This window comes from Cetorhinus maximus, chromosome 21 (genome assembly GCF_964194155.1).
Source record: "Cetorhinus maximus chromosome 21, sCetMax3.hap1.1, whole genome shotgun sequence".
NCBI classification, from domain to species: Eukaryota; Metazoa; Chordata; class Chondrichthyes; order Lamniformes; family Cetorhinidae; genus Cetorhinus; species Cetorhinus maximus.
The window spans coordinates 9,542,656-9,609,976 of NC_135899.1; the positions used below are offsets into that span (position 1 = coordinate 9,542,656).

The 67,321-nt window shown below is 46.9% G+C and overlaps 1 protein-coding gene across 1 annotated transcript; it reads right to left on the reverse strand.

Annotated features, from left to right (window-relative positions):
• Positions 1 to 28,759: 28,759 nt before the first annotated feature.
• Positions 28,760 to 60,366, reverse strand: LOC144695632 (zinc-binding protein A33-like). Its single transcript, XM_078566540.1, has 6 exons — positions 59,733 to 60,366; positions 59,548 to 59,643; positions 59,222 to 59,455; positions 58,132 to 58,154; positions 49,872 to 49,987; positions 28,760 to 29,316 (listed from the first exon to the last, which is right to left on the reverse strand). Exons 1-6 carry the CDS (start codon positions 60,138 to 60,140, stop codon positions 28,760 to 28,762), a joined length of 1,434 nt encoding a protein of 477 aa, XP_078422666.1. The 5' UTR covers positions 60,141 to 60,366.
• Between the last annotated feature and the right edge of the window lie 6,955 nt (positions 60,367 to 67,321).

The window sequence follows — 67,321 nt, forward strand, 5'->3', positions numbered from 1 at the left end:
TCCGTCCCTGCGGTACAGCCCCCACTATTACTCAGTATAGGTGCCAGTGCCCCACGAACCAGAACCCACTTCTTCCACACAAGTCTTTGAGCCACGCTTTCATCCATCTAATCTGATTTACCCTAGGTTAATTTTCAGCTGGCTCAGGTAATAATTCAGAAGTTATTATCTTTGAGGTGCTGGTTTTTCATTAGGTGCATAGCTCCTCAAATTCCCTGTGCAGTAAATCTTTCCTAGACTTTTCTTCTGTATTCAACCAGTGCGACCTAGAAGTCGACTAGGCTGTACTTACCTCAAGAGAATTAAGAAAGGACATTTGTAATTCAATGGGTCCTTAAAAAGGCAATGGCTAAAATAAGCTCCAGGCGTGGGCTTTAAGGAGAGGGGAGTGGAAGATACTGCAGGATACAACACGTAAAACAGAGGGATGTAACAGAGAGAGACAACGAGGCCGGGCAAATGAAATAATACCAGAGGGAAATAAGAAATTAAATGGAGAACTAGATATAAATGAAATCAAAAGGACGTATAAGAAACATAGCAATGCCGAGGGGATGGTAATGAACAGAACATTCCATCGGATGTGATCTTGAGAATAGAAAGTGACCAAGGTCATCCTTTGTGGGGAGAGAATCCAGGTTAATATTCAGTATATGAACCCTGTATGTGAACCGGGACTAAAAGATCAGCAATTTTAGGGCTGGGGGAATAAAGTAGGAGGGCAGAAGAAACAAATGGAAACTCAATTGTGGAGAGAAACTTGTTGGTTGGAAAGAGCTGTGAACTTCAGAGACCCGGTGACCTTTTTGCCTGTAATGCTGTTCGACAGGCGGAAGGTGGCGGTAGATGACCGTGTTTGAGATGAATCAGCACCTCTGCAGCCAAGCCCTGTTATTGAACTAGACAATGGAAGCAACACTTAAAAAATAGGGGGTTTAAATTAAATCTCAGAATCACAGGCTAAACTTGATACTTTTTTGTTATTTCAAACGTTGCTTCAGCCACTAGCTGCTTGTCAAGTGCTTGCCGACTTAAGCTGATTTTACGAGTGCCCCTTCCTCCACCAGCCGCCCTCCGCCCCGCCCGCCTCATCTAAGCCACCCACGCCCTCCCCCACCAGACCCCCCACCCTCCCCCATCAGCCCGCCCCCCGCCCTTCCCCACCAGCCTCCCCTGCCCTCCTCCCCTCTCACCCCCGCCCTCCCCCCTCGCCCCTCCAAAGAAACTGTCGGAATAGATGGTGATCATGTCAATAATAGTATGAAGGGCTATGATCACAGCAATAAGGTCACTTCTCTGGGCTTCATGTTGTGCTGGGAATATAATAAAGGTATTCCAGCCATCCTGTGGAATCCATGATGCAGCTTCAATCTGACACTGCCCTTGTTCATAAAACCGGAAGCCATCCACATAAACGCCAGTGGAGTCTAACAGTGGTGCAGCTTTAATAGGGCAGCGAGACACGGCCTCTTCCACCTTACAGGTATGTGCGACTCCTTCACACTGCAAAATGCCAGCCAAATAGTGGTTGAGAGGCCTGCAGGATAGGAATATGTTTGCTTTGTAACTCAATTATTAATCGATCCTAAGACACCAGGGATACTCCCTTAACATGGCTCGTCATTAAAAATGACAAAGGGGCATGTGGGAAGTTTTTTAAAAAATCATTCACGGGATGTGGGCTTCGCTGAATGGGCCAGCATTTATTGCCCACCCTAGATGATCTTGAGAGGGTGGTGGTGAGCTGCCTTCTTGAACTGCTGCAGTCCATGTGGTGTAGGTGAGGTGAGAGTGAATGCCCTTGACATCACGGCAGCATTTGACCGAGTGCGGCATCAAGAAGCCCTCGTAAAACTGAAGTCAATGGGATTCACGGTTTTCTGCTGGTTGGAGTCATACCTAGCACAAAGGAAGATAGTTGTGGCTGATGGAAGTCAGTCATCTCAGCTCCAGGACATCCCTGCAGGAGTTCCTCAGGGTAGTTCCTCGGCCCAACCATCTTCAGCTGCTTCATCAATGACCTTCCTTCCATCATAAGGTCAGAAGTGGGGATGTTCGCTGTTGATTGCACAATGTTGAGCACCATTCGTGACTCCTCAGATATTTAATCAGTCCATGCCCAAATGCAGCAAGACCTGGACAATATCCAGACTTGGGCTGACGAATAACAAGTAACATTTGCGCATAAAAGTGCCAGGCAAAGATCATTTCCAACAAGACAGAATCAAACTAACACCCCCTGATGTTCAACGGGATTACCATCACTGAATCCCCACTGTTAACATCCTGGGGGTTATCATTGACCAGAAACTGAACTGGACTAGCCATATAAATACTGTGGCGACAAGAGCAGATTAGAGGCTTGAAATCTTGGCACAAGTAACGCACCCCCTGACTCCCCAAAGCTTGTGCTCCATCCACAAGGCTCAAGTCATGAGTGTAATGGAACAATCCCCACTTGCCTGGATGAGTGCAGCTCCCACAACACTAAAGCGCTTGACACGCTCCAGGACAAAGCAGCTCGCTTCGTTGGCACCACATCCGCAAACATTAACTCTCTCCATCACAGACGCACAGCCGCAGCAGTGTGTACCATCTACAAGATGCACTGCAGGAATTCACCAGAGACCCTGAGACAGCAACTTAGACCATTACCATCTAGAAGGACAAGTCAGCCAATAGATCAGAACACCACTACCTGGAGATTCTCCTCCAAGTTGCTCGCCATTCTGACTTGGAAATACGTTGCCTTTCTTCCTTCTTCCTTCACTGTCTCTGGGTCAAAATCCTGGAACTCTCTTCCTAAAAGCGCTGTGGGTGTACCTACACTGCATGGACTGCAGCGGATCAAGAAATAGCTCACCACCATCTTCTCAAGGACAATTAGGGATAGGCAATAAATGCTGGCCGAGCCAGCGAAGCCCACATCCCGTGAACGAATGAATAAAAAAAGATGCACCCACAGTGCTCTTAGGAAGGGAGTTCCAGAATTCTGAGCCAGTGACAGTGAAGGAGCGGCACGGCGATATATTTTCTAGTCTAGGTGTTGCATGACTTGGAGGGGAACTTCCAGGTGGTGGTTTTCCCATCTATCTGCTGCCCTCGTCCTTCTAGATCGTAGTAGTCGTGGGTTTGGAAGGTACTGTCGAAGGAGCCTTGGTGAATTCTGGCAGTGCAGCTCGTAGATGGGACACGCTGTTGTCACTGTGCGTAGGTGGTGGAGTGAATGTTTGTGGATGTGATGCCAATCAAGCGCCCTGCTTTGTCCTGGATGGTGTCCAGCTTCTTCAGTGTTGTGGGTGCTGAATTCATCCAGGCAAGTGGGGAATGTTCCATCACACTCCTGATTTGAGCCTTGTAGATAGTGGATAGGCTTTGGGTGGTCAGGAAATGAGTTACTCTTCGCAGGATTCCTAGACCCTGACCTGCTTTTGTAGCCAGCATGTTTATATGGCTAGTCCAGTTCAGTTTCTGGTCAATGGTAACTCCCAGGATGTTGATAGTGGGGAATTCAGTGATGGTAATGTCATTCAACTTAAAGGGACGATTCTCTTGAAGGTTGGATTCTCTCGTGTTGGAGATGGTCATTGCATCTCACTTGTGTGGTGCGAGTGTTACTTGCCACTTGTCAGCCCAAGCCTAGATGTTGTCCAGGTCTTGCTGCATTTGGACATGGACTGCTTCAGTATCTGAGGAGTGGCCAATTGTGCTGAATATTGTGCAATGATCAGGGAAAATTCCCACTTCTGACCTTATGATGGAAGGAAGGTCATTGATGAAGCAGCTGAATATCACAGAATCATAGAATCACAGAATCACACAGTGCAGAAGAGGCCCTTCGGTCCATCGAGTGTGCACCAACATGTGGGAAACACCTGACCTACCTACCTCTTCCCATTTACCAGCCCTTGGCCCACAGCCTTGAATATTATGACGTGCCAAGTGCTCATCCAGGTGCTATTTAAAGGATGTGAGGCAACCCCCCTCCAATGCAGCGCATTCGAGACCATCACCACCCTCTGGTTAAAAAATGTTTTTCCTCACATCCCCCCTAAACTCCCTGCCCCTCACCTTGAACTTGTGGCCCCTTGTGACTGATCCTTCAACTAAGGGGAACAGCTGCTCCCTATCCACCCTGTCCATGCCCCTCATAATCTTGTACACCTCGATCAGGTCACCCTTCAGTCTTCTCTGCTTCAACAAAAACTGCCCAAGTCTATCCAACCCCTCTTCATAACTTAAATGTTTCATCCTAGGCAACATCCTGGTGAATCCCCTCTTCACCCCCTCCAGTGCAATCACATCCTTAAGACGCTTGACCCTAGGAGACTACCCTGAGGAACGCCTGCACTGATGTCCTAGGGATGAAATGACTGGCTGAAAGCAACCAAACTAATGTCCTTAAGGGGAGGAAATCTGCTGTCCTTGCCTGCTCTGGCCAACATGTGACTCCAGACCCACAGCAGTGTGGTTGGCTCTTAAATGCCCTCTGAACAAGGGCAATTAGGGATGGGTAATAAATACTGGCCTAGCCAGCGACGCCCCCATCCCACGAATGAATGAAAAAAACAACCATCTTCCTTTGTGCTAGGTATGTCTGCCACCAGCGGAGACTTTATCCCCTGATGCGCATTGACTCCAGTTTTGCTCGGGCTCCTTGATGCCACACTCGGTCAAATGCGGCCTTGATATCAAGGGCAGTCACTCTTGAACTCACCTCGGGATTTCAGCTCTTTTTTCCATCTTTGAACCAAGGCTGTAATGAGGGCAGGAGCTGAGTGGCCCTGGCAGAACCCAGACTGAGCATCAGTGAGCAGGCTATTGCCGAGCAATTGCCACTTGATAGCACTGTTGACAGCCCCCTCCATTATTTTACTAATGATCAATAGTAGACTGACGAGCCGGTAATTGGCCGGATTGAATTTGTCCTGCTTTCTGTGTACAGAACATACCTGGGCAATTTTCCACATAGCCGGATAAATGCCAGTGTTGTAGTTGGCATCGAACAGCGTGGCTAGGAGCGTGGCAAGTTCTGGATCACAAGTCTTCAGTACTATTGCTGGAGTATTGTCAGGGCCAACAGTTTTTGTAGTATCTAGTGCCTTCAGCCGTTTCTTGATATCACGTGGAGGGAATTGAATTGGCTCAAGACTGACATCTGTGATGCTGGGGATCTCCAGAGGAGGCCGAGATGGATCATCCACTCGGAATTTCTTGAAGATTGGAGCAAATGCTTCAGCCTTATCGTTTACACTGAAGTGCTGAATCCTCCATCATTGAGGATGGGGATTTTTGTGGAGCCTCCTCCTCCGGTAAGTTGTTTAATTGTCCACCACCATTCAGGACTGGATATGGCGGGACTGCAGAGTTTGGACCTGATCCATTGGTTGTGGGGTCGCTTAGCTGTCTATCACTTGCTGCTTATGCTGTTTGACATGCAAGTAGTCCTGTGTTAAAGTTTCACCAGGTTGACACCTTATTTTTTTTATGTGTGTATGGTGGTGCTCCCAGCATGCCCTTCTACACCCTTCATTGAAGGAGGGTGGATCCCCTGGCTTGATGGTAATGGTAGAATGGGGGGTATGCCGGGCCATGAGGTTTCAGATTGTGTTTTCCAATTCTGCTGCTGCTGATGGCCCACAGCTCTTCATGGATGCCCAGTCTTGTGTTGCTAGTTACAGCCTAATCTATCCCATTTAGCACGGTGGTAGTGCCACACAACACAACGGAGGGTATCCTCAATGTGAAGGCGGGACTTCGCCTCCACAATGACTGTGCGGAGATCACTCCTACCGACACTGTCATGGTTAGATGCACCCACGGCAGGCAGGTTGGTGAGGATGAGGTGAAGTATGTTTTTCCCTCTTGTTGGTTCCCTCACCACCTGCCGCAGACCCAGTCTAGAAGCTATGTCATTTAGGACTCAGCCATCTCAGCCAGTAGTGGTGCTACTAAGCTCTTCTTGGTGATGGACATTAAAGTCCCCCACCCAGAGTACATTCTGCCGCCTTGCCACCCTCAGTGCTTCCTCCAAGTGATGTTCAACATGGAGGAGCACTGATTCATCAACTATGGGATGGTGGTACATGGTAATCAGCAGGAGGTTTCCTTGCCCATGTTTGACCTGATTGCATGAGACTTTATGGGGTCCGGAATCAATGTTGAGAACTCCCAGGGCAACACCCTCCCGATTCTATGCCACTGTGCCATCGCCTCTGCTGGCTCTCTCCTGCCAGTGGGACAGGACATACCCAGGGCTGATGATGGTGGAGTCTGGTACTTTATCTGTAAGTTATGGTTCCGTGAGGAAGACGATGTCAGGCTGTTGCTTGACTAGCCTGTGAGACACTACTCCCAATTTTGGCACTAGCCCCCAGATGTTAGTTAGGGAGACTTCGCAGGGTAAACAGGGCTGCGCTTGCTGTTGTCGTTTCCGGTGCCTAGGTCGATGTTGGGTGGTCCGTCCAGTTTCAGATTCCCAATGTTGTTCTACACCATTCTTAGCCAATGTCGGTGTCCATTTTCTTTTTCCAAACTTACTTGCTGTTCCCCTCAAAATTGGCCTTACTATAATTTTTTACCCGAAACGTTCTTATGCTTTGTCCCTCTCCATTATTAACTTAAAGTACATTATGTTATGGTCACTATTCCTTTGATGTTCTCTGAATTTTACTTCTCTCACCCACTGTTTCATTCCCCATTCCTTGATCCAATAGTGAATGGTCCCTCGTTGGGAGTTTTACACATTGGATTAGAAAGGACTCCTGTGCACATTGTGGGAACTCCACACCATTATGGCCTTTACTTGTCTCTTCTGTCCAATTAATATCAGGGTAGTTGAAAGCCCCCATGGTTATTTTTCATTTTCTTAATGAATTCTCCAATTTGTATGCATGGTACATCCTCCAGCTCCCTTCCATATTATTTAGCCTGTAGGCTACACCTATGAGTTTGATTGATCCTTTATCACCTTTTATACCTATCCATATTATTCTATTTCTATCTTACTGCTGGATGATATAACAACATAATGTTGTTATATTGAGTAAGTACAACCACTTCACATCCTCTTTTCCATTTACTATATTTTCTAAATATACTATACCCTGCAGTATTTAATCCCCAGTCCTGATTTTTTTTTTGTAGCCATCACTCCATTCCTACTCTATCTCATTCCCGGCGACATATTACTTCCAGTTCCTGTTTTAATACAGTTTCTGATACAGGAACTGAATTTCAAGATGGATTCCACATACTTCATAAGTTCTCAATCACCTTGTCCTATCACTGAGATATCAAGGACTAGACACTGTGCTTGAAGGAAAGCTGTTTTGTTTTGGTTTTTTTTGCATTTCCACAGAATATCAAACCATTGCCAAATTTACAATGGTTATTAACATCAGCCAAGACAAACCCCATTCACCAGAATGGACATGGTCCAGTCCTGGATGTAAGTAACAGCAGTAATAACGGCCAAATCTGAAACTTGCTGTCACTTGTGAACTCGGCAGTGCCTTTTCAGGTTAGATGAAAAAGTGAATCTCATCCTACACAGACAGCAGGAGAATGGCCTCTCTCTAGTGTGAGTGTGTAGATTGTCAGCAGTTCCCTTTTGCATTTAAAGTTTTTTTCACAGTCAGAACATTTAAAAGGTTTATTATCAGGGTGAACAGGTTGGTGGTCAATGAGGTTGGATGAATCCCTTCCCACATGCACAGCAGATGAATGGCCTCTCCCCAGTACGAGTGCGTTGGTGCCTCATCACATCATGCCTTTTTTAAAAACCCTTCCCACAATTGGAGCAGAGTGATAAGGCCTCTCCTTAGTGTGAATGCGTTGTTGAGTTTCCAGCTCCATTGGGTAATTGAATACCTTCCCACAGTCCCCACATTTCCACAGTTTCTCCATGGTGTGGGTGTCCTTGTGTCTCTCCAGGTTGGATGATCAGTTAAAGCCTCGGCCACTCAGAACACGCGTATGGTTTCTCCCCACCGTGAAAGGTGTGCTGGTTTTTTCAAGGTAGATAACTAGTGAAAGTGCTTTCCACAGTCAGTGCAGTGGAACATGTTCATTCCTGTGTGTATGTGTGTCAATCAGACTAAAGTGTGAAATATTTTCCCTCACAAACAACAAACACTTCTCCTTCAACATTCAAAGATCAATAATATTTAGGCCTTGCTGAATCAACCGACTTGTCAGATCTAGGTATGATATTTGGTTTGAGCTTTCTATCTGCTTTTCCCAGCCCCTTCGAATACCCTGTAAAAGGAGTTTGCAAAAGCCCTCAGTACAGGGTGGAAATTCAGAACAGATAATTCTAGTTCCTATGGAACATATTTTCCTCTCTTGTTCACCTAAAGCTGTAAATCACTGTCCCACACATTATCCCTCCGCCCTGTGCTGAATCCAAACCCATCGCACCATTTCTTCCCACCAGTCCCAGTTGTCTTCACCCCTCTACTCTGGCTGGGTTCAGTTCTCCAGGCCGTGTGTGCAGAGTGAGAATGAAATCAATGAATTCATCACTTTCTGCTGTGTGTAAATCCCTCCCCTTCTAACCCTCTGTAAAATGAGCTTCCAAAATCCATCACTGTCAGTCCAGGGTAGAAATTCACAACATCCTCTCCTCTTGGCCCAGGACATGCGCCTGCTGCGCCCTGAAGGTCAAACTCATAGACCCGCCTCAGTGGACGAACATGCGAATCCGGAGCAGAAGTAGGCCACTCGGCCCCTCTATCCTGCTCCGCCATTCAAACGTGATCTGAATGGGCCAATCAGCTTCTCTCCCTGGCTCCTAGAGCAGTTGGGAACTGGGACCTGAAGCCCATTCAGTGTTCCTGCACCGAGATGGGGGCGGACTGAACACTTCTCCTCCTTTACCAGGATGGCGACAGTTAACACGCGCCTCTTTCTGGAAGAGCCGCAGTTGCAAATGCTGGGACTGCAGGTCGTTAGGCTGGGTTTACGGCCACCGAAATTGTTGCGGACCCTCCCCATCCATCCGACGGTTCCATCGCTCCTGATCTCCGCTACTCACCGGATGCTGTTGAGACAGACAAGCGGTTATCTCGCTAAATTGCTGTGATGGTGTAGAGGCTGGAACCGGATAAAATTAAGCAACAAATTATACAGCAATCCATGTGCATGGACCCTCCATTACCCCGGGGAAAGAAGGGGAGTGGGAATTTATGAAGAATTAAAAGTCCCCAACGCAGGGGCAATAAGAGTAAAATCCAATCCCTGCAGTCACAATTAAACTCACGAGTGTGTCAGTAGGTGGGGCGAACGAGTGAATTTCTTCCCAGGGCAGACATTTAAATAGTCCCTCTTCCGTAAGAATGCACTGAACGTGCACGAAATCATTTGAACTTAACTCGGACGTTAACAGCTGGGAAAACTGAATGAATCCGACCGCACATGAGAAGTACCTGAACAGTCTCTCTGCATTGTGACTGTACTGGTGTATAAATAAGTGAGATTACTGTGTGCATTCCCTTCCTCGTGCAGCTGATGAACATCCTCTCCCCAGCATGACTGTTTGGTTTTTTAAGTTCAGATGAACAACTAAATCCCAACACCAACAACAACCCATATTTACATAACACCTTAACCGTCGTAAAAACGTTCCTAAGCCCTTTCACGTGAACATTAACAGTGCCCACATTAAGTCCTGGTGAAAGGACATCTACCTGAACTAATGAGTATTTCCAACTTTCCCAGTGTTTTGCATTGGTCCCACTTTAATACTTCAATTCCTGACACCTTTGTGCTTGTATCTCCAATCTGGTCCCAAAACACTGGCAGATATTTTCCTCCTGCATAATAAAAACTGAAAATACATATGAGGTAGGTCCTCCAAATAGACTTTAGGGGAATAGAAAGTAAATTAGCAAACAGGACCTCAAAGGTTATAATCTCCACATTAGTCCCAGTGTCACGTGCTAGTCAGTATGAAAAATAGGAAGATAGGTTAGATCAATGCACGGCTAGAGAGATGGTTCAGGAAGGAGGGTTTTAGATTCTTTGGACACTAGGGCTAGTTCTGGAGAAGGCTGGGCCTATTGAAGCTGGATGGGTTGCACCTGAACAGGGACAGAACAAATATCATTGTGGTGTGATTTGGTTTTACTATAACAGAGGGTTTAAACTAACTTGACAAGGGAATGGAGAACAGAAAGCAACATTAGAAATGAAATAAACAAGGAATATAAATAATTATGAGAGACAGGTGGCACCAGAGTAAGGAATGCTGCACACTATTGGAAATCAAAGCGGTGTTTCATATAGATTCCCCAGAACTTCCTTACATTTGTACCTTTATTTATGACTAAGATCCCGTATGTTTCCTTAACAAGCCCTGCCACCTTCAACGGTTAGTGCACATGTAACCCCAAGTCCTTTTGTTCTTGCACTGTTGTATTGTACCCTTTTGTTTATATTGCCTCTCCAATTTTCCTGCCAAAATGTATCGCCTCCCATTTCCCTGCATTAAATTTGACTTGCTATATATCTGTCCATTCCACCAATCTGTCTCGATGTCCATCACTATTCTTCTCACCGTTCACGATACTTCCAAGCTTTATGACATCTGCAAATTTTGAAATTAGGTCCCATGTACCTAAGCTCATGTCAATGACACATACCATGAAAACAGTGATCCTGCTTCTAAGCAGGAACGGTTTCCAGTCACAGAGGGATAAGCAACCAGAGCATACAGATATAAGGTTGTTGGAAAAAGCAGCAGAGTGGGATTAAGAGGGTTCTTTATCACACAGGCAGCTATGATCTGGAATGCACTGCCTGCCAGTGTGGTGGAAATAAATTCAATACAACTTTCAAAATGGAATTGGATGAATACTTCACTTAAAAAGAGAACATTGCAGGGCTATGGGTTGTGGGGGTTGGGAGTGTGGTGGCGGGTGTAAGACAATATCAAAGCACCTTTGCAGACACAAAAGTCCAATTGACCACTTTCTGTGCCTTCTGATTTAATGACCTTGCATTCCTTCCCACCCGAAGCAGGCTGGTATTCCCAATGCCTAACTCAGGTCACTACCCAAGTTGGCAATGGCAGACATGCCAGAGTAAACTTCAGTGCAATTTCCAGGCAACTATCACTTCATTTATGCCAGCCGGAGGCTCTTAAAATAATCCAGATGAATTTGGAATGGGGGCTAGAAGGATTCAGGCACTGGGGCCTTTTGCAAATAAAACAGACATGAATAAAATGTTTTAATGGTGCTTTTAATAAAACAGCTAATGACCAACTAGTGATTTAAGGACTATTTCACTTATGTGGACAGTGTTGAAACAGGCCAGAATACCAAGAGATAAATGATAACTGGTCTAATGATAACTTCCTTTAACATTCTAATGCAGCAACTGCTTGTCATGTGGTTAAACATTATCTGTTAATGACATATATACCAGATCAGTTCACACATCACGTTCAATGCAAACTCTCAAATCACAGCAGTGACACATCATTTACATGCTTAAACAGTCTCAAAGCACATTCCCATTTTAATGTAAAATAAAATCCCATAAACACACGAGCTTCCGTCCCTCCGGTTGTATTGTAGCACCCACTTGAGTGTGACATTCTGGACAATATTTACAGACTGCATAAACCTAGTCTAGTTTGTCAGTGTTATTTAATCGTGGAAGGAATTTAGGTTATTGCAACATGGTGGGAGTTTTAAGCAAGTCAAACTGACAGCATTATCACAATTACAAAAAACAAAACCAACTAGAGCTGGTCATCAGGTGTGAGGTACTCTCGCTGTTGCTGTACATGGCGCAGGTCTGGCCCATTCCAGAGTACTGCGTGATGGCGTTCACCTGAGCCATCTTCCGCATTGTCTGGAGGTCGAAAATGGATCGTGTTCGCAGGGACGCGATGTACAAGCCTCTAGATAAAGGGGGAAAAAACGTGCCCAACATCGCCCTCATAATGATGGCCACCTTTGTGTGCGGCTGCATCAAGCTGCGCGTAGACACTCGGTATGCAAACACCAAGTGTCACTACGTGCTGAGGTTCTACCTGTACCCAGTGTTGCGAAGGATGGGTCTGGCCACGCTGCCGCGGAACACTCCAAGTAGTTGGACCATGCCGTTCCACCTGTCCCTCTTGGAAAAATTTAGGCAGAGAAACACCTTTGACCAGAAGTCCATCAGGCAGTGGTCGGCACGTAACGTCTTAGAGGCCCTGCGGGAAAAGGAGAGGGCGGATCCTGTGGGATGGTTGCCCGAGCAGACTGTCAAAGTCATTTGCAGAATGCCTCATCACCAGATCTTTCCAACAAGCACCAAGATGTAGCTTGGCTGGTGGTGAGAAAGGCCCTCCCCGTCAGATCCTTCCAACATGCCAGGAGTCTCAGCCCCTCCACACGTTGCCCTCGAGGTGGCTATGGTGGGGATGAGGCCGTTGTTCACCTCCTTGTGGATTGTGCCTTTGCAAAGAAGGTCTGGAGAGAGATGCAGTGGTTTCTGACGAGGTTCATCCCAAGCAGTTCTGTGCACAGGACTCTGTGCTCTACGGGCTGTTCCCAGGGACCCACACCGAGACAAACATCAGCTGCAGCTGGAGGATCATCAACTCAGTGAAAGACGCTCTTTGGTCTGCCCGAAACTTGTTGGTCTTCCAGCGCAAAGAGTTGTCCCCGACCGAGTGTTGCAGACTGGCACATTCCAAGCTCCAGGACTACGTGCTGAGGGACGCACTAAAGCTTGGGGCAGCCACCACAAAGGCGCAATGGGGGAAGGTCGCTGTTTAAGTCCTATCTGCCCACAGTGCACCGAGGGGCTGGGAACTGTTGAGAGCCCCTCGGGCTAGATAGCTCAAAATGAATGTATGCATTGAATACTAACTGTATTGAAGCACTTCAGAGTGCAACATGATGTATATTGAAAACTCCAATACCATTGTCTGATTGTCTGCATTGACCATATTGAAAGGATTGTAATATTCATTGATTGTATTGATGCACCTGTGATTCATGTGTAAAAGTTGAATCTGATTGTACTTTTGTGATGGTGATTTTGAAATGTTTTGGAATGTTTTTCCAGATATTTTATGAATAAAGTATATTTTTCAAAAAAAAGGTACTTGCTCCCTGTGTGGATGAGGAACAGGGCTGTCGGGAGGACGAGCCAGCTGACCACTGCACCATGGCACAGGAGGCCATTCAAGAGGGGGGAGCAAAAAGACAAGTGGTAGTTGTAGGGGAATTGATAGCATCCTTTGTAAGCAGGGTTGAGAGTACCGCATGGTATGTTGCCTGCCCGGTGCCAGGGTGAGGGACATCTCTGACCGGCTTGATAGGATATTGGAGAGGGAGGGAGAGGATCCAGTTGTTGTGGGCCACGTCGGGACAAATAACATAGGTAGGACTAGGAAAGAGGACCTGTTTGGGGATTATCAGGAACTAGGAACTAAATTAAAGAACAGGTCCTCATGGGGTACAACTTCCGGATTACTACCCGAGCCATCTGCAAATTAGCATAGGGACGCGAGAATAAGGGAAGTAAGCACGCGGCTAAAGGAGTGGTGCGGGAAAGAGGGATTCCATTGCATGGGGCACTGGCATCGGTATTGGAACAGGAGGGATCTGTACCGTTGGGACGGTCTCCACCTAAACCGATCTGGGTCAAATGTTCCAGCGAAAAGGGTAAATAGGGTGGTCAACAGGACTTTAAACTAGAAAGTAGAGGGGGGAAGGGAAGGGTAAAACTCCAAGAAGTATGACTAATGGGAAAAAAAGCAGCAGGTTAGCATGTGGGGGGGTGGATTCAACTTCATGGAAAAGTATGAAAAAACTGAAAAGGAAGGAGAGCCCAGGAGAGGCTATTAAAGTCTCCAGAACACAAAATAGGACAGGGTGTTTGGAAAGGGCTATGAATATAACTTCAAGCACATCAGATAAAGGACGACAATGAGAAGGGGAACGGGAAATACAGGACTGAAGGTGTTGTATCTGAATGCACACAGTATACAAAATAAGGTAAATGAGCTTGTGGCGCAGATTGAAATTGGCAGGTATGATGTGGTGGGCATCGCGGAGATGTGGCTGCAGGGGGATCAGGACAGGGAGCTAAATATCCAAGGGTTTACATCCTATCGAAAAGATAGGCAGGTTGGCAGAGGGGGTGGGGTTGCTTTGTTAGTAAGAAATGAAATTAAATCGACAGCAAGAAACGACGTAGGGTCAGATGATGTAGAATCTGTGTGGGTAGAGTTGAGGAACCGCAAAGGTAAAAAAACCATAATGGGAGTTATGTACAGGACTCCGAACAGTAGTCAGGATGTGGGGCACAAGATACACCAGGAGATAGAAAAGGCGTGTAAGAAAGGCAAGGTTACAGTGATTATGGGGGATTTCAAAATGAAGGTAGACTGGGAAAATCAGGTTGGTAGTGGATCCCAAGACAAGGAATTTGTGGAATGTCTACGAGATGGCTTCTTGGAGCAGCTTGTGGAGGAGCCCACTAGGGAACAGGCAATTCTAGCAGGAGGCAGAGAGTGGGGATAAGGGGGTCCTTCTCAGGATTGCAGCCGGTGACTAGTGGAGTTTCACAAGGGTCAGTGTTGGGACCACAACTTTTCACTTTATACATTAATGATCAAGATGAAGGAACTGTGGGCATTCTAGCTAAGTTTGCAGATGATACAAAGATAGGTGGAGGGACAGGTGGTTTTGAGGAGTCAGGGAGGCTGCAGAAGGATTCAGACAGGTTAGGAGAATGGGCAAAGAAGTGGCAGATGGAATACAACGTGGTAAAGTGTGAGGTCATGCACTTTGGTAGGAAGAATAGAGGCATAGGCTATTTTCTAAATGGGGAGAGAATTCAGAAATCTGGAGTGCAAAGGGACTTGGGAGTCCTAGTCTAGGATTCTCTTAAGGTGAATTTGCAGGTTGAGTCAGTACTTAGGAAGGCAAATGCAATGTTGGCATTTATTTCGAGAGGACTAGAATATAAAAGCAGGGATGTGCTGCTGAGGCTTTAGAAGGCTCTGGTCAGACCACATTTAGAATATTGAGAGCAATTTTGGGCCCGTATCTCTGGAAGGATGTACTGGCCCTGGAGAGGATCCAGAGGAGGTTCACGAGAATGATCCCAGGAATGAAAGACTTAACGTATCAGGAACGTTTGAGTACTCTGGGTCTATACTCGATGGAGTTTAGAAAGATGAGGGGGGATCTGATTGAAATTTACAGAATACTGAAAGGCCTGGATAGAGTGGATGTGGGGAAGATGTTTTTATTCGTAGGAGAGACTAGGGCCCGAGGGCACAGCCTCAGAGTAAAGGGAAGGCCTTTTAGAACAGAGATGAGGAGAAACTTCTTTAGCCAGAGAGTGGTGAATCTATGGAATTCGTTGCCACAGAAGGCTTTGAAGGCCAGGTCATTGCATGTATTTAAGACCGAGATCGATAGGTTCTTGACTGGTAAGGGGATCAAAAGTTACGGGGAGAAGGCGGGAGAATGGGGTTGAGAAACTTATCAGCCATGATTGAATGGCGGAACAGACACGATGGGCCAAATGGCCTAATTTCTGCTCCCATATCTTATGGTTTGTGGGTTCAAGGCCCACACCAGAGACTCAAGAGTCATAATCGAGGCCAAGATTCAGCGGCACTGCAGAGAGAGATGGCAGAATTATGAAATAATTATTTGGGTCTGGTATCTAGGAGGGAGATAGAACAGGTAGACAGGACATTGAATGGAAATGAGTAGTGAGGTAAGTGCATTTAAAATAAAAATTGGGGATGGTGGAGTAAACAAACTCAGGATAAAATCCCTGATACAGATGGGTTGCATTCATATGTTTGAAAAGGCTTGCGGAGCGATAGCTGAGGCATTACTACTCACATTTAATAACTCATTTGAAAAAGATATAGCACCAGACAATGGATAATTAATGTAATCCCTATATTTCCGAAAGGGGACAGAACTTGTCCAGGGAATTATAAACCAGTCATCTTAACATCAGCGGTAGGAAAAATAATGGAGACTTTAATAAAGAAGAGGATAGAAGAAAACCTAGAAATGGATTTCAAACAGGAAAATCTTGCTCGACCAACCTTCTTGATTTTTTTGAGTGGGCAACAGGGACAATGGGAACGTACAGATGCAATTTACCTGGATTTTAAGAAAACCTTCGATAAGATGCCACAAATTGGCTAATAACAGAGAATGGGGAGTCAAGGGACAAGTTGCAGAATGAATCACCAGCTGGCTTCAAGAATGAAAGCAGACAGAGAGAGTAAAGGGGAATTATTCAGGTGTGGCAAAAGGTAAGAAGTGGTGTTCCACAAGGATCAACACAATTCGCAATTTACATTAACGATTTGGAATCAAAGATCCACAATTTCTAAATAAATCTGCAGATGACACCAAATTAGCGGAAATGGGGAATAGTCAATACTGAGAAGAACTGCACCAAATTATAAGAGAACATTAATAAATGTGCTGCATGGGTAAATAATCAGAAAATAAAGTTGAACACAGGAAAATGTGAGGCAGTACATTGTGCAGGAAGAATAGGGCACCTTGGAAGGTGCAAGTATCGGTGGAGTAGAGAAACAAAAGGATCCTGGAGTACAACAATAATCACCAAAAGCTGCACCACAGGTCAGCAAGATTGTTAAAAAGCAAACCAAGCACTAGGTTTTATTTCTAGAGGAATAGAATTGTGAAGTTACACTAAAGCTGTATCAAACCTTGGTTAGACCACACTGAGTAGCGCATACAGTATATATTATAAAACAGATTATAGGAAGAATATAGAGGCACTGGAGAGGGTGCAGAGCAGATTTACAAGGATGATAAGCAGAAACACCTGGACATACACATCAGGAAAGGGCTGATAGGCTGGGTCTCTTTTCTCTTGGGAAAAGGAGGCCAAGGTGGGACCTAATAGAGATCTTGAAAATGATGCAAGCTTTTAGCACCCACCACCACTCCCTCCGACTCTTGTAGGGAAGAGAATAACAAGCGGCCATCAATATAAGATAGTCACCAAGAAATCTAATAGGGAATTCAGAAGGATCTTCTTTACCAAGAGAGTGGTGAGAATATGGAACTCGCTACCACAGGGAGTGAACAGTATTTAAAGGGAAGCTAGACAAGCAGATGAGGGAGAAGGGAATAGATGTTTCCAATGAGAGATTTAGAACAGAAAAGATGGGAGGAGATGCGAGTGGAACATAAACACCAGCATCAACTGAGGTGTAGTTAGAACATTCCAGACCATAGGGCCGAGTCAGTTGAAGACTTGGCTTTGGTTTGTTAATTTAAAAATTGGTGCTATTTATTGCACCCATTACAAAAAACTGACACTTGGCAGGAATGTACTTCTGTATATTACGTTTCGATGGATTACACATTAAAACTGTACTATCTGGCTGACAGACATGATGTACCCACAAGCTCAGACTATAGACCTCACTCGCTGGGTCAGTAGAACATGTGATTGCAAATACAATATAGAAGGAGCTTTCCCCGTTGTAACAATTCATTACAAAGCTCAAGGTGTTGTAATAGACTATCACAAACTCCTTACTCCCCCTCACACCCCCATCCCTCCGCCGTCCCCCCTCCACCTCGCCCGTCTTCCCCCTCCCCCTCCAAACCCCCTAAACCCGCCCTCCTCCCCATCCACTGCTCCCCCATCCCCCCCATCCTCTCCATTTCCCCGACCCCGCTTCCTCCTTACCCCAGTCTTCGCTGCTCAGCAGGTTCTCGGGAAAGAAGCGACTCTCCAGCTCGCTCACCAAATCCGTTACCATGGCGTCCGCGCTTCCACAGGGTGAATAATAACAAGGTTTTTGTTTTTATCTCTGTGTTTAATTGACTGCCACTGCTCTTCAAGAAATGCCTTCCTTGAAGAAGTATTGCTCTGTTCTCCGACAGGATTTCCGCCTGTCTCTTCTGCCTTGTTCACCTTCATTGCTTTCCATTTCTCTCCTGGTATTTTACAAGGAGTTTACTAAAACCCGCTTTCACAGCCATATTTCCTTTCTCAGTGACTGTCTCCATCTCCAACTCACCCCACGTGGATTTCAACTGAAATTCCATCCCTCTTGTTTTGAACCCACCCAGGATTGCAGGTATCTCCGGGACATAGAACGTTTCTCGGACTGCTGTTCCCGTCGCATTCTGAGATCCACACTCAGTGCCATGCGCCGCCATATGAACACACTCGACCTCTCCCTCCAGCAGCACCGCCGCACCCTTTTTCAAAGCTGCGCGTGCCCCCAGTTTTATTATATTCTTCGACTCATCCGACGCCTCAACAGGAAACTTTTTCTCTTTCTCTCAAGTGCTAAGGAACGCAAGCTCCAACAACTCATCGACACCAACACCCATCTGGGACCCTCCACCTCTGCTTGTCCATCCGTCCCCACCCCATTTTCCAATCCCAGCCCCAGCTGCGTATTCACTATAGCCCCTGACCTTCCCCTCTCCGATGCTGAACGTTCAGTGCTCAGCGAAGGACTTAGTTTCATACCCTTACGCCCTCATCTCAATGAATTTCGGGCTCGGCACGATGCTGAACTCTTCATCCGCCGTCTTCGTCTCCGTGCTCACTTCTTTGGGCAGGAGTCCTCTCCCTGTTCAACGGATCCTTTTACCCACCTCCAATATTCTCCCTCCACCTGGACCCCTCCCTCTGGATTCTTACCTTCTCTTGATCTTTTCATTGAGAACTGTCGGCGTGACATTAGCCGTCTCAATTTCTCTGCTCCTCTCACCCATTCTAATCTGTCTCTCTCTGAACTTAGTGCACTCCGTTCTCTCAGGTCCAACCCCAACATTGTCATCAAGGGTGGTGCTGTTGTCGTCTGGCGCACAGACCTCTACCTCGTGGAGGCTGAGCGTCAACTCGCAGACACTTCCTCCTACCTCTCCCTGGACCATGACCCCACCACTGAACATCAAGCCATTGTTTCCAGGACTGTCACTGACCTCATCTCCTCTGGAGATCTTCCTCCCACAGCTTCCAACCTGATAGTCGCCCAACCTCGGACGGCCTGCTTCTACCTCCTACCCAAAATCCACAAACAGAACTGTCCCGGCAGACCGTTCGTGTCAGCCTGTTCCTGCCCCACGGAACTCATTTCTCGTTATCTTGAATCCCTTCTCTCTCCCCTTGTCCAGTCCCTTCCCACCTACATCCGTGATTCCTTTGACACCTTACGTCATATCAACAATTTCCAGTTCCCTGGCCCCAACCGCTTCCTCTTCACCATGGACGTCCAATCCCTCTACACCTCCATCCCCACCAGGATGGTCTCAGGGCCCTTAGCTTCTTCCTTGAACAGAGGCCCCAACAATCCCCATCCACCACTACTCTCCTCCGTCTGGCTGAACTTGTTCTCCACTGAACAATTTCTCCTTTAACTACTCTCACTTCCTCCAAATAAAAGGTGTGGCTATGGGTACCCGCATGGGCCCCAGCTATGCCTGTCTCTTTCTGGGGTATGTGGAACATTCCTTGTTCCAGTCCTACTCCGGCCCCCTCCCACAACTCTTTCTCCGGCACATCGATGATTACTTCGGTGCTGCTTCATGCTCTCGTCGGGACCTGGAAAAATTTATTAATTTTGCTTCCAATCTCCACCCCTCCATCATTTTCACATGGTCCATCTCTGACACTTCTCTTCCCTTCCTTGACCTCTCTGTCTCAATTTCTGATGATAGACTGTCCACCAATATCCATTACAAGCCTACCGACTCCCACAGCTACCCCGACTACAGCTCCTCACACCCCGCTTCCTGTAAGGACTCCATCCCATTCTCTCAGTTCCTTCGCCTCCGTCGCATTTGTTCCGATGACGCTACCTTCAAATACAGTTCCTCTGACATGTCCTCTTTCTTCCTTAACCGAGGTTTTCCACCCACGGTCGTTGACAGGGCCCTCAACCGTGTCCGGCCCATCTGCCGCGCATCCGCTCTCACGCCTTCTCCTCCCTCCCAGAAACATGATAGGGTCCCCCTTGTCCTCACTGATCACCGCACCAGCCTCCGCATTCAAAGGATGATCCTCCGCCATTTCTGCCAACTCCAGCATGATGCCACCACCAAACACATCTTCCCTTCACCCCTCCTGGCGGCATTCCGTAGGGATCGTTCCCTCCGGGACACCCTGGTCCACTCCTCCATCACCCCCTACTCCTCAACCCCCACCTATGGCACCTCCCCATGCCCACGCAGAAGATGCAACACCTGCCCCTTCACTTCCTCTCTCCTCACCGTCCAAGGGACCAAACACTCCTTTCAAGTGAAGCAGCATTTCACTTGCATTTCCCCTAACTTAGTCTACTGCATTCGTTGCTCCCAATGTGGTCTCCTTACATTGGAGAGACCAAAAGCAAACTGGGCATTGCAGAACACCTGCGGTCTGTCCGCAAGAAAGACCCAAACCTCCCTGTCGCTTGCCATTTTAACACTCCATCCTGCTCTCTTGCCCACATGTCTGTCCTTGGCTTGCTGCATTGTTCCAGTGAAGCCCAACGCAAACTGGAGGAACAGCACCTCATCTGAGGACTAGGCACTTTACAGCCTTCCGGGCTGAATATTGAATTCAACAACTTTAGATCTTAAACTCCCTCCCCCATCCTCACCCTATTTCTTCCCCCTCCCTTTTGTTTTTTTCAATAATTTATATAGATTTTTCTTTTCCCACCTATTTCCATTATTTTTAAATCTACAACTAATACCTTGTCAGTCTTTCCACCCCATCCCCACTAGAGCTGTACCTTGAGTGTCCTGCCATCCATTCTTAATTAGCACATTTTCTTAGATAATATTACCACCTTCAACACCTCTTTGATCCTTTTGTCTGTGACATCTTTTGATTATCTGCTCCTATCACTGTTTGCTTGTCCCTACAACCACCCCCCACCCCCTCAACTTCTCTCTCCCCCCGCCCACCTTAAACCAGCTTATATTTCACCCCTCTCCTAACTATACTCAGTTTTGTTGAAGAGTCGTGAGGACTCGAAACGTCGACTCTTTTCTTCTCCACCGATGCTGCCAGACCTGCTGAGTTTTTCCAGGTAATTCTGTTTTTGTTGTGAATAATAACAACACGAGTCAAAACTTTCAACCTTAAAAGCTCCCGACGATAAAATCAGGCGCCAATAGGTTCCAAAGGCAATAAGTCCCGACACAAGAGCCCAGCGGTGCCTCATTCCCGGACGCTCCGAACTCCGAGTACAACGCAGGCCCCAATCCGGAAAAACCGCCTCCCTCAAACTGAGTGTCAGGCGCTGCACCAATCCGCTACCCCATTACACGGAAACCCGCCTCCTTCCCTATGAGTGACACTCACTCCGCCAATCGCCTTCTCCATTCCTCGGAACCTGCCTCCTTCATTTAGACTGACAGGCGCTCCACCAATCCGCTTCCACATTCCTCGGAAACCGCCTCCTTTACTTTGGGTGACAGGCACCATCACCAATTAACTTCATCATTACCCGGAAGAACTCCAAACTGCGACCAATGCCCTTTTAGTATCCAAGAAAAACGGCTTAATAAATCTGAGTGACAGGCGTTCAGGCCAATCCACTTCCAAAGTCACCGAAGACCCGCCTCCACCACCCTGAGTGAGAGGCAATTCGGCCAATCCGCTTCCCCATTTAACGAAAACCGATTTCCCCCCCCCCCATCTCTCGCTCTCTGAGTCACATGCTGATGGACCAAGCGGCTTCCCGACTACCTGACGACCTGCCTCCCTCAGTCTGAGTGACAAGCGGAGCCACCAAACTGCTTCCTAATTCCACGGAAACCCGTTGCTGTCAGTTTTAGTAACAGGCACACCAACCAATACAAAAACAGAATTACCTGGAAAAACTCAGCAGGTCTGGCAGCATCGGTGGAGAAGAAATCAGTTAACGTTTCGGGTCTTCATGACCCTTCGGCAGAACTGAAGCATAGTTAGGAGAGAGGTGAAATATAAGCTGGTTTAAGGTTGGGGTGGGGGGGGGGGGGGAGAGAGAAGTTGAGGGTGTGGTGATTGTGGAGATAAGCAAGCAGTGATAGGAGCATATAATCAAAAGATGTCACAGACAAAAGGATCAAGAGGTGTTGAAGGTGGTGATATTGTCTAAGAAAAGTGCTAATTAAGAAAGGATGGCAGGACACTCAAGGTACAGCTCTAGTGGGGACGGGGTGGAAAGACTAACAAAGTTTTAATTTTAGATTTAAAATAATGGAAATAGGTGGGAAAAGAAGAATCTATATAAATTATTGAAAAAAAAAGGGAGGGGGGAGAAACCGGGTGGGGATGGGGGGAGGGGGAGTTTAAGATCTAAAGTTGTTGAATTCAATATTCAGCCCAGAAGGCTGTAAAGTGCCTAGTCGGAAGATGAGGTGTTGTTCCTCCAGTTTGCGTTGGGCTTCACTGGAACAATGCAGCAAGCCAAGGACAGACATGTGGGCAAGAGAACAGGGTGGAGTGTTAAAATGGCAAGCGACAGGGAGGTTTGGGTCTTTCTTGCGGACAGACCGCAGGTGTTATGCAAAGCGGTCACCCAGTTTGCGTTTGGTCTCTCCAATGTAGAGGAGGACGCATTGGGAGCAACGAATGCAGTAGACTAAGTTAGGGGAAATGCAAGTGAAATGCTGCTTCACTTGAAAGGATTGTTTGGGCCCTTGGACGGTGAGGAGAGAGGAAGTGAAGGGGCAGGTGTTGCATCTTCTGCGTGGGCATGGGGAGGTGCCATAGGTGGGTTGAGGAGTAGGGGGTGATGGAGGAGTGGACCAGGGTGTCCCGGAGGGAACGATCCCTACGGAATGCCGTCTGGGGGGGTGAAGGGAAGATGTGTTTGGTGGTGGCATCATGCTGGAGTTGGCAGAAATGGCGGAGGATGATCCTTTGAATGCGGAGGCTGGTGGGGTGATAAGTGAGGACAAGGGGGACCCTATCATGTTTCTGGGAAGGAGGAGAAGGCGTGAGGGAGGATGCGCGGGATATGGGCCGGACGCGGTTGAGGGGCCTGTCAACGACCGTGGGTGGAAAACCTCGGTCGTTGACACCAACCAATCCCCATTCCGCGAAAGCCCGCCTCGCTCACTGAGTGACAGGTGCCCCGGCGAATCGGCTTCCTCATTCCCCGGAAACCCGCCTCCCTCTCTGAATGACAGTGGCCCCTTCTGTATTGGTCGGAAACCGTTTGAATCACTCTGACTGACAGGAGTTCAACCCAATCCCCTTTTACAATGCCACAGAAACCCGCCTCCCTCGCGCTGAGTAACTGCCGGTACAGTCTGTCCGCTTTTAAATTCCGGAAACCCGCCTCTCTCATTCAGAGTGACACTGCCTTCAACCAATACGCTTCGCGATTGAAGGAAACCCGCCTTCCCAATCTGAGTGACAGTATCTCCGGCCAATCGGTTTCTCCATCCCCAGAACCCGCCTCCCTAAGCTGAGTGACGGTCTCTTCAGCCATTCTACTTCTCCAGTCGCTGGAAGCCCGCCTCCCAGCCTCTGAGTGACAGGTGATGTTGTTTAAAGATCATTGTGATAATGGACAGAATTCCAGGTCCGGTTTTTCCTGACAGGAACAGGAGAAGTTGCTGGTATTTCGTATGGATTCCAAATGGGATTGATGTGGATGCAGTGAATTTGAGCTAAGGTGAGTAAATGGAGTTGAGGTGCAGATCAGTCATGATTGAATCATGAAGTCACCGAGTTAACTTCAGTCCCATTTCCAGACAACTATCTCTCCACTTACTCCAGCCGGAGGCTCTTAATCTGGAATGGGCGCTGGAAGGATCCAGACTCTGGAGCAATTTGTAAATAAAACAAACAACATGTTTAGTTTCTGCTTCTTGGATTTAATGATAGACTGTGTCCTTTTTGACAAAAGAAACCTGCTTCCATTCCAGTGGTTCTCAGGTATTTTTGTTTGAAGAAACAATTTACAAATGTAATCATGGACACCCAGTGTAAATTATAATTCTATATAATAGCCATAATATGAACAGGTTACATGCACAGAGAGCTTTAATAATGTTTTTAATAAAACAGGTAAACAGACAAACCAGAGATAAATGATAACTTTAAGATAAAAGCAAAACACTGCGGATGCTGGAAATCTGCTCCAACTTTACCTCCACTTACTTTTTTTTTGAAAAATATACTTAATTCATAAAATATCTGGAAGAACGTTCCAAACCATTTCAAAATCACCATCACAAAAGTACAATCAGGTTCAACTTTTACAACATGTATCACAAGGTGCATCAATACAATCAATGAATATTTCAATCATTTCAATAAGGTCAAAGCAGACAATCAGACAATGGTAAAAACAAAAAACTGCAGATGCTGGAAATCCAAAACAAAAACAGAATTACCTGGAAAAACTCAGCAGGTATGGCAGCATCGGCGGAGAAGAAAAGAGTTGATGTTTCGAGTCTTCATGACCCTTCAACAGAGAAGGGTCTGTTGAAGGGTCAAGAGGACTCGAAACGTCAACTCTTTTAATCAGACAATGGTATTGGAGTTGTCAACATACATCATGTTGCACTCTGAGGTTCTTCAATACATTTATAATACAATTAGCATTCAATGCAGACATTCATTTTGAGCTGTACAGCCCGAAGGGCACTCAACAGTTCCCAACCCCTCGGTGCACTGTGGCAGAAAGGTCTTAGACAGCGACCCTTCCCTATTGCGCCTTTGCGGCGGCTGCCCTAAGCTTTAGTGCGTCCCTCAGCACGTAGTCCTGGACATTGGAATGTGCCAGTCTGGAACACTCGGCCAGGGACAACACTTTGCGCTGGAAGACCAACAAGTTTTGGGCAGACCCAACTTTACATCCAATAACATTCTAGTGCAGCAAATGAACTGATTTTCATGTGGTTAAACATTATCTGTTAATGGCAGAGAAACCCGATCAGTTCACACATCATCTTCAATACAGACAGACTGTCAAAACACTACTCACAGCAATCTCACATCATTTACATGTTTAAACAGTCTCAAGGCAACTTCTTTTACAAAACTGTACAAACCCAGTCCAGTTTCTCAGTGTTATATAATCACTCAAGTAAGTTCGTTTATTGAAACATGGTGACAGTTTGGATTAAGTCAAACTGACAGTTTTATCACGATTATAAGAAACAAACCAACTAGAGATTAATATAAACAGAAAATGATGGAAATACTCAGCAGGCCAGGCAGCATGATAACGGCACTTGCTCACTGCCTGAGCCCAAATTGAAGACAGCCGAGGATCACAGCAGCAGCTGGTCTCCCACCTCCCCTCCCCTCCCCTCCGACCGAAAGGAAATGTCAGACTCACCGCTGAAAACCATGACAGCCGAAATGTCCATCACCGTGAAGAAGGAGAGAATTCGAGAGGTTTGGGAGTGGAAATCTTGACAGCTGCTCATGCAGGAATAACACTAACTCCTGGGAATTTATACAAAGCGGGGAGCTTGTTATTTCCCCCACTTCATTTCTTTTTATTTAAGAAATTATTTCCTAGACCACCTGGAAAGACTCACCGGGCCCCAGTCTGAGAATCACTGAACTGATTCATCTCAAACACGCTGATGTTCCACCACCTTCCGCCTGTGGAGCAACATTACAGGCAGGAAGGTCACCGGGTTCCTGCAGTTCACAGCTCATTCTACCCAGTAAGTTCCTCTCTGCAATTGAGCTTCTCTTTGTTTCTTCTCTCCCCCTCCTTCTTTCCCCCAGCCCTACAGAGGTCCTCGCTGATCTTTCAGGGACCCCCACCCTCCCCACACACACAGGGACCCCCACCCACCCCCGACACAAACACACACAGGGACCCCATCCCCCTCCAAACACACACACACACACACAGTGACCCCCAACACAAACACACACACACACAGCAACCCCCCCCCCCCCACATACACACAAACAGGGAGCCCCACCCCCCCCCTTACACACACACAGGGACCCCCACCCCCACCACACACACAAACACACACAGGGACCCCCCCAACCCGAACACCAAAACACAGCGACTCCCACCCCAGTCACACACTCTCTCACACACACACACACACACACAGACCCCCACCCTCCAAGCACACACACACTCAGGGACCCCCACCCTCCACGCACACACACACACACACAGGGACCCCCACACGACAAACACAGACAGGGACCCCCACCCGACACACACACAGGGACCCCCACCACACACACGCACACACAGGGACCACCACCCTCCAACACACACACACACAGGGACCCCCTACCCCCACACACACGCATCAACCCCCACCCCACCAATGCACACACACAGCGGCTTCGACGCCCCCACACACACACAGGGACCCCCTCACACACACACAGGGACCCCCATCCCCCACACACACAGGTACACTCCCCCCACCCCACACACACACACACCGAGCCCCACCTCAAACACACACACAGCAACCCCCACCCCCCCACACACACAGGTACACTCCCCCCCCCCCACACACACACACACACACTGGGACTTCCACCCCCTTCACACACACACACACACACACACACACACACACAGGGATCCCCACCCCACACACACACACATACAGCAACCCCCACCCCAAACAAACACAGAGCGACCCCCACCACAAACACACACACACACAGGGATCCCCATCCGCCCCCCACACACACACACACATAGTGACCCCCACTCCCCACCACACACACACAGTGACCCCCACCCCCCCCACACACACACACAGTGACCCCCACCCCCCCCACACACACACACACAGTGACCCCCCCCCACACACACACATAGTGACCCCCACCCCCCCACACACACACACACACAGTGACCCACACCCCCCCGACACACACACACATAGTGACCCCCACCCCCCCCACACACACACAGTGACCCCCCCCACACACACACACATAGTGACCCCCACCCCTCCCACACACACACAGGGACCCCCGACCCCAAACACACACACACATGGCCCCACCCCAAACTCACACACACAGGGACCCCCACCCCACACACACACTCACACACACACACACACACACACACACACAGACCCCCCCCCCCCACACACACACACACAGGGACCCCCACCTGACACACACACACACACACACAGAGACCCCCACCTGACACACACACACACACACACACACACAGAGACACCCACTCCACTCACACACACACACACAACACAGAGACCCCCACCCCCCCTCCACCCCCCACACACACACAGGGCCCTCCAACCCCCCCCTACACACACACACAGAGACCCCCACCCCCCACACATACAGGGACACACCCCACCCCCCCCCCAAAACACACACAGTGACCCCCCCCCCAACACACACACACATAGTGACAGCCACTCCCCCCACACACACACAGGGACCCCTACCCCAAACACACACACACATGGACCCCACCCCAAACTCACACACACAGGGACCCCCACCCCACACACACACTCACACACACACACACACACACACACAGACAGACCCCCCCCACACACACACACACAGGGACCCCCACCCGACACACACACACACACACACACACACACACACAGAGACCCCCACCCGACACACACACACACACACAGAGACACCCACCCCACTCACACACACACACACAACACAGAGACCCCCACCACCCCCTCCCCCCCACACACACACACACAGGGCCCCCCACCCCCCCTACACACACACACAGAGACCCCCACCCCCCACACACATGCAGGGACACACCCCCCCACACACACACACACAGCGACCCCCACCCCCCTCACACACACACACACAAACACGCACACAGCGACCCCCACCCCCCCCCCCCACACACACACACAGGGACCACCACCCCAAACAAACACAGAATGACCCACACCACAAACACATACACACAGCGACCCCCACCCCACACACACGCACACACAGGGACCCCCACACACACACACATAGTGACCCCCACCACCCCCCCCCACATACACACACACAGTGAACCCCCCATCCCCCACACACACACATAGTGACTCCCACCCCCCCATACAAACACATACACAGGGACCCCCACCCCAAACTCACACACACAGGGACCCCAACCCCAAACTCACACACACAGGGACCCCAACCCCACACAAACACTCACACACAGGGACCTCCACCCCACACACACACACACACACACACAGGGATCCCTACCCACCCCACACACACAGGGACCCCCACCTGACACACAGACACACACACACACAGGTACACCCACCCCACTCAAACACACTCACACACACACAGGGCCCTCCCCCCCACCCAACGCACACACACACACCGGGACACCCACCCGACACACACACACACAGGGACCCCCACCCAACACACACACACACACACACACACAGAGACCCCCACCCCAGTCACACACACACACACACAGACCCCCACCCCACTCACACACGCGCACACACACACACAGAGACCCCCACCCCACTCACACACACACACACACACCGGGACCCCCACCCGACACACACACACAGGGACCCCCACCCAACACACACACACACACACACACAGACAGACCTCCTCCCCACTCACACACACACACTGGGAACCCCCCCACCCAGTTCCCAGACAGGGTTTATTCCCGGAATGTTAACCTGGCTTCTCCCTCCACCTGTGACTGAGACCGACACCCATCAGTTTACAGCTGGCAGGAGGAAGGGAGCCGGTGTGATATTATGGGATGGATCCGTTAGTGACCTTTAACCCCGCAGATTCTCAGCGGGGCCGAGTTTTTCCCACCGTCAATATTCCATCGCAGACTGAAGAAGGGAAAGATTCTCCCAGTGAAAGTGTGGGTGAAAGTGTGGAGATGGGACATGTTGTCCGCATTGTAAAATGACACCTGTCCACCCTCATAGTCCAGGTAAACCCCGATCTTCCGGGGATTCACACTCGGGGTGAGGGCGGTCAGTGAGGGGGAGGTGGAGGCAAAATAACCTCTTCCGGGAAACAGCCCCACAATCCAGAATCCGGACTCGAGGATCAGGGAGTTTCCCCCTTTCCTCTTCACAGACTCTCGGGCCACTCCGAGCCCCCACCCAGTCTCCCCCACCCCCACCTCCACCTCCCAGTAATGTCTCCCTGATGTGAATCCCTCTAATCCCAGGACACATTCCCAGCGATCAAACCTCTCCGGGGTGTCAGGGAGCCGCTGCCGTTTGTCTCCAAGTCTCACACTGGTCCGGTCCTCAGACAGGATGAGCTGGGGATTCGCTGTGTTCAGATCCAGAGTCAGAGAGGCTGGAGCTGGGGGAAAGTTAAAATAACACAGTCAGTGATTTAGAGAGAGGGGCTGGGGAGGGGGAGAGAGTGTGAGGAAGGAGCCCGGAGGGAGAGAGGGGGAGAGGGAGCAGAGTGAGGGAGAGGAAGAGGTGGGAGAGAGTGAGAGCAGGAGGGATTGAGAACATGGAAGCAGGAGAGAGAGAGAGAAACCAGGATGACAGGGAGATTGGGAGAGTGGGTGAGAAAGAGAGGGTGGAGTAAAGAGAGCAGGAGCGGGGCAGGAAGTGTCTGGGGATCTGAGAGAGTGAGATGGAGGGGTAGAGAGTGCAGGGGGGCAGGGAGAGTGTGATGGTGTGAGAGAGCAAGATGGAGGGGTAGAGAGTGTAGGGGGGCAGGGAGAGTGTGATAGTGTGAGAGAGCAAGATGGAGGGGTAGAGAGTGCAGGGGGGCAGGGAGAGTGTGATGGTGTGAGAGAGCAAGATGGAGGGGTAGAGAGTGTAGGGGGCAGGGAGAGTGTGATGGTGTGAGAGAGCAAGATGGTGGGGTAGAGAGTGTAGGGGGGCAGGGAGAGTGTGATGGTGTGAGAGAGCAAGATGGAGGGGTAGAGAGTGCAGGGGGGGCAGGGAGAGTGTGATGCTGTGAGAGAGCAAGATGGAGGGGTAGAGAGTGTAGGTGGGCAGGGAGAGTGTGATACTGTGAGAGAGCAAGATTGAGGAGTAGAGAGTGCAGGGGGAGCAGGGAGAATGTGATGGTGTGAGAGAGCAAGATGGAGGGGTAGAGAGTGTAGGGGGGCAGGAAGAGTGTGATAGTGTGAGAGAGCAAGATGGAGGGGTAGAGAGTGTAGGGGGGCAGGGAGAGCGTGATGGTGTGAGAGAGAGAGGGGGAGCTGGAGGGTGAATGCAAAAGTGGGAGTGTGTGAAAAGAGAGGAGCAGGTTTAGCGACAGCAGCAGGATGGGAAGGAGAATGGGAAGGTGTGAGAGTGGGAGAGGTGAGAAAATGTGCAAGGCAGGAAAGAAAGCAGAAGGGGGAGAGGGAAAAGTGCGGAAGAGGGAAGGGAAAGCGTGTGAGGAGGGGACGGCGTTAGAGAGATATAGCGGAATGGTGAGGGAAGGAGGAAGGGGAGAGAGGTCTGGGTCAGTGGAAGAGAGAGCGAAAGGGCTGGAAAGGGACAATGGGTAGGGAATGGAGGTAGGGAACAGGAGGGACTGATGTTAGATCTAGCAGGAGGGGGAGGGGAGGGTGAGTGCATGGCAGGAGAGGGATAGAGTGTGTGGAAGGGGAGAGAGCAAGATTGTGGGAAGGGAAGAGGTAAGAAAGAGAGCAGAAGTTAAAGAGGGAGAGAGAAATGGAGAGTGGGAGGTGAGTGAGAGAGTGTGGTCAAGGGGAGTGAGAAAGTGTGTGTGGAGAGAAGGATGGGGGAGAAGTGGGAGAGCATGAGGGACAGGGAGTGGAAAGCAACAGTGGGGTGGGGGGCAAAGAATGTGAGAGGGGGAAGTGAGATTGTGAGAAGGAGAGCAGGAGGGTGAAAGATAATAAAATAAAAACAGAATTACCTGGAAAAACTCAGCAAGTCTGGCAGCATCGGTGGAGAAGAAATCAGTCAAAAAGATAATGTTGGGGAGAGATGGGGAGGAAACAGGAGGGGCAGGAGAGAAAGAGAGCTGGAGAGAGAGTGGGTGGGGAGTGATGCCTCCGAGAAGCAGTGTGAAAATGTCACCACACACGCTGTACACAATCTAAACCTGTAAGATACGAAACAAAATTAAATTAGAAGCACACTAGAATTAGGAACAAGAGTAGGCCATTCAGCCCCTCAAGCCTGCAACAGCATTTGACAAGATAATGGCTGATCTGATTGAATATATTCAACGACCCAGCCTCCACTGCTCGCTGGGGAAGAGAATTCCAAACTTAACGACCCTCTGACAGGAAACAAATTCTCTTCATCTCAGTCTTAAATGGGAGACCCCTAATTTTAAAACAGTCCCCAAGTTCCAGACTCCTCTCCAAAAGAAAGATCTGCTCAGCATCCACATTGTCAAATCCCCTCAGCATCTTACATGTTTCAGTAAGATCACGTCTCATTCATCTAAACTCCAACCTTTTGTCATAAAATAACCCCTCCGTACCAGGAATCAGTAAAGCGAGCCTTATCTGAACTGATTCTAATGTATTATCTGATTTCTTAAGTAAGGAGATCAAAATGGTACACAGTATTCCATATACATTCTCAGTAAGACCCTGTACAGGTGTAGGAACAATTGCATCATTTAATACTTGATTCCTCTAACAACAGACATCAACGTTCCATTTACCTTCCTAATCACTTGCTGTACCTGCATATTATTTTTTGTGATTGATGTACCAGAATGCCCAGATCCCTAGATCCCTCTCTGCTGTTGAGTTCTGCTGTCTCTCTTGGTATATTGCTAGGCCAGAGCCCAAAATGTGTTCCAGTCCTTGACAAGACCCTCAAATTTGGTTATGATGTGGTTAGTGACCATTAACTTTTTTTTGTTAGTTGACCAAATTTGAAATCCCAGTTACTTACTAAGAGAATAAAGCCTTAAGATGAATAAAGATAATAAATTAAGATAATAAAGCATTCCTCTCCCTCCCAGAAACATGATAGGGTCCCCCTTGTCCTCACTTATCACCCCACCAGCCTCCGCATTCAAAGGATCATCCTCCGCCATTTCCGCCAACTCCAGCATGATGCCACCACCAAACACATCTTCCCTTCACCCCCCCCTGGTGGCATTCCGCAGGGATCGTTCCCTCTGGGACACCCTGGTCCACTCCTCCATCACCCCCTACACCTCAACCCCCTCCCACGGCACCTTCCCATGCAATCGCAGAAGGTGCAACAGCTGCCACTTTACGTCCCCTCTCCTCACTGTCCAAGGGCCCAAACACTCCTTTCAAGTGAAGCAGCATTTCACTTGCACTTCCCTCAATTTAGTCTACTGCATTCGTTGCTCCCAATGCGGTTTCCTCTACATTGGAGAGACCAAACGCAGACTGGGTGATTGCTTTGCAGAACACCTTCGGTCTGTCCGCAAGCATTACCCAGACCTCCCTGTCGCTTGCCATTTCAACACTCCACCCTGCTCTCATGCCCAAATGTCCATCCTTGGCCTGCTGCATTGTTCCAATGAAGCTCAACGCAAACTGGAGGAACAACACCTCATCTTCTGACTAGGCACTTTACAGCCTTCTGGACTGAATATTGATATAATTTTAGATCATGAACTCTCTCCTCCATCCCCACCCCCTTTCCAATCCCCCCCTTTTTTTCCAATAATTTATATAGATTTTTCTTTTCCACCTATTTCCATTATTTTTAAATGTATTTTCATCCATTGTTTTATCTCAACCTTTTAGCCTTTTTCGATTCCTTCACCCCCACCCCACCCCCACACCCACCAGGGCTTTCTGTACCTTGCTCGTCCTGCTTTCTACCCTTAATTAGCACATTCCTTACACAATATTACCACCTTCAACACCTCTTTGTCCTTTTGTCTGTGACATCTTTTGGTTATCTCCACCTATCACTGGCCCTCTATCCAGCTCTACTTGTCCCACCCCCCACCACGCCTTAAACCAGCTTATACTTCACCTCTCTTCTATTTTTACTTAGCTCTGTTGAAGGGTCATTTGGATTCGAAACGTTAACTGTGTTCCTCTCCGCAGATGCTGCCAGACCTGCTGAGTTTTTCCAGGTATTGTTGTTTTTGTTTTGGATTTCTGGCATCCGCAGTTTTTTGCTTTTATTTTTAATTAAAGTCTTAAGATCCATGTTTTGAAACAAACAGAATAATTTTAATATTCAAGAGTCAACAAAGCAAACAGATAATACTATCTATTTTATATTCTAACATAAAGAATTAACATGAAATAAATATGGATTAACAGGAAAACTGTGGTTGAACACACCACAAAGCGCATATTTAATGACAGATGTGGCCAAGGCAAATCATATGAACTTTCTTATAATCCACCCAAATGTCAATGATCAACATTAAAAACCTCCCAGAAATAATGGAGGATCAAGGGACAAATATCAACAAGGAACTGAAACACAATATTTTTAGTAAAAGAAAAGTATTAGAGAAATTAATGGGGCTTAAAGTAGATAAATCTCCTGGACCTGATGATCTACATCCCAGAATGTTGAATGAGGTGGCTGGAGAGAAAGTCGGTGCATTGGTGTTCATCTCTCAAAATCCTATAGACCTTGGAATTGTTGCTGCAGATTGGAGGGTGGCAAGTATAACCCCACTATTAAAGAAATTAGGGACAAAGAAAAGGGGAAACTACAGACCTGTTAGCCTAACATCAATAGTAAGGTCAATGCTAGAATCATTAATAAAGGATGTGATAACAGGACACTTAGAAAATAATGGTAAGCTTGGGCAGAATCAACATGGACTTAATGAAAGGGAAATCATGTTTAACAAACCTGTTGGAGATTTTGGAGAATGTAACTAGCAGAATATGTAAGGGGTAACTGGGGGATGTGGTGTATTTAGATTTTCAAAAAGCTTTTGTTAACATCCCACACAAGAGTTTGGCAAACAAAATGAGAGCAAATGCAATTTGGTGGAATGTACAGGCATGGATTGAGAACTGGTTAACGGACAGAAAACAGAGAGTAGGAATAAATGGGTCATTTTCAGGTGGGCAGGTTGTGACTAGTGGGGTATCACTAGGATCAGTCCTTGGGCCCCAGATATTCATAATCCATTTCAATGATTTGGATGTTGGGATTAAATGTAATATTTCCAAGTTTCCAAATGTCACAAAACTAGATGGAAGTATCGGTTGTGAGCCGGATGCAGAAATGATTCCAGGAGATTTGGAGAGGCTCAGTGAGTGGACAAAAATGTGGCAGATGGAATCCAATGCGGAAAAATATGGGGGTATCCACTTTCGTGGCAAAAACAGAAATACACAGTATTTCTTAAATGGTGAGGGGCTGGGAAATGTTGAATGTCAAAGGGACTTGAGTGTCCTTGTTCATGGGTCACTGAAAGCTAACATGCAGGTACAGCAAGGAATATAGAATGCAAATGCCATGTTGGCCTTTATTGCAAGAGGATTTGAGTACAGGAGTAAAGGTGTTTTACTGCAATTATATAGAGCCTTGGTGATATTATGTGCAGTTTTGTTCTCCTTACCTAAGGAAAGATATACTTGCCATAGACTGAGTGTAATGAAGGTTCACAAATTAATTCCTGGAATGAAGGGATTGCCCTATGAGGAAAGATTAAATAGATGGGCCCATTACTCTCTGGAGTTTAGAAGAAGGAGAGGTGATCTCATTCAAATATACAAAATTCTTACAGGGCTTGACGGGGTAAATGCAGGAAGGATGTTTCCCTGGTTGATGTGGCGGGGGGTCGAGAACCAGGGGACACAGTTTCAAAATAAGGGGCAGGTCATTTAGGACCGAGATGAGGAGGAATTTCTTCACTCAGAGGGTGATGAATCTTTGGAAGTCTCTGTCCCAGACGGCTGTGGAGGCTCAGTCATTGAATATGTGCAAGACTGAAATGGATAGATTTCTACATATTAAAAACATCAATGGACCCGGGGATAGTGCAGGAAAATGGTGTTGAAATAGAAGATCAGCCATGATCTCATTGAATGGCGGAGTGGGTTCGAAGGGCTGGATGGTCTACTCCTGCCAAGAGCAGTTCTACTGCAGCAGCATGAAAGGGTTAAACGATTTTGGTTAGAATTGTCTTTTCAGAAAAGTAAAATATAAGCAGGAAAGGAGAACAGGAGAATAGCAGACGTGTTTTAGACAGGATAAGAAATGAGACGGGGCAAGGCAGGGGAACAAGGAACAAGATCAGGGAGTGAGCGGGTGTTGAAATCAGGAGACACAGACTCCTGCACAGTCAGTAAGATATGGTGGTCCTGCGAGGATGAGAACAATGTCTAGTGTCTGTACACACGGGAAATAAATGACCAAAGCCGAAGGCCTCTTTAAGCATGTGATTGTGAATTGACAAGATTAGATTATGAGTCTGTGAGTAACTGTGTATAAAAAGGAGGTTTCGCTGTAACCTGTACAGTTCGGTCTTGGACTGCCCAAGGCTGTCTCTCCCTGTGTACGCTTGAATCATAAATAAACAATCGTGGCCTGTACCTGAGTCTCCTGGTGGTTTGTAAGGCAAACTACAACTTGCTGATAGCAGTTCTGCTCCAGCATCTAAACACAGGCAGGGTCCCAGCTCCTCAGCTGAGCTGCTGCACCAACTGCTGCTCCCAGCTCTTTAAACTAAAGACAACTGAACACAAACCCTTGAACTGACCTGTGACCTGTGATCTCCCAGCAGTGGTCAGCCCCCTGCCCTGAGGCAGGATCTGAATATGTCAACCCTTGGACATTCTGAACCTTAAATGTTACAATCTCCAGTCAACACAAAGGTCACTCCCACAGCTGTGAACTTACAATCGCTCCACGCTGAAAATACAGTCAGAACTCCAACAATAAAGTTTTAATCATCCTCTCTATTAAAATAATATATTGCCTTGATATTCTTTCTGCCAAATGCACAAGTTCACGTTTTCCCAACATTGTAATCCATCCACTAACTTAAACTATCACTTAACCTATCTAAATCCTTTTGTAGACTCTTCGTGTGCTCTTGACAAGTTAATTTCCTAACTATCTTTGTGTCATCAACAATTTTGACTGCCATAAATTCGGTTCCTTTATCCAAGTCATTGATGTAGATTATAAATAGCTGAGGCCCCAGCACTGATCCATGTGACACTCCACTAGTTACAGCTTAGCAACCCAAACACAGGAGTGGGAGAGAGAGAGAGAGAATGTGTGAAAAGAGAGAGAGGAGAGGGATGGGTAGGGGAGGGAGAAAGGGTAATGGAGGAGTGAGAGATTGGGAGGGTGGGGGGTGAGTAAGTGGACAGAGTGAAGCCAGAGTTACCTGGAGGGGCAGTGACTGAGCTGGAGGGGGAGGGCTGAGACGGTGGAAGGGGGAGGGGAGAGGTTGGGATGTGGAGTGGAGACAGAAAGCTGGAGGGAAAGGATGGGGGATTGTGAGGAACTGTGTGCAGGACAGGGAGGACAGAGAAAGTATGGGATCGAGAGGGGGGAGTTAGAGCGAAATGGAAAGGAGAGACAGAGCGGAGGGAAGTGAGTGAGTGAGAAGATGGACCTGGAGTGGAGGATGTGTGGGAGCGGGTAAAGAGTGAAAACAGAGGGCACAGGAAGGGAGATGGTAGGGAGAGTGGAGCAGGGACACAGGAAAGTGAGGTGAGAGAGAAAGCAGTTGTGGAAGGAGGGTTGTGAGGAACATCTGCAGGAGGGGGAGGCAGAGAGTGTTGGAGAGAAAAAGAGATGAAGAGAGGACTGGTGAAGGGAGAGGGAGTGGGCGGCGAATATAGAGGGTGGAAGAGGGAAGAGAGCAGGGATGCAGGAAAAGAAAGTGCGGTGGGTGGAGGTTAGGAGACATTGGTTAGGGGAGGGGAGAGTGTGAAGGGGCCAGGCAGCAGTGGGAGGGGGTACCATCATGTCATCCAGCTGTGGACAGGAGTAATAAGGAGCTGAGAGACACACTGCTGCCCCTCACACCTCCACACTGAAAACAGGAAAATAACTGTGCTCAGTTGTTCACTGCCGCCCACATCCATGTCCAGAAAACCCAAGGGTCAGGGCTCGAGTCTCAGGACATCCCAATATCTGGACAGAGAACTGAAACAGCACCAACATTAGCAGATGGAGGGGGCCTAACGCCTGTTTTGGGGACTTCCCGAGTCCCTTAAAAACACCCCGACCCAATTATGAGACAGACTAGATCGTGGAATCTTACAGCACAGAAAGGGAACATTCAGCCCATCGTACTTGTACAGGCTTTGTGAAAGAACTGTCCAAATTAATCTCACAGCCCAGCTTCCTGCCCAGAACCCTGCATATGAGTCCATTTCAGAACATGCTCCATTCTCTTTTGAAAGTTACTATGGAATCTGCTGCCACCACATTTTTAGACCGTGAACTCCAGATCATGACAATAGTCTGTGAGGTTTAATTTTTCATCATTTCTCCTCTAATTCTTTTGCTAATTATTTTGAATCTCTGACCTTTAGTTACAGACACACTCACCAGAGTAAAAAGATTCTCCCGATCTACTATATAAAACCCCCATAATTTAAACCCCCTGCACTAAATCTCCCTTTAAACTTGTCTGTTCTAGGGAGAGCATTACCAGCTTATACAACTTATCCAGCAAACTAAAGTCCCCCATCAGTGCTATTGTGCTGGTAAATCACCCCTCTACAATGACTTGACACCCTTCCAAAAGTGTGGTGCCCAGAATTGCAGAAAATACCCCTCCTGAGGCCTATTTGAACTGCTCGTTGGTGCAAACACTGCCCCTGAAACTGCTCCTTTCTATACCTGTGCACTTGCACACAAGGAACAAGTTCTTTATTCTGATTTCCGAACCCACAAGGTGATCAAGAATCAGTGACAGAGGCTCCAAGGTGACATGGAGACACAGGGGGAGGGGGTGAAATTTGTCCTGGGTGGTTGTGCGACACGGGCAACACTGAAGTAGCAGCTCGGAACCCACTCCACTCAATATCTCCAATGGAGATTGACATTGAGCACGGTGTAAACTGGGTTACTGATTTGCTGTCTGATTTTCTCATATTGCGTTACCAATCAAACAAAATTTACTCTTTCTGGAGCTCTTATTGAACTGTTTAAAACTAAAGACAGTTTTAACTAAACAGGGACACACACACAGATATTTCAGGACATGTCATTGAGGTGGTGGATCACCAACAGACACTCCGTCTAAAACAACTTTCATAGACAACGGCCTCTCTGGATATTTGAGAATGGCTTTCTTCCTGCAGCCAGGGAAGCGTGACGTGGTCAGTCACAGGAAATCGTGCAGAGGAATTCATTCAGTGGACAGGCCTATGGTCGTGCGAATGGGCTATGGCACACGGATCTTACTGAACAACTGGTGTCATAAGTGTATTTATTATTACTTAGTGGGTTCATAAAGGTTTTGAGAGGTTGAGTAGATTGGGCCTGTACTTATCAAATCTGAGGGTTGGGAAGGCACATGGAGCTGGATCAGATTAGGGCCCAGAGTAACCAGGAGAGGTTCAAGGGTAACATAGGGGAGAGGAAGGTTGATATTGGGTGGGTCAAGGTGATGGGGGGAAGTTGAAGGGTGGTAGGGGAAGGGTGGAATTTGGCGGATCAAGTTTGGAAGGCAACGCACACCATTTTTCAAATCTGACGTTGACCACGCAGTTAATCAGTAAGTAAGATGCCTCGCAGTGGGAGGAGGGTCTTTTCAGGCACGTGGAGCTCAAGGTCAGCACAAATGGCCAACTAATGGCAGAGTTGTTCACTTTGGCAAGAAGAACAGAAGAACAGTATTACTTAAATGGAGAATGGCTGCATAATTCTGTGGCGCTGAGGGATCTAGGTGTTCTAGTGCAGAGAGGGAGTGAACATAAAAGTAAGCATGTTATTCTTCAGTTATATCGGGCATTGGTGAGATTGCACTTCGAATCCTGTGAGCAGTTTTGGTTTCCTTATTTAAGGAAGGATATAAATGCACTGGAGATGGTTCAAAGGAGGTTTACTAGATTGATACTTGGAATGGGTGGTTTGTCTTGTGTGGAAAGGTTGGACAGACTGGGCTTGTTTCCACTGGAGTTGAGAAGAGTGAGAGCTGCTTTGATTGAAGTATACAAGATCCTGAACAGCCTTGACAAGGTAGATGTCGAAAGGATGTTTCCTCTTGTGGGTGAGTCCAGACCTAGGGGTTACTACTTTAAAATTAGGGGGTGTCCTTTCAGGACACAGATGAGATTTTTTTTCTCTCAGAGGATAGTGTGAGTTTGGAATTCTCTGCCTCAGAAGGTGGTGGAGGCGGAGTCATTGAATATTTTTAAGGCTGAGGAAGATAGATTCTTGTTAGGCACAGGAATTAAAGTTTTATCGGGGTTAGATGGGAACATGGAAATCAAAACACAAGAATAGCCATGATCTTAGTGAATGGAGGAGCAGGCTCGAGGGGCTGAATGGTCTACTCCTGTTCCTATTTCTTATGTTCTTAAAAGGACATCCTAGTAATTATAAGGTAAATGGATGTCATCCATGCTCAGTCGTGTTCTCCTCTCTATGGTGAAGCTCATCCAGCAGCAGGTTTATGCCCAAGTCATGGTCTCAACACATCGAGACCCCAGCAAGGTATGGAGCTTCCATTCATTCTGTGCCATTCACCATCAGCTGCAGTCAGAGGCAGGGATGATTGGAGGGAGAGAGATGGATGCCTTCAAGGGGCATAAGTGGTGGAATGCAGCCAGCTCGTGACTCCAAACCTCCATTCCCCCAGTTGAATGGCCATGCCTGACAAGGACTCATGTGTTTAGTCTTTCTATGTTATCAGGGCAATGGTCTCCCTGTAGTGTCTTCAGGGTAGTGGAGGGTGTTGAAGGAACTACCTCGGTGATTGCTGTGCAGGCTCCTCAAGGACAAGGGATACCCCCAGCAAACATGGCTGATGATGTCAGTTCACCATCCGCAGAGCATTGCTGAGGAGATACAGTGATGCCTATACCTCCCCCAAGGTCCCTGATTGAGCAGGTGATTGAGCAGCTAAAGATGAGGTTCAGATGAGGGCTGTCCAATACTGAATATGTCTCAGATCATCGTTGTCTGCTGCACCCTGCACAGCCTCGCGTTTCAAAGGGGGATGTGTTGCCTGAGGGAGATATGGGGGAGCAAGGTGTCTGCTCCGATGAGAAGGACAATGAAGGGGATGGGAGGGCCAGGATGTGACCGAACCACATGCAGAGGCTATAGCAGGAATATGATGTGGCAGACAAACCCATACCAATCTGAGAGCTACCAGATTCCAGGCAGAGTAAGCTGCCAGGACATTTGTTGAACTTTTTGGTTTTCTATCCTTTGCTGGCTGAAAGGCCCCAGCACCTTCTTGTTTACTGACCATAGCTTTCTCAAATTTATTTATGAGAGCAGAATTAAATTACACTAGTTACCATCTTCCCTGCTGTTGGTTTGAGCCTTGCATGTGCTCAACTATGGTAAAATGCAGAACACTGGCACCAAATGCTCTTATTAGGATCTGCACAGCGCCCCATTCTCCTGCAGCCTCAGGCACCTGTAAGCAGAATTGTGACTTCACCGATGCACTGACAAAGTCCTGTACACAACAGCTGGGAAGGAATTTCAAATCTAAACTCGCCAGGGATGCACTCATGTCACCGTGACATGGTCCTCCACAAACCACTGGCACCTGGGAGTGGCCCAGAATGTATGCATCATGAGATCTTCCTGGGAATCGGCACAACCATGCAGGATTTGCCTTCCGTGAGCACATATCACCTGCTCGTTCAAATGATGAATGTCACAGGCTGTTGCCATGGAGCTCTCAAGGTCACATGTGTGCTCTGCACTAGCGAGAGACATGAGGTTGCTGCAGTTCCCAATGCTTTTTCACTCTGGCTTCTAGGATCCAGGTGGAATTGTCTAAATTGGTGCACTCTCCTGATTGGCTATCTGTGACATTCTGATTACACTTGTGTGTCACTGATTGGGAGCTGAAGCATTGGTCCCAAGTGCAGACCCAGAAGGATCCACTATTAAAGAAGTTCAAGGTGGCGGTGACCTTCAACGCCACCAGCATTGGATATCTTCCAAGTCCTTGTGGATGCAGCTCGTCGTGGAGAACCTGGCAGATGTGAGAATCGATATCCCGGGATAACACAAAGGCACCTCTGGCACTGCCTTTTTCTCATTTGCCGCTTAGAGCACTGCCTGCGATATACCCATGGGTGGGCCAATGGTCGCCATTTCAGTGGACCCTGTTCACCAGCATCTTGACTTTCCTGAGGCCGACTGCCTCTTGCTAACCCTGCCACCTGCTCTCAAAGGGGACCCGACCTGGCAGAGAACACTTTCAGGGAGAACCAGACAGGGAGGAGCAGCATGGAAACACTGTTTGGCTCGGAAATATTCACTGCTGCATGCATGTTGAGGAGGAATAATCATGTTGCTGCCCACGCCCCCTCACACCTCCCCCGGTCGCCGCTCACACATCATAATCACATATCCCTTGACATCTCTATCACGCCAATAAGTTTAGAGGTTAATTTGTAGCCCACTCACTGAGTGCCTCACCTGCACTAGGCTTTGCTGAGGTGCAAGCCCCCCAACCCTCCAATCGCAGAGACCCCTATAAGTCTCAGTCCTAGATGGCCTGAGCTTTAGTACAAGACCGTGATCTGTCATTGTGGATTCCACATCCAAAGTAAACTTCTTTCCTGCATGGACCCTTCACAGGACAGTTAGAGCTGCTGATGCTTCACATGGATCACTTCACAGTCCCCGGCACAGTCCAGCACACAGGCCAAATCTACTCTCTCTCTCCTCATGCTCGAAACAAATAATGGTCCTTCAATGATTTCCAATGCACTTTGGTTAGACACATGGCAGCATGATATCATCGCTATGACAGAAACTTGGCTTAAGGAGAGGCAAAAATTGCAGATCAACATCCTTGGATTTAGAGTTTACAGGCAGGGTAGAGAGGAGGATAAAAAAATTTGGGGCTCTAACATTATCTGTTCGAGAATCAATTACAGCTGAGAGGAGGGATGAGGTACTAAATGAAGCATCAAATGAGTCCATATGGGTGGAGGTCAGAAATAAAAAAGGGGCAGGCAAACACAGGAGTGTACTATAGACCCCCAAATAGCTGAAGGGAGCAAATATGTAGGCAAATTTCTGAGTGCAAACACAATAGGACAGTAATATTTGGGGACTTCAACTACCCTGATATAAAGAGGAATGTGAACAGTGTGAAGGGCACACAGGGCACAAAATTCTTGAACTGCATTCAAGAGAACTTTCTTCACCAGCATGTAACAAGCCGAACAAGAGGGGCACAATTCTAGATTTAAAATTAGGAAATGAAGCTGGGCAAGTGGATGAAGTAGCAGTGGGTGACCATTTTGGAGATACTGACCATAAGACAGTTCGATTTAACACCATTTTGGTAAAGGACAAAGAGAGAAAAGGAGTAAAAGTTCTAAATTGGGGGAAGACAAATTTTACAACGCTGAGAGGTGAACTGGCGAAAGCAGACTGGATACAGTTATTAGAAAAGAAAATATTGTCAAATCAGTGGGAGTTATTCAAAAGCGAGATTCTACGGGTGCAGTGTAGACATGTCCCCAAAAAGAAAGTGACGCTGCCAAATCTAGAGCCCTCTGGTTATCCAGAAGCCTACAGGCCAAGAAAAAGCTACAAAAAAGGCACATGATAGTCAAAAAAAGCTTAATACTGTGGAAAGCCTCGAGGAGTATATAAAGTACATGGGTGAAGTGAAAAGGTAAATTAGGAAAGCAAAGAGAGGATTTGAAAAAAATATTGGCTGGTAAAATCACAGAAAACCCAAAGATGTTTACTGGTACATTAAGAGCAAGAGAGTAACTAAGGAAAAGTTAGGGCCTATCAGAGATGTACATGGTAACCTGTGCATTGATGCTGAAGATTCGGGCAGTGTTCTCAATGAGTACTTTGTCTCGGTCTTCACTAAAGAGAGGGATGAGGCAGATATTCTAGTTCAAAAGGAGGAGCGTGAAATATTAAGTACAAATAGCAAAGTGAGAGAGGAAGTAACAGAAGAACTGACAACAAGGAGGATTGATGAGGTTAGTGGAGTGAATGTTGTCTATATGGATTTTGGTGGGGCATTTGACAAGGTCCCACATGGCTGACAGGTGACGAATTTGAGATCCCATGGGTTACACGGAAGGTGGCGAGTTGAGTCCAAAATTGGCTCAGCTAGAGGAAACAAAGGGTAATTGTCAATAGATGGTTTCGCGAAAGGGAAATGATTTCCAGTGGTGTTTGATAGGGCTCAGTGTTGGAGCCTTTGCTGTTTATTGCATATATTAATGATTTGGATTAAATGTGGGAGGTATGATTGGGAAAGTTGCAGATGACACAAAAATTTGCTGTGTAGGTGAAAGTGAAGGGAGTAGATGTTTTCTCCAGAATGATGTCCATGGTTTTGTTGAGTGGGCAAATTGAATTCAATCCGAACAAGTGTGAGGTAATGCATTTGGGGAGGGAAAACAAATCAAGGGAATACTTAATAAATCAGAGGATATTGAGAGGGGTCGAGGAAGTGAGAGATTTTGGCGTGCCTGTCCATATGTCCTGGAAGGTGTCGGGACAGGTGGATACAGTGGCCAAGAAAGAATATGGAATGCTTTCCTTTATTGCACAAGGTATTGAAGTCAAAGGCAGGGATGTTGAGATGGAACTGTATAAAATGTTGTTTAGGCAACGGCTGGATTTTTGTGTACAGTTCTGGTCACCATGTTACAGGAAGGACATAATTGCTCTGGAGAGAGTACAGAGGAGATTTACAAGCATGCTGCCAGGGCTTGAAATTTGCAGCCGTGAGGAAAGATTGGATAAGCTAGCGTAGCTTTCTTCAGAATAGAGGAAACTGAGGGATGACCTAATTGAGGTGTACAAAACCATGAGGGGCCCAGATAGGGGAGATGGGAAAGACCTGTTTCCCCAGCTCAGGAGTCAATTACCAGGGGGCATAGATTTAAGGTGATTGGTAGAAGGTTCTGAGGGGACATGAGGAAAATCTTTTTCACGCAGAGGGTGGTGGGCATCTGGAATTCACTGCCTGAATTGGTGATTGGAGCTGAAATGCTGAACGAATTTAAAAGGTACATGGATCTGCACCTGTAGTGCTGTAACTTGCAAGGCTGTGGACCAGGTGCTGGAAGGTGGGATTAAAATGAGCAGCAATTTCTCCTTTTTTGGCCAGTGTAGACACAAAGGGCTGAATGGCCTCCTACCGCACTGTAACCTTTCTATGGTTCAATGGTTGGAAACCTTTTATGTGAGGCCTACTGCCACCCTTGATAAGGAGATGAGCAGGCCACACATCTCCATGTGAGTTCTGACAAAGGCTTTAGGCAAACGGTCAAACAATCCTACACTCAAATCCCTCTTGCAGTCAAGACTAATGTACCATTGCCACCTTACTTGCTGCCTTCACCTTCATGTCAGCTCAAAATGACATCTCAACGAAGGAATGGCATTCATGACTAAACATTGCCACCAAAGCTTCCTCTAGTTATGTAGGGCAGCCTCTGGTTTTCCACTGTTAAGAAGACAGGATAGAGCTTCAGTCTCTTAGCTTTCAAACAGCATCTACTGTGTTCATTGCCACTCACATAGAAGATTTAACACCCCTCGAGTACTCGTGGCATCCACCCACATCTAACATCAGGGCAACAACTGCATGTGAAACAATGACCTTGATCAACACAATTTCAGAGGTCAGAACATGGTGAGCTGCAAGAAATGTGGTTTGCATGAGGAGTGACCAGGCAGCATACTCACAACCGATGGCCAGAGCTTATCCACGCTCATGTGGGATTATTGAGCAATCACTATGTTGATAATGAGGGAGAACTGAATCTATGGGAGTTCCTGACCGGGCACTGACGGGGGCCATCATTTTGAGTGTTAAATGCCGGTGATCATTGAAGCAAATGGCAGCAAGATGGAATCCAGGAGACTTCCAAACAGTGAAAGTGAACATATATTTACAAGAGTCCAAACTATATACAATGAGTGCTCCCCCCTGCCACCTGTTTGCTTTTAATACTTCTTAATTTTATCTTAACCTACCGCTAGGTGCAGCCCTTAAATCCACAGCAGAGGTGGAAGCAGCCTGCTGACTGCTACACCCTGTTTTCCAGGTATCTTTAAATAAGGACGCCTGGACTGCGAACCCATGAGGTAATGAATGGGGACAGCAACTTCCTGCCCGCCCTCAACACCAGATTATCCATGCTCCACTTCGATGAATCAGTAATAAGCTGAAGAGGGCAAGATCACCCATGTTCAGCCACCCTGCCTGACAGTGGGAATCACTTCCACTTCTGTGCCCATCGCCGAACGTCGCCTTTAGAGTGGAAGATTCCCCCTGTTAACTCTGATTCTCTCTCCAAAGATGCTGCCTGACCAGCATTTCCAGATTTTTCTGTTTTTACTTCAAAAACTGCAGTTCTGCCACATCCAATCATCAATGAGGGTGGACAATTAAACTACTCACTGGAGGAGGAGGCTTCATTTGCATTTCCAGGCACAGTGAGGGGTGAGCCCCGCATGTCATACAAAAGACAAGCCTGAAACAACAGCAACCATTTTCAACCTGAAATGTCGAGTGGATGATCCATCTTGGTCTCCTTCCAATGTCACCAATGTCACAGATGCCAGTCTTCAGCTGATTCATCTGACATCACATGATCACAAGCAATGGATTAACTCACTGGATAGAGCAAAGGCTCTGGGCTCAGACAACATCTCAGCTGCAGTACTGAAGATTTGAACTCCAAAATTAGCTACACCCATAGCCAAGTTGTTCCAGTAGAGTTACAACACAGGCATCTCCCCAGCAATGAGGGAAATTGCCCAAGTATATCCTGTCCATAAAAAGCAGGACAAATCCAAAATGGCCAATCACTGATCCAACAGTTTACTCTCAATCGTCAGACAAGTGTTGCCAACAATGCCATCAAATGGCATTTACACAGCAATAAAATGCTTATCAATTCTCAGTTTGCATTCCGGCAGGGCCACTTGGCTCGAGTTCCCTTACAGACTTTGTCCATCATGGACAAAAGAGCTGAAAGCCAGTGATAAGGTGTCATTAGCAGTCAGGGAATCACCATTTATAGGATTCATATCAGCACAAAAGCAGATATTTGCAGTTTTTGGAGATCAATAATCTCAGCCCTGGTGATCACTGCAGGAGTTTGTCAGGTTAGTGTCCTCAACCCACCAATCTTCAGCTGTTTTCTCAATAATCTGCCTTCCATCAATTGACATGACGGTCACTGATGATTGCACAATGTTCAGCACCATTTTCAACATCTTTGATACTGAAGCAGTCGGGGGCTGCATACTATAAGACCTGGACAGCATTCAATCTTGTGCTGATGAGTGGTACGTAACATAAGCGCTAGGAAATGATTATCACAAACAAAAGAGAATCTAAGCATCATCCTTGACATTCAGCTGAATTTCCATCACTCTACCCCCACCATCAACACCTTGGGGATTACCATGAAACAGACACTGAGCAGTGTGAGCATATAGACACTATGGTTATAAAGGCAAGCCAGGGATTGTAAGAAAGGTACTGCAATAACTATGGGCGGTGTTAATCTTCATACTGATTGGATAAATCAAATTGGAAAAGGTAGCCTGAGGATGAGCTCATAGGTTGCACTCAGGACAGTTTCTTAGAAAAAAATATGTTCTTGAACCAACCAGGAAACAGGCTATTTTAAACCTGGTAATATCTAATGAGACAGGATTAAAGAATTACCTCATGGTAAAAGATCCTATGGGTAAGAGAGATCATATAGGATAAAATTTGACATTCAGTTTGAGGGTGAGCAATTTAGGTCTGAAACTAGTGTCTTAAACTTAAATGAAGACAATTGCATGGGTATGAAGACAGCGTTGGCTAAAGTGGATTGGGAAAATAGTTTAAAGGTAAGATGGTAGAGGAACAGTGGCAGGCGTTTAAGGAGATACTTCATAACTCCCAGCAAAGATATATTCCATCCAGAAAGAAAGACTCAGTGAACAGAGTGCTCTATCTGTGGCTAACTAAGGAAGTTAAGGATGATGTCAAATTGAAAGAAAAGATGTACAATGCTGCTAAGATTAGTGGTAGTCCAGAAAATTTGGAAAAGTTTAGAAACCTGCAAAGGATGAGTAAAAAAAAAAGAGGGAGAAATTGGAGTGTGAGAGAAAACTTACAAGAAAGCTAAAACAGACAGTAAAAGCTTCTGCAACTATGTCAAAAAGAAGGGTAATGATGGTGAGTGCTGGCCTCTCAGAGGGTGAGACTGGGGAATTAATACTGGGAACCTGGGGCATGGCAGAGACTTTGAACAATTATTCTTCAAAGTAGAAGTGACAAAAAAGCATCCCAAGAAAAATAAGGGCAAAAGGGAGGGAGGAATTTGAAACAATCATGATCAGTCGAGAAAAAGTAGTAGGAAAACTACGAAAGGGATTAAAGGCTGACAAGAACCTTGGACCTGATGACTTGCATCATTGGGTCTGAATGGAAGTGGCTGAATGGAATGGTTGTTGTGATCTTCCAAAATTCCCTAGATTCTGGAAAGTTCACAACGGACTGCAAAGCCATGAATGTCACATCACTGTTCAAGAAAGGAGGGGGAGAGAAATCAGTGAACTACAGGCCAGCTAATCTAACATCTGTCATTGGGAAAACCCTGGGAATCTTTATTTTAAAAAGTAGTAGCAGGACATTTAGAAATCGTTCCATTATCAGGCAGAGTCAACATGTTTTTGTGAAAGGGAAATCATGTTTGACAAATTTATTAGAGTTCTTTGATGATGTAACAAGCATGGTGGATAATGGGGAAGCAGTAGAAGTAGTGTATTTTGATTTCCAAAAGGCATTCGATAAAGTGCCGCACAAAAGTTAAATGCAGAAGATAAGAGCTCAAGGTGTTAGGGGTGATATAATGGCATTGATAAATGATTGGCTAACTGGCAGGACACAGAGAGCCAGGGGAAATAGGTCATTTTCAGACTGGCAAATTGTAACTAGCGGATTTCCGCAATGATCAGTGCTTGGGCCTCAACTATTTATGATCTATATGCGTGACATATTAGAAGGACAGACTATATTGCAGACAAATTTGCTGATGATAATATACAGGAATGCAATCATGAGGGGGTTTTAAGGTGTCTGCAAAGGGATATGGAGAGGTTAAGTGGTAAAAACTGGCAGCTGGAGCATAATGTGGAGCATGACTTTTTCAGGAAGAACTGAAAAGTATAATATTATTTAAATGGGGAGAAATTGCTGAATACTGGAGTACAAGGGGATCTTGTACATTAATCATAAAAGTTTGGCACAAGAATACAAGGAGTATGAGCATGAGTAGGTCATTTGCCCATTGACCTGCTCCACCATTCGATAAGATCATGGTTGCTCTAATTGTGGCCTCAACTCCACTTTTCTGACTACCTCCCTAACCAGGTATGGAAAGCTATTAATAAGCAAATGGAATGTTGTCCTCTATTGAAAGGGAGATGGAGCATAATAATGGAGAACTCTTGAGAGAGCTGTATAGGGCATTGGCGAGAGTAATGGTACAGTACGGTTTCCTTACTTAAAGGAGATATATATTTATCTTCGAAACAGTTCAAAGAAGGTTCACTAGGCTGATTCCTGGGATGAAGGAGTTGTCTTTTGAGGAAAGGTTGAGCAGGTTAGGCCTGTACTCTTGAAGTTTTAAAAAATGAGAGGTGATCATATTGAAGCATATATGATTCTGAGGGAGCTTGACAGGGGACATACTGGGAGGGTGTTTCCACTAGTTGGGGAATCTAGAAGCAGGGGACAAAGTTTATAAATAAGGGGTCTGTCTCCCTTTTAAGAAAGAGACGAGAGGGAATTTTTTCTCTTGGAGGGAAGTTAGCGTTTGGAATTCTCTTCCACAGAGAGCAATGGAGACCAAGTTGTTTTATTTGGTCAGGGCTGAATTAGACAGATTTTTGATCGATAGTGGAGTGAAGGGCTACAGGGGACAGGAAAAAAGGGCAGTTAAGGCCATGATCTTATCAAATGGCAGAGCAGGTTGAGCCAAATGGCTTATTCCTACGCCTATTTCTTATGACCTTTTGATGATCACACTACCACAACCCCTCACTGGAGGAACATCGGATTTCTTGTTTCTCCCACACCTCCGCCCACCTCTGCCTAACAAGGACCACCGAGCACCTTTCCACACAACAGACCTATGACAAACTGGACAATGACATTATACTGCAGCTCAACCCTCAGAATGGATTGGGCTTCTGATGAATGTCATAGAAAAAGCAGTGGGTTCACTGTTTCACTACCTGCTCGATCAATGGGGTCACTCAAAAAATCAACCTCGTTCAACCCAAACCGCTGTGTCCCCTCCCTTTTCTAAATTTGACGTTATCCTTACATTGATGCAGACTCTGTGATTGTGAAAACTATGAATGTTCATCCCCTCTGTACTGTTTCAATCTTGAACACTTGGATAAAACCCCTGGTGTCCTCCCTTTTCCAGTGCAGACTCACTTCCTCGTGACTAAGGAATTTAATTCCACTTCACGCATTCGCTCTCTTTTCACACATTCTCTTCAAAGTCTGCATGACTTCCTGATTATACATTGATGAAAAATGTTCCCAGAATTCCAGTCCAATCTCCTCTACAAATACTATTTCACATCCTGAGATCCGTGCTCTATTCCTCTGATTACATAGATCCCTTCACTGCTTTGACACACAGTGCTGATGGCTTCAGACACTTACCCAGAGGAAGCCACAGAAAGCAAAATATAAGAATGGAGTCTCCAGGGATTAACAACCGGCAATGTGAGTGTTTAATCTGGGGCCTATGATCAAGAAAATTAATATAGGAGTTTTACCGGGGTTGATGAAGTTTATCATTTCTCTCCACGCTGTGTACTGTAGCGGGCCTTTGAACTTTCCGATAGTCAGGGCAGCATTAGACACTGAGAGCCCATGACCGTCATCACTAATCCTGTTAATATGAAACAGTTTCTGTCATAAATTCATCATATTAGAACACTTTAGGCATGATTTTAGACATGAAATGCAAGGGCAGAGTATGGAAATACCCATGTCCTGAAAAAGGCCCATAGCCTGATAACAGATTACTTACCGGGATATGACAAATCACAGGAGAAGATAAACATTTAGCCTGTCCACTTGCTGTATTACAAACAAAGCTTGTAGAATAAAGGCAATGGCTGAAAACGTCTCCACAACTCTCCGAGACACCTGCGCTCCTCTACTTCTGGCCTCTTGAATTTCCCTGATTTTAATCACTCCACAATTGGCAGGTGGACCGTCAGCTGCCAAGGCCCTGAACTCTGAAATTCTGAAAGCTTTCTGCCTTTCTATCTCTATTTCTTCCTGTAAAAAGCTTTAAAACATACCTCTGTCATCGGTATTAATATCTCCTTGTGGTTCGGTGTCAGTTTTGCTGTATATCTTAAAACAAGTTTCAGCTGTTGTGTTGATTTTTCTAATTCATTCACAGGATGTGGCCTTCACTGCTATGCCAGCATTTATTGCCCATCCCTTATTGCACTTTCAGAAGGCGATGGTGAGCTGCCTTCTTGAACCGCTGCAGTCCACATGTTGTAGGTACACCCATGGTGCTGTTCGGGAGGGAGTTCCAGGACTTTTACAGTGAAGGAACGGTGATATATTTCCAAGTCAGGATAATGTGAGGCTTGGAGGGGAACTTCCAGGTAGTGGCGTTCCCATGCATCTGCTGCCCTTGTCCATCAGCAGTCATGGATTTGGAAGGTGTTGTCTAAGGAGCCTTGGTGAGGCCCTGCAGTACATCCTGTAGATGGTACACACTGCTGCCCCTGTTCGTCAGTGTTGGAGAGAATTAATGTTTGTGGATGAGATGCCAATTAAGTGGGCTTCTTTGTCCTGGATGGTGTCAAACCTTTCGAATGTTATTGGAGCAGCACTCATTCAGACAAGTGGAAAGTATTCCATCACACTCCTGACTTTTGTCTTCTGGATGGTGGACAGGCTTTGGGGAGTCAGGAGGCGAGTTAGTCACCGCAGGATTCCTAGTCTCTGAACAGCCCTTGTAGCCACAGTATTTATACAGCAAATCCAGTTCAGTTTCTGATCAATTGTAACGCCTAAGATGGTGACATTGGGGGATTCACAGAATCATAGAATCACACAGTGCAGAAGAGGCCCTTCGGCCCATCGAGTCTGCACCGACACGTGAGAAACACCTGACCTACCTACCTAATCCCCTTTACCAGCACTTGGCCCATAGCCTTGAATGTTATGACGTGCCAAGTGCTCATCCAGGTACTTTTTAAAGGATGTGAGGCAACCCGCTTCCACCACACTCCCAGGCAGTGCATTCCAGATCATCACCACCCTCTGGGTAAAAAACCATTTCCTCATATCCCCCCTAAACCTCCTGCCCTTCATCTTGAACTTATGTCCCCTTGTGACTGGCCCTTCAACTAAGGGGAACAGCTGCTTCCTATCCACCCTGTCCATGCCTCTCATAAATTTGTACACCTCGATCAGGTCGCCCATCAGTCTTCTCTGCTCCAACGAAAACAACTGAAGTCTATCCAACCTCTCTTCATAACTTAAATGTTTCATCTCAGGCAACATCCTGATTAATCTTCTCTGCACCCCCTCCAGTGCAATAACATCCTTCCTATAATGTGGTGACCAGAACTGCACACAGTACTCAAGCTGTGGCCTCACCTAGGTTCTATACAATTCCAACATGACTTCCCTACTTTTGTAATCTATGCATCGATTGATAAAGGCAAGTGTCCCATATGCCTTTTTCATTACCCCACTAACATGCTCCTCCACCTTCAGAGATCTATGGACACAAACGCCAAGGTCCCTTTGTTCCTCAGAGCTTCATAGTGTCCTGCCGTTCATTGAATACTTCCTTGTCAAATTACTCCTTCCAAAGTGTGTCACCTCACACTTTTCAGGGTTAAATTCCATCTGCCCATTTGACCAGCCCGTCTATATCTTCATGTAGCCCAAGACACTCAAGCTCACTTAACCACCTGGCCAATCTTTGTGTCATCCGCGAACATACTAATCGTACCCCACACATAGTCATCTATGTTTTTTATATAAATGACAAATAATAGGGGACCCAGCACAGATCCCTGTGGTACACCACTGGACACTGGCTTCCAGTCACTCAAGCATCCTTCTGTCATCACCCTCTGTCTCCTACATCTAAGCCTATTTTGAATCCAACTTATCAAATTACCATGTATCCCATGTGCATTTGCCTTCTTTATAAGTCTCCCATGTGGGACCTTGTCAAAGGCTTTGCTGAAATCCATATAAACTACATCAACTGCACTACCCTCATCTACACAACTGGTCACCTCCTCAAAAGATTCAATCAAATTTGTAAGGTATGACTTCCCTCTGTCAAAGCCATGCTGACTATTCCTGATCAAGCCTTGCTGCTCCAAGTGGAGATAGATACTCTCCTTTAGAAATTTCTCCAATAGTTTCCCTACCACTGATGTGAGACTCACTGGCCTGTGGTTCCCTGGCTTTTCTCTACAACACTTCTTAAAGAGTGGAACCACATTAGCTGTTCTCCAGTCCTCAGGAACCTACCCTGTGGCCAGAGAAGAATTAAAAATTTGGGTCAGAGCCCCTGCGACCTCCTCCCTTGCCTCCCTCAGCCGTCTGGGACACAAATCATCTGGACTTGGAGATTTGTCCACTTTTAAGCCTGCAAACACCTCCAATATCTTGTCACTCCCTATAACAATTTGCAGAAGAACCTCGCAGTCTCTCTCACCGAGCTCGATACCTTCATCTTCGTTCTCTTGGGTGAAGGTGGATGTGAAGTATTCATTCAACACTCTAGCGATGCCCTCTGGCTCCACCCATAGATTGCCCCCTTGGTCCGTTATGGGCCCTACTCTTTCCCTGGTTATCCTCTTCCCATTGATATACTTATAAAATATCTTTCGATTTTCCCTACTTTTACCAGCCAGATCTTTCTCATATGCCCTCTTTGCTCTCCTAATTGCTTTCTAAAACTTCACCCTGCACTGTCTGTACTCCATTAACGCCTCCACTGATTTGCTTCCCTTCTACCACCTATGAGCCTCTCTTTTCCTTCTCATCGTATCCTGAATATCTCAGGTCATCCATGGTTCTCTGGGCTCGTTACTCCTTCCTATCACCCTAGAGGGAACATGTTGAGCCTGTACCCTCCCCATTTCCTTTTTGAACGCCCCCCCCCCCCTCCCCCGCTCCTCTGTAGATTTCCCCACAAGTAGCTGTTCCCAGTTTACCTTGGCCAGATCCTGCCTTATTTTATGAAAATCTACTCTCCCCCAATCCAAAACCATTTTTTTGCAACTTGTCTATTTCTTTGTCCATTGCAAACTTAAACTGTATCATGTTGTGGTCTCTATCACTGAAATGCTCCTGCACCACCACCTCAGCCACGTGTCTGGTGGACAGGCCCAGAATTAGGTCCAGCAGTGCGCCGTCCCTTGTTGGACCCTTTACATATTGACCTAAAAGGTTCTCCTGTACATATTTCAAGAAATCCACTCCATCCAAGCCCTTAACACTATGTCTATCCTAATTAATGTTGGGAAAGTTGAAATTACCTAATATAATTACCCTATTGTTATTGTTTTTATACACCTCCGCAAATTGCGCACATATTTGCTCCTCAATTTCCCACTGTCTATCTGGGAAACCTAACAATGTATCTGCCCCTTTTTTATTCCTAAGCTCTACCCGCAAAGCTTCATCCGAGGCCCCCTCCAAGATATCATCTCTCCTTACTGCAGTAACTGGCTCCTTAACTAATAATGCAATGGCTCCTCCTCTTTTACCCCTCCCCTGCCTCGCCTGTATATTTCATATCCCGGAATGTTGACTGCCAATCCTGTCCCTCCCTCAACCACATCTCAGCGATGGCCACTAAATCACAATTCCAAGTGTCAATCCTCACCCGTAACTCATCCTTTTTACTTGTAATACTCCTGGCATTAAGGTAGAGGCCATCCAGCCTTGCCTTACTCCCTTGAAACATAATGCAGCTGTACACCCTCTGACTTGATTGTTTTACTGGAATATGATGTGTCCCTATTCTGCTAACATTCTGTGTCCCGTCTCCCTGCCGAATTGGTTTAAACTCCCCCCAACAGCACTAGCAAACCAACCGGCAAGGATGTTAGTCCCGCTCTGGTTCAGATGTAGACCGCCCTGCTTGTACATGTCCCACCTTCCCCAGATACGGTCCCAGTGATCCATGAATCTAAAACCCTCCCTCCTGCACCAACTCTTAAGCCACATATTCAACTGCGCTATTCTCCTATTTTCGAGCTCGCTAGCACGTGGCACTGGGAATAATCCAGAGATCACAGCCTGAGAGGTCTTGTTTTTTAGTCCACTGCCTAACTCCCTGAATTCTTGATGCAAGACCTCATCTCTCTTTCTACCTATGTCATTGGTACCAAACTGTGCCATGACCTCTGCCTTATCACCCTCCACCTTCAGGATGCCCTGCAGCTGATCAGTGACATGCCGGACCCTGGCACCAGGGAGGCAGCATACCATCCTGGAGTCACGTTGACGGCTACAGTAGCACCTATCTGTTTCCCTGACTATAGAATCCTCTATTACTATTGCTCTTCCTCCCCTCCTGTACAGACAGGCTGCTTGTGGTGCCAGACACTTGGCTCTGTCTGCACTCCCTGGAGGAACCAGTGCCCACATCAGCCTCCAAAATGGAATAGCAATTTGCGAGCAGGACCCCAGGGGATTCCTGAACTACCTGCCTGTTTCTCTTCGACTGCCTGGTGGTTACCCATTCCCTTCCTTCCTCAAGTCCCTTCAGCTGAGGTGTGACCACCTCTCTAAACGTGCTATCCACAATGCTCTCAGACTCGCGGATGCTTCACAGCATCCCCAGCCGCTGTTTCAGCTCTGAAACCCGAGCTTCCAGGAGCTGCAGCTGGACATACTTCATGCACACTGGAAATGTCCCCTGCTTCCCACATGGAGCACGAGGAGCACACCTTGGCTTTGAGCACTCCTGCCATGACTTATTCCTTTAAATTAAACCTTTAAATCAATTATTCTGGGGCCCTTCTTTCCTGATCTTCGTTACTGTAGTATATACAACGTATAAACCACAAAAAGACCTTAAACTATAAGCGATTAAAGTAGTAAATACTTACCCGATCTAACTCACTACTTACCAGTCATTCCTTTCCCTTGCAGCCTCTACTGCTGCAGCAGGGCAAGACCACTCTTTGAAGATTTAAGAAGTTGAATATCCAAGTAAAAATGCAAAGAGCACCTCTTCCCCTATGCACCGAATTCCCACTGTGCACCAAATTACCAATACCCATACACACTTTGGCTGTATCTCACTCACGATGAGCTCACTCTCCTGTTTGTGTGCAAGCACACGATTCAGAAATGGTGATGGAAAGTAATTGAATATCAAGGGGCGATGGTTAGGTTCTCTCATGTTGGTGATGATATTTCCTGGCACTACTATGGCACGAATGTTACTTGCCACTTGTCAGCCAAACCTGCATATTGTTTAGGTCTTGCTGCATTTGGACCTGGACTGTTTCAGTATCTGAAGAGTTGTGAATGGTGTTGAACATTGTGCAATCATCAGCAAACATCCCCACTTCTGACTTTATGATAGAAGGAATGTCATTGATGAAGCAGCTGAAGATAGTTGGGCTAAGAACATTACCTTGAGGAACTCCTGCAGTGATGTCCTGGAGCTCCAACAACCACAACCATCTTTCTTTGTGCTAGATATGGCTCCAACCACCGGAGAGTTTTCCCCCTTATTTCCATTGATTCCAGTTTCACTTGGGCTCCTTGGTGCCATACTCGGTCAAATTAGGCCATGATGTCAAAGGCAGTCACTCTCACCTCACCTATGGAGTTCAGCTCTTTTGTCCATAATTGAATCAAGGCTGTAATGAGGTCAGGATTTGAGTGACTGTGGTGGAACCCAAACTGAGCGTCAGTGAGCAGGTTATTGCTAAGCAAGTGCCTCTTGATATCACTGCTGATGGGGGTCATCACTTTACTGATGATGGAGAGTAGACTGATAGGGTGGTAATTGGCCAGGTCAGATTTGTCCTGCTTTTTGTGGAAAGGAAATTTCCCACATAGCCAGGTAGATGCCAGTGTTGTAGCTGTACTGGAACAGCTTGGCTCGGAGCGTAGGAAGTTTTGGAGCACAAGTCTTCAGTACTATTACCAGAATATTGTCAGGGCCCAAAGCCTTTGCAGGAAACAGTGCCTTCAATTGTTTCTTGATGTCACATTGGAATGAATCGAATTGGCTGAAGACTGGTAGGCTGGGAACTTCTGGAGATGGCCGAGATGGATCATCCACTTGGCACATCTGGCTAAAGATTGTAGCAAAAGCTTCATCCTTAATCTTTTGCAATGATGTGCTGGGTCCCCACATCATTGAAGTTGGGGATATTTGTGGAGACTCCTCCCCCAATTAGTTATTTAATTGTCCACCACCATGCACGGCTGGGAGTGCCAGGACTGCACAACTTAGATCTGATCCATTGGTTGTTGGATTGCTTAGCTGTGTCTATCGCATGTGGCTTACGCTGTCTGACATGCAAGTCGTCCTGAGTCCTGGCTTCACCATGTTGACACCTCCTTTTTAGGTATAAATGGTGCTGCTCCTGGCATGCCCTCCTGAAAAGGCGGAGTTTTCCGCACCCGCCCGCCGCCGCGATCTTCCAGTCCCACCGCCAGTCAATGGCCTTGAGGCTGGGCCGCTGCCGTGCCCACGGTGGGTCCCACCAGCGACAGGGCCGGAAAATCTGGGCCTTCATTGAACCAGGGTTAATTCCCTGGATTGGTGGTAATGGTAGAGTTGGGGATATGCCGAGCCATGAGGTTACAGAGTGTGGTTGAGTACAATTTTGCTGCTGCTGATGGCCCACAGCGCTCCATGGATGCCCAGTCTTGTGTGTGGGTATCCTCAATCTGAAGGCAGGAGTTCAGCTCCACAAAGACTGTGCGGTGGTCACACCTACTGATGCAGCCATGGACAGATGCATGTTCAGCAGGCAGATTAGTGTTGATGAGGTGAAGTAAGTTTTTCCCTCTTGTTGGTTCCCTCACCACCTGCCACAGACCCAGCTTAGCACCTACATCCTTTGGGGCATAGCCAGCTCGGCCAGTAGTTGTAATTTTTTTTATCAATGCATGAGATGTGGGCATCGCTGGTGAGGCCAGCATTTACTGCTCCCCTAATTGCCCTTCACAAGGTGGTGGTGTGCTGCCTCTTTGAACTTCTGCAGTCCATGTGGTGTAGGTACACTCACAGTGCTCTAGGGAGGTAGTTCCATGACCGAGCCAATCTTGGTGATGGACACTGAATCCTATCCAGTGTACGTTCTACTCACTTGCCACTCAGTGCTTCCTCCAAGTGAAGTTCAACGTGGAGGATTGCTTATTCATCAGCTGAGGCAAGGGTGAGGGGCTGAGGTGTGGCGGATGGGTGGGTACAAGATACTCAACAAGTTTCCTTGTCCATGTTTGACCTGATGCCATGAGGTTTCATGGGCTCTGGATCAATGTTATGGATTCCCAGAGCAACTCCCTCCAAGATTTATGCCACAGTGCCGCCACATCTGCTGGGTCTGTTTGCTGGTACAGATCAAGATTCTATATTGGAATAAAAACAAAACCCATTCCCCCATTAACATATGACTGTCTCGGGTTGATCAGGAGCCTTGCAGGGATATGGATGGTCGACACCATGGAAACACGGACGGTGTGGCTCTCTCAGGGTCAGTCGGAAGGTCACAGCCACACTAACAGCAGTCTGCAGCCTGCAAGTGAGCACTTCGGGACTGCATGGCACCTTGTAATTTAATACAATAATGTAGACCAGTTATATGAAATCTCATCTAACGGCTGGAATAAAGTTTGTCATTTCAATAAAAGACTAGTGCTTAAATCATAGGCAGAGTTATTGTCGCCCGCTGAATGACCCTTTAATGTTGCGATGGTAACTAGAAAATAAACCATAACAAAAGCTTTCTGAGTAATTTTACCAAACTGTGCAGAATTTCAGTAGGGAGCATGTCCTACCTTCTCTTCCGACAAGCTTCCTCCTGAAAGAAATGAATCACCAACAGTGAGGAGCAAAGTAACAGATTTCAAATCATAGAAAGTTTACGGCACAGAAAGAGGCCACTTGGCCCATCGTGTCTGCGCCAGATGAAAAACAAAACACCCAGCCTAATCGCACTTTGCATCATTTGGTCCACAGCCCCTGCAGGTTACAGCACTTGATGTCAATATCCAGAAAGCTTTTAAATGAGTTCAGGGTTTCTGCCTCTACTACCCTTTCAGGCAGTGAGTTCCAGATCCCACAAACCTCTGGGTGTAAAATTTTTTCCTCATCTCCCCTCTCATCTTTCTATCCAAAACTTTAAACCTGTGCCCCCTCATCACTGACCTCTCTGGTATGTAAATAGGCTCTTCCCCACTATCAGGCCGCTCACAATTCTGTATATCTCAAATCTCCCCTCAGCCTCCTCTGTTCCAGGGAGAACAGCCCTAGTCTATCCAATCTTTCCTCATAGATGCATTTTTCTAGTCCTGGTCACATCCTCGTAAATCTCCTCTGTGCCCTAATGCAATTACATCCTTTCTGTAATGAGTTGACCTGCACATAGTTCAGGAGGACATCAACAGGGCGGCTGGTGAAATGAGCAGACTCAAAGCAGATGAGATTTAACACGGAAGTGTTAAGTGATGCATTTTGGAAGAAAGATTGTGGAGAGTGAAATAAACTGGAACTCAACATCAGTCCCTCTCACAGACAGAATGACTCTCACAAACCGTACCAGACACACCCACACACACAGAACATGAGCTGTAACTGGATCTAAATAGGCGTCCAGGAGAAAATTAAACTAGGCAACACGGGAATAATCACAAAGCAAGTGTGAAGATCAAGAAAACTCATTCTCGGGAGGTTACAAGTATTCCCGGGAATCTGCAGACAATGTGGAAGCCGATTATTTCGGGGAGACCGCAGAATTGCCACGAAACAGACAGAAATTTGTTTAACTCAGTTTTTATTTTTTCAGTACATTCTATATTTATTTCAGTTATCAGTTATTTTGTGACTGTGTGACGCCTCATTGAACTGACCCGCGATATGTTCCCTCACCTTCAAAAATATCAACTCGTCTTTTTGCTCCATCTGTTTCTGAAAGTTTGAGAGCTTCTCCTCAATAGAATTTAAATTCTCCTGAATCTCTCGAAGGTTTTTCTCCATTGTTTCTAGAATCCTCTCCTCTTCTTCCCTGAGATCTCTGAGTAAACGCTGCTCTTTCTCAGTGAGAATCTGGTGCATTTTAGTGAACTCGGATGTGATGTGGGTCTGCAGACTGCTCGACTGTTCCTACCAAATGAAATGTGAAACATAATTAATGTCCCGCGCTAAAGGAACAAAACTAACCGAGATCCCAGAAAATCAGCACAGGGAGACCTTACCCTAACTTCGGAAATCTTCCGTTTCTGTTTCTGTTCCGTTTCTAGAACCACCGATTTCTTCTGTGTGAGAGAATCTAAGGAAGATTTCAGCTGATCCTGGGATTGGGAGAGAAAATCACAGAATGGAAGTGTTAGACCATGAAAATGTGATAAAACTAATCGCTTAGAAAATTTTTCCCAATTACCTTGTAGATTTCAACAGCTTCTTTAATCGGCATAAAGTCGTGAGATTTGTGCTCCCGCGAATCTCGACAAGTGTAACAGATCAATTTCTTGTCAGTTTCACAAAACAACTTCAATTCTTCCTGATGTTCCTCACAGTGAAGTTTACTTTCCTTCTCTTTCGGATCGAGGTGTAATTTTCGAGCTTTCTCTGCCAGATTCGCTAAGGCCCGATTTACCCTGATGTTTATTTCAGGAAACTGCTCTCTACATTCCGGGCAGGAGTTTACCTCCTTTTCCCAACACTGGGTGATACAGGAGCGGCAGAAGTTGTGTCCACACTCCAGTGTTACCGGATCGGTGAAGAAATCAAGACAAATTGAACAATTTAAGTCCTCTGTGAAATTTTCTCCCTGCTGTTTAGAAGCCATGTTCACACTCAACAACTGCTGATTCAATCCGGTTTCAGTTTCGACTTTACTGCGCTGTCGAACACCTTCAGATCACGGATTTGTCGACGAAATTCACCTCAATGCTCGGGTAGTTATTGTTATTACTAAACTATGTGCCGTAGTCTTTTACATGGGAAAACAAGACAGAGAGTGGGGGGAGCGATGCACAGGTTTAGAAAATGGAGAATGATTGAACCCAGCCAGAGAAAGTGAAAGTCCATGGCGAGTTGGCAGTGGGTGGAGAGAAAGAATGGAGAGAGGGAGGAAGCGGAGATGGGCGAGGTTCGAGATTCTATCGCACTTTGCTCCAGAGGAACTTGCTGACGGTTATAAACTATCCAGAGAAACATGGTGTAAATCCAGATCCATAAACTGAATTATGTTAATGCTTGTAGCCGCTCACCCTAAAATATCAATTACCATAAATGTTAAGCAATTATTTTGATAACGGGCGCTGGGAAGAGCTTTAGAGGGATTTGGGCCGTCAGATTCCATTTGAATTAACCGCTAGAAAGAAAAAATCATTTAGTGCATTTATTTAGCGCCTTTCACGAAATCGAGTCGTCCGAAAATACTTGTAAGACCCAGGAAATGCTTTTGCAATATAGTCACTGTTGCAATGTAGCGAGACATATCGGGCAATTAGATCACAGCAAGGAACGCCCCCCCGGCAACCCTGTAGGTAGGTCGTGGTAGGGTTGATGACAGAAGGTTTTCTGGTAATGGGCACTGTAAAGAAACAAGGGATGTGTTGAAATGGGGTGTGAATGGAGGGATAACAGCCGCCTAAAAGGGCACAAAATGCAGGCAGAGGTTATGATGTAAATTTGTTCAACTCAGTGTTGCTGTAGGGAGCTGAGATTAAATATGAGGTGTTGTTTCTCGAGCTTGTTTTGAGTTCATTGGAAAGTGTAACAGGCTAGGGACAGAAAGACCAGAGTGGGAGCAAGACGGGGAATTAAAATGACCACCAACAGGAAGCTCAGGGTCATGCCTGCAGAGCGAATGAAGCTTTTCCACAAGATGGTCACCCAGTCTGAGTGTGGTCAATGTAGAGGCAACCGCATCATGAGCACCAAGTAAAATATAATACATTGGAAGGAGTACAAGTAAATTGATGCTTCACTTAGGAGGAGCTTTTGGGGCTTTGAATGGTGAGACGGGAGGATGTAAAAGGGCAGGTGTTGCATTTCTTGTGTTTGCATGGAAAGGTGCTGTAGGAAAGAGAGGGGATGTTGGGGCTGGAATGGACCAGAACTTTACAGGTGAAACAGACACTTCGGAATAATAAAAGGGGAAGACAGTGAAATATTATTTGGTGGTGGCATCACACTCCTGGTGGTGGAAATAGTGGAGAATGATGGTTCAATATGGAGACGAGAGGGGTGGAAGGTGAAGACAGGGAAAAATCTAGTGATGTTAGGGGAGGGAGAGGAAGGGGTCAAAGAAGAAAGGCATGAAATAGATCAGAAACGGTGGGGGGCCCTGTCAACGACAATGGAGGTGGGGGTGGGGGTAGGGGTGGCGGGTGGATGGGGAGTAGAGAGGGTATCCTTAGTTGAGGAAAAAGGAAGACATGTTGGAAGAGCTAATATACATGGTTCTATTTTCTGAACAGATGAAATGGAGAAACTTGGAGAACGGAATAGAGTCCGTACAGGAAGCGGATTGTGAGGAAGTGTAGTCAAGGTAGGTGTGGGAGTTAGTGGACTAGTGATGCATATTGTTCATAGCCTATCTTCAGAAGGGGAGGTAAAGAAATCAAGGAAGAGAAGGGAAGAGATGGACCAGGTGAAGGTGAGAAAAAGGTGGAAATTCAAATCAAAATAATGAAATTTAATCTGAAGGCGGCGATATCCTGGAATAGGAATGAGGGAAGGAGCCTGTGAGACTGAAACAAGGAGTATTCCACATCATCCACAAAAAGTCAGGCATATAAAATGCACATGGGGGTAACCCATAGAAACAACTTTGATTTGCAGGAAGTGAGTGGAGTTGAAGAAGAAGTTGTTCAATGTGAAAACAAGTTCAGCCTGGTGAAGGAGGGTGATGATTAATGGGATCGGTTGGGCCTCCATTCCAGGGCAAAGTGGAAATCTCTCAGGCCATCTTGGTGGGAGATGGACCTGCAAAGATTGGATGTCCGTGGTGAAGAAGAGACAATAGGATCTGGAAACTGGAAGCAGTTGGAGTGATGTAGGGCAATGGAAGAGTCACTGATGTAGGTTGGAAGAGACTCCACAAGGGGAGGGAGAAAGAGTGGCAAAATAGGTAGGCCACAGTTCAGTGGGACAGGGACAGCCTGAAACAATAGATAAATGAGGGTAATCCTCTTGTAGATTTTGGGAAGGAGGTAGAAGTGGGCTGTTGTGGTTGCAGGACAATAAGGCTGGAGACTGTAGATGGAGGATCTCCAGAGGAGATGTGGTCAGTGTTGTCCCAGATGTATTGGCTTGATGTTTGATCATGGGGTCATGGCTTAGCGGAGGTAAGAAGAAGTTTCAGGGAGTTGGTTTTCAGGCTCTGCTAGGTGGAGGTCAATATGTCAGACAACATCAGCATCATCGTTGTCAACAGGCTTGATGGCGATTTTATGACTGGGCTTGACAGAACCAAGCGCTGCAAGTTCAGAGGGAGATAGGTTGGTGAGTGAGGGAAAGAGAAAATTAGAGACAGCTGATGTCACGCCAGTTCCATGCCAATGAAAATTATACAGCGGGTCAGAGGCCAGATGGAAGTGTCTAGGTGGCCACTTTAGAGGCGGGTAACATGTTCCACTGAGTGGCAGGAAGTCTCCTAGCAAAAGAAATGGGCACAGAGTGGAGATGACTGAAGAAGATCTCAAAGCGTTTCCAAGATCAAATTCATTGGAGTGCAGATGTGATGGGATGAAGCTGAGGCCTTTGCTGAGGGCAGATCATTCGGTGTCAGGGAGGGTAAGGCCAGAGTGCATCGTGAATACATGGTAAATGGTGAAATTTGAAGGTGAGTTAGTGTTGGAGTGAAGTGAAGTGAAGATAGGATCCAGAGGGTCTTTGTACACATATGTTGGAGAAGGTTGCAATCCTTCACACCCGAACAGAAGATAACAAAAAAAGGTTTTTTTTTCAAGTGCTGAATGAGGCAAAGACTGAGCTGAAACTGTGGAGTCGAAATGTTTTGTGATTGAAGAATTAGTGATTCTTCACAGAAAATCGACAGTGTCCATGGTGAATGGCGTTCAGAGGAGACCCTAGAGATTTTTATTTTATTAATTTATGGGAACTGGGTGTGGTTGGCTACAGCAGCATTTATTGCCCCTACCCAGTTGCCCTTGAGTAGATGGTGGTGAACTGCCGTCTTGAAACGCTGCAGTCCATATGGTTTAGTACACCCGCAGTGCTGTTAGGGAGGGTGTTCTAGGATTTTGATGCAGCGACAGGAAAAGCGTCATGTTTCTAAATCAGGCTGGTAAGTGGCTTGGAGGGGAACTTCCAGGTCGTGGTGTTCCCGTGTATCTGCTGCCCTTGTCCTCCTTCATGGTCATGTGTTAAGAAAGTGCCGCCAAAGGAGCCTTGGCAAGTTTCTGCAGTGCACCTTGTAGATGGAACACACCGCTGGTGCTGTGCGTCGGTGGTGGAGGAGTGAATGTTTGTGGATGTGGTGCCAATCAAGGGGACTGCTTTGCTCTGGGTGTTGTCAAGCTGCATGAGTGTTGTTGGAGCTGCATTCATCCAGGTAAGTGGAGAGTATTCCATCACGCCCCTGACTTGTGCCTTGTCGACGGTGGACAGGCTCTGGGGAGTCAGGAGGTCAATTACTCACCAGAGGATTCATAGTGTCTGACTGCTGTTGCAGCCACAGCATTTATATGACTGGTTCATTTCACCTCCTGGTCAATGGTAACCCCCTAGGACGTTGATATTGGGGGATTCTGCGATGGCAATGTCATTTAAAGTCAAGGGGTGTTGGTTAGATTCTCTCTTGTTGGAGATGGTCATTGCCTGGTAATTGTGTGGCGTGAATGTTACTTACCACTTATCAGCCCAGACCTGGACATTATCCAGGTCTTGCTTCATTTGGATATGGACTGCTTCAGTACCTGAGGAGTCACGAATGGTGTTGAACATTGTGTAATCATCAGCGAACATCCCCACTTCTGACCTCATGATGGAAGGAAGGTCATTTATCAGGCAGCTGAAATGGTTGGGCCTAGGGCACTACCCTGAGGAACTCTTGCAGTGCTGCTCTGGAACTGGGCTGACTGACCTCCAACAACCATAACCATCTTTCATTGTTCTAGGCATGACTCCAACCAACTGGGAGTGTTCCCATTGACTTCAGTTTTGCTAGGGTCCCTTGATGCCACACTTGGTCAAATGCTGCCTTGATGTCAAGGGCAGTTATTCTCACCACACCTCTGGTGTTCAGCTTGTTGTCCATGTTTGAACCAAGGCTGTAATAAGGTCAGGAGCTGACTGACCCTGGCGGAATCAAACTGGGCATCAGTGAACAGGTTATTGCTGAGTAAGTGCTGCTTGATTGCACTGTTGGTGACCATTTTCCATCACTTTACTGATGGCCATGTGTAGACTGATGAGGCGATAATTGGCAGATGGATTTGTCCTGCTTTTTGTGTACAGGACATAACAGGGCAATTTCCCATATTGTCGGGTGGATGCCAGTGTTGTAGCTGTACTGGAACCACTTGGCTAGGGGTACGGCAAGTTCTGGACCATGAGCCTTCAGCACCATTGTCGGAAAATTGTCAGGGCCCATAGCATTTGTAGTTTCCAGCGCCTTCAGCCGTTCCTTGATAGCACGTGGAGTGAATCGAATTGGCTGAAGACTGGCACCTGTGATGCTGGGGGTCTCTGGCAGAGGCCGAGATGGATCACCCTCTTGGTGCTTCTGGCTAAAGATTACTGCGAATGCTTCAGCCTTATATTTTTCCATGATGAACTGCACTCCCCCATCATTGAGGATAGGGATATTTGTGGAGCCCCCTCCTCCAGTGAACTATCTAATTGTCCACCACTAATCACGATTGGAATGTGGCAGGACTGCAGAGCTTAAATCTGATCCATTGGTCGTGGAGTGACTTACCTCTTTTGCTACTTATGATGTTTAGTCCTCTGTTGGAGCTTAAGTAGGTTGGCACCTCATTTTCAGGTGTGCCTGGTGCTGCTCCTGGCATGCCCTCCTGCATTCTTCATTGAACCAGGGTTATCTGCTGTCTTGGTGGTGGTGGTAGAATGGGGAATATGTCGGGCCATGAGGTTAAAGATCATGGTTGAATACCATTCTGCTGCTGCAGATTGCTCACAATGCCTCTTGGATGCCCAGTCTTGAATTGTTAGACCTGTTCGAAATCTAACCCATTTAGCACAGTGGTAGTGCCACACATCACAATGGAGGATATCCTCAATGTGAAGGTGGTACTTCATCTCCAACGACTGTGCAGTGACGATTCCTATCAATACTGTCATGGACAGATGCATCTGTAGCGAGCAGGTTTGTGAGTATCAGGTCAATTATGTTTTTCCCTCTTGTTGGTTCCCTCACCTCCCACCGCAGACCCATTCTAGCATGTAAGTCCTTTAGGACTCGGCCAGCTCGGACTGTGGTGGTGCTACTGAGCCACTCTTGGTGATGGACATTGAAGTCCACAATCCAAAGTACATTTTGCACCCTTGCCACCCTCAGTGGTTCCTCCAAGTGCTGATTTATCAGCTGAGGTTGGGGGTTGTGGCACGTGATAACCAGCAGGCGGCTTCCTTGGCCACCTTTGACCTGTTGTCATGAGACTTCATGGGGATCGGAATAAATGTTGAGGACTTTCCGGGCAACTCCCTCCAGACTGTATACCAATGTGCCACCACCTCTGCTGGGTCTGTCCTGTCGATGGGATAGGACATAACCAGGGATGGGGAAGGCAATGTTTGATTCCGATGACTATTTCAAGCTGTTGCTTGACGAGTCTGTGTAGCAGCTCCCCCAATTTTGACACAGGCCCCTAGATGTTAACAAGGAAGATTTTAATAGTCGACAGGGTTGGGCTTAGATACGAATTAGAAGCAGGAGTAGACCATTCGGCCCACTGAGCCTTGTGGCTGATCTGATTGTAACCTCAACCTCACAATCCTGCTTCCCCCCCGATAGGCTTTCACCCCATTTGCCATCGTCGTTTCTGGTGCCTATTACCATGCCTTTTCATTCCTTGTTATTGACTTTTTAGCAGTTGGATACAATTGAGTGGCCTGCAAGGCCATTTCAGAGTGAACCACATTGCTGTGGATCTGGAGTCATATGTAGACCAAACCAGTTGAGGAATCAGTTGGTTTTCTACGGCAATCAGCAATAGTTTCATTAGACTTTTTAATTCCAGACTTCAATTGAATTCCAGTTTCACTATCTGCCCTGGTACCATTCGAACCCGGGTATCCGGAGCCCAATGACAATACTACAAGCCACCACCAATGTGAGCTAACATGGAAGACAGGCAAATGCATTCGCTGGCAGCAGTTAAATGGGAATGGGGTCACTGGAGCTCGGAGGAAGATCCTGAGATCCAATCTCAGTAAAAAGCTGCAGCAAATACGGTGACAACAGCACAGCTGGAATTCAACTGAGGTGAAAGCCAATTTCTGACCAGGACCCGGCAAAGTAGCAGAATAAAGCTCAGAGACCAGCTGTGCAGTGAAATATTGTTCTGACCATGAATTTATAACAAGTGACCTTAAACTTGAAGCGATTGTGTGGAAGAGCAGAGTCACGGCAGCAAATCAATACTCGGGGTGATATTGGAAATCCGTGGGGTCGTAAAGTCGTGGAATCAGATTTGCCGACTGTTATATGACAGGGCGGATATTCTGTAACATTGAAGTCAATGAAAGTGAATATCGGGCGGAGAGCATTTAGTCTCGCTAATGTCCCCAACCTTTCCAGCATCCTCTGTATTATAATTTTGTATGGATCAGACATGCTTTATTTGAATGGTCGCAAAAATCGAGAGGCTAAATGCTCCGCTTCCAAAATACCACATTGAGCTCGCTCTGTTTATCGGCATACGTGTTACCTTTCAGGTGAGATTTTAAACCAAGGTATTTTCTGCTTCACGCTATGTTTCGGATGCGACAGGAAAGAGAAGCAGGGGTGTTATCCTTCTGTCCTCAAAAGAA

What these genes read in the sequence shown, in the direction of transcription:
- LOC144695632 (XM_078566540.1), bottom strand. Translation starts at nt 60,140, where the DNA reads ATGGCTTCTAAACAGCAGGGAGAAAATTTCACAGAGGACTTAAATTGT. An exon ending in GGAAGATTTCCGAAGTTAGG is followed by an intron (nt 59,456 to 59,547) that starts GTAAGGTCTCCC and finishes TTCATTTGGTAG; the next exon opens with GAACAGTCGAGCAGTCTGCA. An exon ending in ACGAGTTGATATTTTTGAAG is followed by an intron (nt 58,155 to 59,221) that starts GTGAGGGAACAT and finishes CATTTCTTTCAG; the next exon opens with GAGGAAGCTTGTCGGAAGAG.